Source organism: Pinus tabuliformis, chromosome 3_2 (genome assembly GCF_031772625.1).
Source record: "Pinus tabuliformis cultivar Carrire ecotype Pingquan chromosome 3_2, CPIR1, whole genome shotgun sequence".
Taxonomy (NCBI): Eukaryota; Viridiplantae; Streptophyta; class Pinopsida; order Pinales; family Pinaceae; genus Pinus; species Pinus tabuliformis.
In genome coordinates, this window is record NC_142302.1 from 1,152,537,909 (window position 1) to 1,152,609,997 (window position 72,089).

Here is a 72,089-nt window from a genome sequence, read left to right on the forward strand (position 1 = left end):
TTCTCGTGCTGGCAAGAGGCCCAAGCATAAGAAATAGATAATAGATTTACTTCTCTTTTCTAGTTTCTAGTAGCTTTTATAACTATTGACTCTTCAATATTTATTATGATATTTTTTTAAACAATATATGACAATTTAAGTTTGAAGTTGGCAATTATAACTCATTAGTAATGAATTATGAATATGATGCTTCATGAAAGTTGAAAGTTGTTTTATTTCATTTCATTTTATAACATTTCATTTCATGTTAGATATTATTTGTTGTAATGGTTACACTTAGCTTACAAGTACAACTTTGGTGATCAATGATGATAAATGTTATATATTGAATTTTGAAAGCTTGAAACTTTAAGATTGATAAATCATGAGACTCAATATGTTGTATGTTACTATGTTACTAACTTGTGGATGTGGTTGATGAAGATTATAACTTCTAGATGATTGTTTTTATATGGTTCAATCTATGTTTTTTTATGTTTTTTATATCTAATTCATTATTCTACATGTTTTTGTTGACGTATGTATCAAAATATAAAAAATATATATATTATATAAAAAACGCTCCGGGATTCGCTCCCAAACCGGGAGCTTTTAAAAATGTCGCTCCCGCTCCCTGCTTTCACTCCTGCTCCCAAGTAACACTGCCCTAGAATCTTCGCAATACACAGTATTAAAGAAGAAGTCCACGGCCAAGGTCCATTCGCCTGTCGACTGCTCTCCAAGTATCAAGAAAGAAATGGCAGGTGCCTCCTCCAGCTGCCCGTCCGCCTTAGCATCGCAGGAGGGGAGCACTCAGGAACGCCCAATTAGTTTGGACGACGACCAAGTTACTGCAAATCCGGAATGACTGCTACAAGTACCTTTTTGTTCAACATCCCCCGCAGATGCAAGGCCACAGCAGAAAATGTGGCTACGAAACTGACACAAAGAATAAAGGCCCTCGGCGTTGTCTGTGGAAGCGTGACTTTGTCCTCTGGTCTCTTTTTGGAGTCTACTACAAATCGAGTTTCTATTGGTTTTCCATGTACTGATCTCTGTAATTCTCAAAGTAAACAGAACCCAAATTTTGTAAAGTCGCAATGTATCTCGGTCAAGTTAATGGTTAGAACAGACAGTGTAGATGGCTCTTGTGCTAGAGACATTGTCTTGCACAATCCAACCATTGGAAATACTTCCTTTTTACAATGATATATCTCATCTTATTTGCAACGAAAAAAAAAAATCGATGGGAAAAAAGGTACCAAGAGTGGGCCTACAAGAGCTTTTTGGATTCTCCATAAGCCATTGTGGATGATGTGGGTGTGGGATGGGTAATCCCCCCAACTTTAATACCTTTCCTTTTATGGAGTCGATTGGAATCCCCCTCTTTGCACAACCTAACCAAATTGTCTTGGGGTCAAAAATTGACTAATGACCTCACTCTCCCTCTATCGCAATTCCATATTTCTTTCTAGGTACATGACACCATTGTTCACAATATTGTAAATAAGAGGATTAAGATCTCACTTGACATGATAAAAGGAGTCTCTATTGTTGATGGACCTAAAGGATTGTGCATCATATGATTCTTTTATCCTTTCTGAGGAAGAAATGCTCCCAAAATTCATGGCTTCTATGATAATCATGTATACTCTAATAATCGTTATAGTACATAATTTTCAAGCTCATGCCAATCTGAAACCTTGGTAGGTGACCAATGCTCACATTGTTATTCATCATAATCCCAATACCCCAAGCAAATGCCACCCACAAAAAATCCTTCGAGATCAAGGATGATCCCCACACACTTGCAACCCTTGTTTTGACAACTATTAAATTAAGTTATTGGTCTCATGCTAAGTTACATTGCATCTAGGTGTGATGTGTTCAAATGCAAGTGAAACAAGGAACACAAATTTAGGAAACAAGAGTGTCAATATGGTGAGTGTTTCAAAGTGTGTATATCTCTGTAATGATCAATGCATACATTAAAACATAATCATTGATCAATTATCATTCATCATTTATTTTAAACCTTCCAAAAAAAAATACTAAGCACATATATTTAAAAATTATAAAGGAAAATGAGATAAACATTTTATTGTTTGTTTTTTTAGAATCCATAATTTAAAGTGTTTCCCTTACTGAAAATGCACTCGATGAGTGCTTTCCAAATCAAATCCATTTCAAAAACACAAAACAAACATATTTTAAAAAGCACTCCTAAGCTCACAATACCATTAGTTCCTCTAGTAAATATTTCATCTATAATGTCATAATTTAAAGTGCTTCCCCTTACTGAAAATGCACTCGGTGAGTGCTTTCCAAATCAAATCCATTTCAAAAACACAAAACAAACCTATTTTAAAAAACACTCCTAAAGCTCGCAATACAACTAGTTCCTCTAGTAAATATTCATTTATAGTGTCATATCATAGAAAACATTATCCATTTTATATAATCTCATCATAGTTTCAACCTGTGCTTTCCTGAAGATGTGATTTTATATATCATAAAATAATAGTTATTTTACAGAATAACACTAAAATTCAAGATTTCTCCTTTTATTCCTTTAATCATATTGCCGTGAAGCATAAGTTAGATGTATAGGTTTATAAGTTATTTACACTATAGTTATCAATTTCTCAAGTTGTACTTTAGGAAAAATGACCTGGTCTTACCCAGTGGTCATCAAGCCCTTGAAAATAGGTTCCCGAGAATTAATGTCATCAAGCCCATTGACATACTTATTCTTAAAAAATTTAGACAAAATGACCTAGTCTAAATCCCAGCTGTCATAAAGTCCTTGAATATAAGTTCCCTAAATTTACATGTCACCAAGTCCATAATTAATTTTAATTTTCATGTATACCTCTTAGACAACCACTTTTGAACTACAACTTGGAAGGTTCGCACTAACAGGTTACAAATAAATACACCAATATATTACAAATAAACCAGAACAGTTCACATAAGGACCTGTTCGTTGAAAAAAAAACGTGGAAAGTCAAAACAAAAAAAACGTGGAAAGTCAAAACACAAGAGGGTGACCCTCTTGTAATCAACCAGTTATGACCTAGAGCTTGGAAAGTTCGCACTGATAGCTGACAAATAAACGATTACGAGGACCTGTTCATAGAAAGAACGTGGAACGTCATAATAGAAGAGGGTGACCCTCCCTCCAGTAATGGAGAAAAGAATTGTATTCTGCCTATTTTACAAAGAAAAATCTCATTGGGGGTAATTATCATCATGAAATTTATAATTTACATCATTTATGAGCATAACGGATAACCGTGTCCAATTCCGTTTTCTTAAATTTGAATAGATAAAGCAATCTCTTTTTCAATTAAAAAACTGTTATGATATATTTTACATACAGAGATCTACAGTACGTCCTCAACAGCCGTGTGGTCAATGAAATTAGCTTTGAAATTCCACAAACCAAGGATGTGAATGAGACAAACAGAATTGTATTCACCTCACCAATGCGACAGGTAATCCAAAAAATTAAGATGCAACCGTTAAACAATAACTCCAATAAACTGAAAATGGGGTTGCTAACTGATTTGAGTTGTTACCTTTGGCAGAATAATACACGCCCATTTTGAAGAGTCTTCCTGATTGGAGATCATGTTGGAATATTCATGTCAAGTAAGCTTGCATATTTTTTTTTCCAAGTACCCTGCTTCGTGTTGTTCTTTAATTCCAAGACATTCAGGAAAGAATGACACCAGTACAAAAAAATGATAAAAATCGCCATTTAGTTCAGCAAAGAGAATTAGGGTATGCAATTACGTATCAGATTAGATGCTACAGACCAATTGCTTTTTATCACACGGGCCATAACATATTCCAGATCTGCAGAACCAAGCATAATTCTGTCCAGCATTCATAAATTAGAAAATATTCCGATGAACATCACATAAAATCTTTTTTGAAAATATTATTGAATTGAAAAAGGAGTCACGAAGCTAATTATTAGTACAGTTATGTCCACAAATCCAAAGATCTAGATGAGACCATAGGCCTTAAATGCCCTCTGCTAAATACTACCTCAATTATTTATAAACTGGTGGGCTGCAGGCCACATCAATATATGGGTCGACATAAGATGTCTGATGCCATTCATCCCTTCAAGCCAACCATCTTACATCCATACAAGAATAGATGAGTATGTTCAGTTTAGTTTTCTTCTGTTCTGGAGGCCTCCTCTCAATTCCACAATGCCTTGTGAGTTGCTTCTTCGCTATGTGATGATGACAGACAAATTTAGATCCCTCATATCAGAATACAATGATGTGAAGGATGCCTATGGAGAAACAAATAGAGCGGGAACTGTCATATGTTGAAAATGTCCAATAGAGAAATTCAACTACCAGCAAAAGGCAAAAGTTTGGAGAGAATCTGTTTCAGATATTAATCTTCTTCTGATGCAGTCTCAGAATCTGAGAGTGGTAGAAGTGTGCAGACGCCAAGCAAGTGCCCATTAAGGCATACAAAATACTCAATCTGGTCTTCATAAGATCCCAATCTTCTGTGCGCACTTTTAGGGATCATTTTGGCTTGAAGCATGCTCCATACCTTGGCACGACAATATGGGCAAATTTCTTTTGGATGCAATTCTACATGTTTTTCAATCAGCATTTTCCTTACCTTTGATTTCCCAAAAGCTTTAAATACTCCTCGAAATAATCCCACATCACCGTCCTCTCCTTGGTCTAGATGCTCACAAGGATCTGTCGCATACAGAGTATCGCTTCTGCACTGTGGTACAAGAAAACTCCTGCCAGATGTCCGTGAAAATCTTGTTCTATATACAAAGTGTCCTGTTATAGGCTTCAACTGGAAAACATTGCTACTATCAGAGCATCCTGAACAATAGATCATAAGCTTTCCGAGAGCACTCCAATTCCCATCAATGGTGCCATGACTACCTCCATCAAGGAGATCAGCTACCATTTTTGGTGCCCGGGACTTACAAAACTCCTTCCAGAGAACCCGTTTGGCTATGTCTTCAAACCATTTGCAAACACAAGCTATAGAACAAAGGACCCTAGGGTTCCAATTAAGAGATTTAAATACAAGCAGCAACACTGTTTCGCTAAGGTGGCCATTGGCACTGCAAATACAAGAGCCTGAGTGTATGCAATGAAATCTCTTTACCGTCATTGTTTAGGATATGTCCCTGCTAGCAATTAACTATCTAGACACCAAAGTGGAGCCGTAATGCTTATCTCAAAATGTGTGAAATAAACAATGGTGAAAAGCAAGTACTCTGGATAACAGCTTAGCTATTGATGTGTTGCACTTCCCAAATAATCCAATTCTGTCTCTCTAAAGTTTTAGACACCCCTTCAATCGGTTAATAGTTTCAAACGAGCATCCCATTGGCTCATCTTCAAACTGTTTACAAAGAGACTGTCTGCTAGAAAGCATGACGCTGAACTTATGAACCTTGCATTTGGACATTATAGGAGTAGAAAAGCGATGAACCCTTATTCCATACAAATGATTTAGCTCAGCTAGAAACCTGAAACATGAACATCAATCGGTATATAAATCAATACAACTGATGGCCATAGATTTCAGTTTGTATTTCCTTCAAATACAAAAGTTTAGTTTCCTTTTCATGCTATATTTATATCTTCAGATACAAACTACCACAAATTGAAAGAACCCACATGAAAAGTGTAACACATGGTACTGCTCTATATTTTATGCTATATGGTAATGGAAACAAAATTGAAAAGAAACACCAGAACAACCCAAATCCACTTAAAAATTCTTTTGCTGGAATTTGAATTGTAAGTACCCTAGTTTCAGATAGAAATATGAAGGCTATAGACCACTTTTAGGTAAACAATGTTTTCCAACTAGATGATGAGACGCATTGTCACTATTATACGTTTTGGAGTTTTTGGCCGGAATCCGATGAAACAATTTTTGGTCAGATCATGTTTTTTGTTGTTTAAAATTCATTTTTGATTGCATAAATGGATTCAGCACCCTGAAGAACCCCTGGGATACTCAGATTATGCAGAGTTCACAGATCAAACTTGTGATTCCAAGAAATTCTTGACAGATTCTGATCAAATTTGACCAGAGAAATGTGCCTGAAAAACCTCCTTAGAACAGTTAGACTATGGTGATGATGGCATTCTCTATAGGGAAAGGATGTTACATCAGTGACAACCAAAAGAAGAATCATGGTCATTCAAAAATAATTGGAATCTTCATGGTAAGGGAAGGCCTCCAATTAGTTCAAAGTTATCTTTAATCACACCAATCTTCCTAAATCTTTTAAATTAATGGTTGCTTCATTTCAATCAAAATACCATCAGAGAATATAGTGACAAACAAAATGGAAGTAAACAAAAATTTCATTTACATTGAGTAGTTTAGTGTTTAATAAAATGCCTAAATAGGTAGAACAGTAGACAACATCTACTGTAGACTTTTACAAGTTTGCAGGACCTGTAACCTTTAGAACAAATGGCCCTGGGCTCTAATAAGATGCCATTTAAGAATGCTTGTCATTTTAAGCTTGATCAGCTATCAAGTTTTTTTGAATCAAGGCAGTCAACCAACGAATGATTCACTCTTCCTCTGTCTACTGAATTTGGCCTCTGTCATTTGTCTGACCAACACAAGATGTAAGTTGCCTTCTACAGCCTATGAAAGATGTAGCCTTGTTGCATTGTGCATCATCACTTCAACTTGTACACCAATCACCATTTTTTGATGCAAACCCAGTTTGCTGCTACAGTTGTATACTAAGTCACCTCAGATGATGACACAATGACAAGAGACACAGAAATACAAGTGTCCCACACAAGACACGGTGACCCCAAAAACAGGGCATAGAGAACACATTATATAAATATAACAAATTAGTAAGTTACACCTAGGTTACCAGGATACCAGGATGCAGATGAGGCCAGATGCAAATATCGATCTGTCAGATTTTTTAAAAGCTAGGATACAGCAAGGAAACGACAAGAAAAACCCATAGGAAAAAACCTTAATACCAGGGACTATTAGCCTAACCTCTATTCATACAATCTCAAGACCTCAAGATGTTGCTGCATCATTATTTCTAGACAAAACCTGGCCACCTAAAATAACCCACTAAAGGTACTTAAAAGGGGTAGATTTCCACTCTTGCCAGATGTAACACACCCAAATTAGGGCTGTGGGGCATAATTAAACCCAACCTTCAAGGTACATTATGAATATGGGGTCATCTAAAAATCCTTTTCTTCCATCACCCCATATCACGATTTTTGACACCACCATCGTCTTCTGCTCATTAAGAGCTTTCCAACAATATAAATTTCATCTCATTCTAATCTATGGGCACAAATTTATGCCCATTTTAAGGGCAAATCATCATCTCTACGCCCATGTGGCAACTTTAGGCCACGTGGCACCTCCGCACTAGTCCATGTCTCTAAGCCCGTCATATCGCGCTGTGCCATATTGGCAAACTCCATAATTTGCAGGGTTAAATCTCCTAAGGTTCCAATAGCCAATATGGCCCCTCACGAGTATAGCTGACATGGCCAAAAGGCCGATCACTGGGACCATCAATATGTTGATACGGGTAACCCTTCGAGTTCGTCGATATACCAATATGGCATTCAACAAACATAGATTACCAAGGCTCAACGAAAGCACACCCAGCCTACCACCTCATCACTCTACCAACCAAACACAGCCTGCCACCTGGCGAAGGCTAACATGTTTGCCCCATGGCCCCACTGACATTCATTAGAGGAAACTTTTGTCTAAGTGCACCTGAAATTTTCATGTAATTTCCATGTCAAAATATGTAAACCAATCAAAATACTTTAAATTTAAAAAGAGATACATGTAAATATTTGGAGGCAAAAGAAGAAAAACTACACGTTTTTTTATTGTATCTTCAATTTTTATCAATGGGGTCTTCTCAAAAGTATGCATAATGGGTACTTGTTGGATGTGGAATTTAATTCGGCATCCAACGATTGTCTACACTTGAAATTTCAGTAAACCTATAACGAAATAAGCCAAAAATACAATTAAAAAAAGTAGTTTTCTTTTTTTCCCTCCAAAATTCATAACTCTTATTTTATTATTTTAACTATTATTTTATTATTTTTCCTTAGGAGGCCACTTTTAGGCTGAAATTTCCACTCTAATGTATTGGGATATCGGCAAGTTTTCCTAAACATGGTACTCGTGAACCCCGATATGCCAATATGACAACCTGGCATGCCACAACAATCAGGAATAGCCACCTAACCGTTGCACGTGCTAACATGTCCACTGCGACATAGCACTCCTAACATATGCCACATGTCACTCATCCTATACCAATGGCATCTCCAAAAAGAGTATTATTGGATGACGTGTGTCACCCACATGGTGTTTCCAGGTCAGTACTTGTGATGTCATTCTCCAAAATCCTCGAGTGCCTGATACTCCAGTTTCACCAATATCCAAGGGCATTAGCTAACAGCATCAGTAGATGGGAATTTAAGGTTGTTACGTGACAGTCCATCGCTCAGGTCTCAACGTATCAAAGATTTCTTCACATACCAATATTTGTATTCACACAAGGGTCGATATAATGGTAAGCCCCCACTTATGGCTAGCTCCTAGTCCTAACTCCCCTCGGCCCATGTGATCAGCGCTAAGGTCGGGCCCTCCTCAAACCCCGTTTTTACAAAAAACTCAAGGCTTTGGCCCCAATTCTTTCCTGGGCTCTTCATTTTCACCCAAAGCTAAGATGAGTTTTTTTTTTGCCTTCAACCAGGCAGGTTGCCCATGTCCACCACATATGAGTACACTCCACTATAGCCTATGTGTCATATCAGTATGGCCACATTCCCAAAATACTTAAGTGTGAAGCCATCTTGACTAAGATTAATCTCTCCATTCAAGAATATACAACATACAAACTCAGAAAAGAAATGTAAATCAACATTTAAGCAAGTTAGGTTAAATTCTCAACTCTTTAGTCAAAGTCATTTCAACATAACATTCAATATGCATATACATAACATCTTTCAACCATGAATACACACACACACACACACATATACAATCCCCAAGGGTTAGCTCAAGTGGTCTAGAGCCAAATGTGAAGTTCTTTGATATTGTTGCTAGTTGTTGTTGATCATGAGTTCGACTCTCTTCGATTCCCTTGGGGTGAGGCCCCATAATCAAGGCCAAAATTTTACTTGGTTTACCATCCACGAAATGTGGGGAAGTACTCTAGCGTTTCCCGTACTCTCATTCCAAAAAAAAAAAAAAAAAATTGAAGTAAAAACTAAATAATAAAAATAATATATATCTATATCTATATATATAGTAAATTCAGCATGGCATTAACATAGAAGCAATGAACAGCAATTACATTTCATATACAGGGAAGATGCACTTATTTGTTCCACTTAGTTCTACTGGAAACAAAGGAAGGAACTGCCACTCTCCACCCAACCTTAGGCACAACTACACTATAAATTTCTTGCAACTAGCCACTCTCAAGCTTGATTTGATGTTTGAATGATGCTTCACTCGGGGTATTACACCAAAGGTTGAAGGCTAATCTCCTTCAATGGTTGGGAAACAAAGATGTCACCTCACAAGTTCTAAGTCAGGGCTTAATACACACAAGTATGACCACAGATGCCTACACAACACAAAAGGAAACCCCTTCTCCACTCTTACGGTCCCTCAATGGTCCTCCCTCTCTAGTGCTTCACGCGCAGAACACATTCACACGAGCATTTGCTTCACGCCAGGGGTCCAAGGAGTCTATCTCATGATGTGAAGTCAAGCTCGCTGCCATGAGATATGCAGCCCAAGCTTGGACGACTCTCGTACCTCTTTCCCCATTCCTCATAACTGCCTAGGCAGTTGGTAGTTAAACCAACACATCAAGGGGGTTCTGATCATTAAATTCAAGGAAGACTAGAAAACTTCCCAATCTCCCTCGCAAGCTTCCTAAGTAAGCTACCCTTTCAAACAATGGGATCTGTATAAGAATGTCCTCATCTTCAACTTTAGCAACTTTAATTTAAATCAATAAACTTATTTACATCAAATAGTTTAGCCATTTAGCTAAGTTGGTTCTCTAGCATTATTATTCTTTAATTACATTATAAAACTTGACAAATTAGAAAAAGGGATATTACATTCCCCTCCCCCTTAAAGGAACATCGTCCTTGTTGTTCAACTATTCGTAGAACAAAAATTTTATACAGAGAACAAAAATCGGCATGCATTTTTCATGGCATCCTCCAGCTCCCATGTTGCTTCATGTAGTCCAAACTCAAAGTGCTTCCATTGCACCTTGACCTGCTCAGTGGCTTTAGTTCTGGAGTGTGGTCTTCCTCCGGTCTAGTATGCACTATGGTTCTGGTTGGAATTCTCCCTTGGATTCTACTTGTATCACAATCCAATCAATAATGTGATTAGCATCATGTATATATCTCTTAAGCAATGAGATATGAAACACATCGTGTGCCTTCACTAAGAGAGGCAGGGCAAGCCTGTATGCTATTAGTCCCACTCTCTCCAAGATATGGAAGTGTCCACAAAATCTTGGTACTAACTTGGCACATGGTCCCACTCTCAAGGAACTTCTCTTTGCCTTGATTCGGAGATATACATGCTCTCCTACTCGAAATTCCTTATGTTTTCAATTCTATTCTACATAACTCTTCTTCCTGTCTTGGGCTATATTCAATTGTTGCCTTATGCTAATATCCTCCTATTCCATTTCCTTTAACATTTATGGGCCAACTGTGACTCTTTCCACTGGATTGCCCAACTGATTTGGATATTGCAATTTCTGCCATACAGAGCTTCAAAAGGGCTCACCTTCAGTGACTCTTGATAGCCATTATTGTGTGCAAATTCCACTAGAGGCGTAAATTCTTCCCATTTCTTGGGTTGGTGCATGACATATGCATGTACATCCTATGCATGTCTTTCAAATTTCTATATACTCTTTCTACCTATCCCTCAATCTAAGGGTGGTATGTTATGCTAAAGGCTAGCTCAGTTCCAAATCCTGTAATTAAAGTCTTACAAAAATTAGAAGTAAACTTGGCATCCCAATCATATATGATATTGTTGGGCATGCCATGCAATATGAAAATTCCTTTCACAAAAATCTAGGCAATATCAATTACTTTATACGTAGACTTTATAGGTATAAATTGAGTTGTGTTCCTCAACTTATCTACTACCACCATAATTGCATCATGTTGCTTGGGGGTTCTTGGTAATCTAGTGATGAAGTCCATTGATATGACTTCCCACTTCCATTCTACAATTGGTATTGGCTACAACAATCCTGTTGGATACTTGTATTCCACTTTAACTTGTTGGCATTCCAAACATTTGGCAATATACTCAACAATTTCTCTTCATTCTCGGCCAATAATACAATTTCCGAGTGGTTGTTAGCATCTTTTTGGTATCAAGTGTGACCCGCATACGGTCTTTTGTGAAACTCATCTATTATGAGCTTCTTTAATTCAACCATGTTGGGGATGTGTACGTAACGACCAAAAGTCGTATACTCAGCGGAAAAATTAAAATACTTTGAAGACTAAGACATCCATTGTAGGATAGTAATAGCAAATTGTATATTGTATAAAAGAATTGATGTAGGATGGTTACAAATGAAAATGAGGGCCCGCTTATATACCCTAGGCAGATGCCCTTTCACAAATGGCCATGTCTCTACGACATGCCTCTTCATTACTAACTAACTAATCATTAGTTAATTAATTATCGTTTATTATTATTATATTTACATTTACATTTATTATTTTACTATGAATTATATTCATAACATAGCCTTCTCCTTCAAAAAGCTTTGTCCTCAAAGCTTACTGATGAAAGACTTGACCTCTTTTTTTTGTTTTGAATGTCTTCTCGTCTCGGCATTGTCATCTTCATTGATACTAGTTGATATGGGCCTCTAAGTGACGAACAAAATTTTCGCACTGAGAAGGGATGAGACCATCCTAGATTGATCTTTTGTGGAATCAAATTTTGTGTTGAATAGTTATCATAGGGCTGCATTATGCAAACTTCAGTGTCCTTGGGAACATAATTTTGTCGTTCATTTTTTGAGCGATATTGGTACATAGGTTGATTGGAAAGTCTGCTCTTATGATTTGGATGTCGATACATTGCTCCTTTGGTTTGGCTTTTCTCTATCATATTAGTGGTTGATTCCTGATTTTCTTTAGGTGTTGTTGTTGTTAAGTTGGCAACTAAATCATCATTTGGAATGTACATTGTTTGGATTGCGGCTTCTGCATATGTTTTAACTTCTCTAGATTCCTCTTCTTCCTTACTTGTAATATTGACTGGATCAGTGTTTATTCCCTTATCTTCAACTTGGACTGAAACAACTAACGACTTCAATACTTCACCTTGAAGTTGTTCTAGCTTGTCATTCAGCGATTTCTTATCATTTTTAAGTTTTTTTAATTGCGTAAGTAGGGTTTGGTTATGATTCCTTAAACGTACAAGTTCATCATTTTCTGAATTGTTGACTTTATTCTTAGTAGCTTCATCATCTTTTAAACTTTTGATTTGTTCTAATAATGTCTGATTAAGGCTCTTAAAATGTAAATTTATTTCTTGTTCTAATAAACGCTTCTTGAGTTCCTTCTTTGTGGCTTAGGTTTCTTGATTTGTTCGAGTAGAATTTTATTGCGATCTCTGAGGCACAAAATCTCTATGTCTTTACTGCAGATGGCTTCTTCAAGCTCTTTTTGCTTCTTTTTTTTGTTATCTTGAAACATCAAGTCTGAGACATCCTTGAAGTCTTCTACTGAAGATGTTATTGATTTTGATTTACTTGTTATGTCTTGAAATGTGACCATCTTCCCCTTATAAGGAAATGTCAAAACTTGTTTCTCTATGTTTAACATGAATGTACCCAAATTCTTAAACCAAGGTTGACCGAGTATGATGTCAATATCCATATTTACAACATGAAATTGAGATATGTACTCATAATGACCTACTGTCACTTGTAAATCACTAATGTTATACTCTTTTTGGTCAAAAATATTTTTCCTTACACCAATGCTTGGCTCTAGAATTAATAGCTGATTTTTCAAGTTAATGTCGATCTAATTTTTATCGTTGTTTGTGCTGATAGTGATATTAATTTCTCTTCCTTGGATACTTCCTTTTAATGTAATTACTCTGTGATCCGTAACTGAAAAACCTTTATAGGAAAATCGTCCTTCCTTCATCATTTTTGAATTAGGCTCCATTTTGTTTATCAATAATTTTTTTCGACAGCGACACTGATATGTTCTTCAAAAATGGACTTCTTTTGTGTTCATTAATGAGCTTAGGGTTTAACAATAACCCTTATATATATATATATATTTTTTAAATATTTAATTATATATTTATAAAATATATAATTATAAATTATATAATTAAATAAATATTAAACTTTATAATTATAAAATTATATAATATAACTATATAAGTATAATTATATAATAGTTAACTATATAAAAATTAATGTTATGGCCAATGTAATAAAATGAATTAGTGAAGTGAATTGGTACAACGGTCCGAATGACTGATCGATGGCCGGTGGTCGGCGACGTTGAAAGGCGGACGATCTAATGCGGCGGGATCAACAGTTGTGGATCGCTTGCCAGGGTGTCGGATGGTAACGATGCGAGAGGTAGTGATTGGATCACTGCGGAGCACAGGTTGTGGTGTCCAAAGTCGTCAGCTAGCAAACCACAGTCAACACAGCAAACGATGGATTCAAGGAGTCGGAGTTGGGGGCAGTGGGGATGGACACAGTGCAGATGTGGTCGAGCGACGCAAACGGGGGAGGCACGATGGATGACGACAACGGGAGACATGACCATCAACAGGCAGAAGACCGCATGGGTGACAGGTCGCGATTGGTGCAGTGATGGGAGTCTGCAGCGGATGGGAGATGAAAGCGACGGACGTCTGCAGGGTCGATGGTATCGATTCCCAATAGAAGGGGATGGTCGAAAAGCAGAGTGGAAGAACATAATGCAACTCAACGTGGGACAGTGTATTCAGGTGCCACCAATGGTGGCGGTTAGGACCTAAACAATCCAACTGCAGCTCAATGGGTTGCAAGATGGATGTGTGCCAGATGTGGACAGATGCTTAGTATGCAACGGACAGCGAACAGCGACAACATTGTCGAGGGGCGGGTGGCCTGACTGTTCACGTTTTGGTGGCTCTACAGTGTGTTGAACAACGGCTGGAGGAGGATGATGGTAATGCCGTCCACGGGGTCTGTTGACAGGTATTTTTCTGTGTTGCACGGGTAACCGCACCTAGGGGTGGGGTTCTCGAACCTGTCCCGGGTTCCCGCACCCAAGTACCGGATTCGGGTACGGGTTCTTCTCAGACGAACCCAGAAGAACCGGGTTCTTCCATGAAGAACCGAGTTCTTCAAAAAAAAAAATTGGGTTCTTTTCCTTTAACGGGTTCTTGGGTTCTTAGGTTCTTCGGGTGGGTTCTTGGGTTCTTCGGGTTCTTCATGTTGGGTTCTTTGGGTTCTTCATAAAAAAAACTATATTAAAAATTTAATTTTCAAATAAATTTTTTATTGAAATTTAAAAAATAAGTTAAATAACTTATAACAAAGGTAAACTAAACTTAAAAAACCCTAAATCTTAAAGGCAAATATGAAATATCTGATAGACTGAAGTCTGATACCGTGATACGTGATACTGATTATTCTTTGCGGCAGAGCACCGCGACATACCAGAAGTTTGAAGAGCAAACACCGTGATCACTAATTTGAGGCTTGAGTCGTCCCCGTTTACCATTTCCGGCAGCAATGGGCAGCTTCAGCAACAGTGGGCAGTGGGCAGCTTCAGCGGCAGTGGACAGAGCAGCTTCAACGGCAGTGGACCGTGGTATTTACAAGTTCTCTGTAGACCTGTGTTCTCTGTTTTAAGTTTTAAGTGATCACGAACACCCAGGCCTACGAAAAACCCAGGCCTGTAGACACGTAACATTCAGCTGGAAATTTTTCATCGAATTTTTAATTGCAATGTTTTCCATCGAATGTTTCTCAAGGAAATTTTCTGCCATCATTTCCAAAGATTACAGTTTCCAAAGACTGTCTTTGTTCACATGCCTTAGCATTGCTCTATGGGCATGACGTGCTGCTCAAGGGTGTTGATTCGTTGAATCATTGTAAAAATTTATCAACAGTGATAAGTTTTTCAAAACTTATGAGCGACACAGTATTCTGAAATCATATATGATTATGATATCTAAATATTATAAAAGGAACATTATGGGTGTACAATCCCACAAGCAGAATATCATATCATATTGCCTGTAGCTTTGTGGAAATATTTAAAACTTTCATCTGTTTACTGGTGATTTTTACTATGTAGACCATAGACTACAACGTTTTATGCCTGGGCATAGACTCATCTGTGTTTTCAACTAAGCGTGTAATGCTTCCTGGCTTAATCATGTATGTGAGAGCACTGCGTAGTGGTGCCGTCAGCCCCTTTGACTAGTACAAACCCATGGGCTTTGATATCTACCAACAACACCAAATAAAAAACTTGCTGAAGGAATTGGGTTATGGTTAGAACAGCTAGTTGTATTGTATCTTCTTTGTAGAGAAAAGGGTATGCCTTCTACAGCCATCTCTTAGTTCTGTTTCTGCCATATATTACCATCCCACAGTGAAGTAATTCACCCACAAGACTGTGGGAGTGATTAGTTGCCGTTGGAGTGATTACTATCTAAATTAATAAGGTGATGACCATAGTTGGAAAAAAAGGGTAGCTGTTTGCACATTCATGAGTCCCTTCCTACCGCATGAGACTCTTATGATCAGTCTCGACTCTCTCCATTAGTCTTATGCTATAAAAACAATTTCAAAACTTATGCCCAAGGTTTGTTAGAGTCTCAATGTAAATTATGAATCTCCTGTATTTGTGGATCTTCAATGCCTTTAATTATTAATATTATATGGCATCGATACCAAAAATGGAAAAGAGACCTCTAGGCTCTTACTATTTAGTCTCTCATTAATATTTATTATTAACATCTATTAACATAACTTTTACTTTCAATTTTGTTAAACAGATTCAAATTGTCTTCCAAAATTTGCAAAATAAAAAAATAAAATATACAAATTCAAATTTCATATATATTATTAATTATAAATTTATAATTTATAAAATCTAATTATTAAAATCTAATATTATTATATTACCCGACGAACCCATGCACCCTGTTTCCAAAAATGTTGTCCCCATCCCCGTCCCCGTCCCCGCACCCACGTTTCCTGGCAACATAGGTATTTTTAATTTATAATTTTATTATTTATTTTTTTTGCTTTGTTTTTTTTATATACTCACCTTTTCTTTTCTTTTTTAAATATATATGTTTTTTTTATGTTTTCTTTTTATATTTTTTTTATATGAACTTTTTTTGAATTATTATTTTTTTAATTTCTTTCTTTTTTTTTAATGACCAAGGGCCTTTGACGAATCAGGAACGGAGAAACTCCAAGGTTGTGTAGCGAGGTGCTTCAATATTAACGGCAACAATGTTGATGGGAGGTTGATGGCCAAAAGCCTGGCGATCAGCCAACGTGGCTCTAATACCAATGTATCGACTAAAAGTCGTATACGATGCGGAAATATTTAAAATACTTCGAAGACTAAGACATCCATTGTAGGATAGTAATAGTAAATTGTATATTGTATAAAAGAATTGATGTAGGATGATTACAAATGAGAATGAGGGCCCGCTTATATACCCTAGGCAGGTGCCCTTTCACGAATGGCCATGTCCCTAAGACATGCCTCTTCATTACTAACTAACTAATCATTCGTTAATTAATTATCGTTTATTATTATTATATTTATATTTACATTTTTTATTTTATTATGAATTATATTCATAACAATGTACAACCTCTTTCTAAACAACATTAATATATCTCTGGTTAGCTAGTAATTTTCTCCAATTGGCCCCTTGGGTTGTTGCAAGCACTTATTTACATGCTAGAAGTGTTCATCTCACCACAATGTTTTTATGACATTTTCTTTAATGTCTAGCTCACATGTGTTTATGGCTTCCATGTATATTACGTGCATGCTTTTGTTGAATGCATCAATCACTTGATTTTTCTTGCCTTTAATGTGCTTGATTTCAAAATCAAACTCACTAATAAGGACCATCCATCTAGCTTTCCTGGCATTCAATCGGGCTAATCAAATAAATACCTCAGTCCACTATGGTCTATCATTAATATAAACTTTCTCCCAAGCAAGTAGTGCCTCCACATTTTTAAAGCATCCATAATGGTTGCAAGCTCTAAGTCATGTGTCACGTAGTTCCTCTCATGCTCATTTAATTTCCTAGACTCAATTGATCACGTATCCATCTTGCATGAGAAGGCTTTGTATACGGTATGTTGCTCCTACATAGAGAATTATGCCCTTGTCCATTGAAGACGTACCTTTACTTAACTTTGATCCATATCACCTTGTGCCCTATGTTACAGGAAATGCCTAAAAAGGTGGTGTACCAGTATCAGGGATGGCCTGAAACACCGAAACTGCCTTGAAACGGGGCCGAAACGCCATCGGTCGTACTATATGACGTTTTGCCATAATTGTCTTTAGCTCATGTTTATTTCAGTGTTAGCACATATAGCCTCACATATAAAGATTGATTTTGGAGCCCTGGATGTAAAGCCTCGTCTACAAAGGCTAATTTTGGATATTTGCATCCTGTAATCATTTGTTGGAGCTAATATAAACTTGGATTTCCTTCTAAAATGTCATTTATATGTCTCATTCTTTCTTTTCTTGGAAAATAATGTGTTATTTAATATTGACTATATATATATGTAACGTTTTGGCCCCATTTCCACTTTCCTGGGGTCACGTTTCAGGTTGTCCTTGTTTTGGAAACTTCTAGACGTTTCATGCAACTTAGCTTGAGCCATATAACTTAGAATATCCTGTAGGTGAAAATCAAGAAGCCTCTCGTGTGGTATAATTCCACTAAAGAGCAAGAGAAGGAATATCGAGGTGATAGTGGAAATCCACCTCATTGTTACAACAAGGTTTGGCCTTTTCCTTGTGAGGCCTCTCAAAAGGCCTACTAGATTTTAAGGCAACATTTGTGTTGTTGTTGCCGAAGAGGATTTGAGTCAACCTCCTCGTAATCCGAAGTCTAAGCTTCATTCCCTTGATTAAGCTTATATCCCATAGACAAGGATAAATACGCTCATTTGGCAACTCCATTAAAATAATGAAGTCCTTGTTTCTTTTGAATATTTTAAAGATTTGATGCTTGCAAGGTGAGGCAAGCACCACTGTGAAGGCATTTGAAGCTCACCTTGGAAACTCCATCATGAAAAGGTGTAGCATTACACTTATTTTAAGTTTTGAAGCATTTTTATTAATATGGCTATAAGCAACCTGCAAGAAATATATGAAGCTTGCCACGATGAGGATATCCATAAATATTCAAACCTATAGCCACTAGATTGGTGGGAAGATGGTCCAAGATTTCACAAGTATACAAAGATTTCACAAGTATACAAATGCCCTAAATTAGGCTTAGCAAGGAAATGCTCATTTAGGCTCTTCAAAAGTAAGCCTAGATGAAGCCACAAAATGCAGCCCAACAAAAAGAAGCCATAGTTGATCTTCCTCATAATGACCAAGGATTAATGAGGCCTTCAATTAAGAAAACTTCCAAGCACTTCAAGAAAATGTGAAATTGTACAGGAAGTTTTGCACGCAACTAATTGAGGAGTGCCTCGATGTAAAATTCCTATTGAACACATTAATTGAGCGAATGAAAGAATTTGATGTGGTGTCACATGAGTATCAAGAAAATCCTACATATACCCTCCTAGAAATTATTTACAAGTACTGTGCAGTGAACACTTTATGTGATGCTATGCGAGAAAGGCATTGCAACCCTCAGCAGGACAGCGAACAATTTTACTCCATTCCCAAAGAAATTCTAGAGCTTGATATACCATAAGAGAAATGGGGTGATCCTAAAGAAACCACAAATGTGGAAGATCATTGTCCTTTAGATGGCCAAGCAAATGATGAATCTATGAAGGAGTTTTGGGCTACATATTGGGGGATTGACTATGAATCTGAAGTCCCCTGTGGTAGCAAAGAAGAAAGTACCACAAAATTTTGAAATGATGATAAGCATGTTGTTGAAAATCAACATGAGGCAATCCTACTCACATTAAATCATGAATGTTATCCTAATGAATGAAGGACCTCTTCTACATGTTTCATAATGATGCTTTTTAGAGTATTAGAAAAGGTCTCAATAACACCCAAGAGGAGCATGACAATGAAAATGATGCCCATCCAGACAAGTATGTTGAAGATCAAAGCACCGAGGATAAGACATATAATGATGCCCTTGAGGCAGATCTTTGAAAGTATAATGGCAACCATGACATAGCATGAATTGGAAAATATTCTCAACCCCTTGGTTTCTTTGAAAAGGGGCTTTTCTTCATGTTTGACCAAGGTAGCTCTAGATGTAACGTTGAGGAAGGTCTGTCTAATCCCATTGAGGACAGTAACCAAAGAAGGGAATTTTACATTCTTCTGGATTTTGATAATGCATCCACTATCCTAGGAGGACACTTGTATGACTACAATGTTAAAGAAAAAGAGGCATGTACTTTTGTTGCTTATTCAGAAGATAGCCACTAGCCTGATTGAATTTTTAAGGAAAAGCCAATTCCCCCAATTGAAGGCAAAGGACTATGGTTCTCCCCAAAATACGAAGACTTTATCCTGCCTTGCACCTCATATAACAATCAGTGAGATATGATTGTTGATGTGTTTGAGCCATCTTTAGATCTTCCTATTGTCATCCCTCAATCGAATTCAAGTCACATAAATTTCAAATGTGATGAGAACATTCGATTGACCCTTTTGAATTTGACTGTTGTTATGAGCGAATGGGTTGTCAAGTTCTTGTTCTCCAACCATCTTTCTCCTCATACCAATTGCAGCATGTCCCTAGGGACATCACTGAGCATTTTATGCATGAGATAGCTATTAGGAAAGAGCTCCTAAAATTGATCATTATTTACTCCATAGTCAAGTTGCAAGAAAGGATTAGTGAGTGTAGGATTTTCCCTTTTCATCCTATGTCCCTTCTCATTGTAGCAAAACCGGTCCATGGTTCATTTATTTTCCCAACTCCCACCTTTATGATCCAACATGTGAGTATTATGATATAAATGATTGTGATGCTTCCTTGTTTTATCTCAAGATTAATCATAGGGTAAGAGTTATATATTGATCTAATGATATGCTAGCTACATTGGTTATATGACTATACTGAGGTGATGTAATGTATGCTTGCATAGGTTAGGTTAGGTCGTTGCATTTTATTATTGTGTGTGCATCCGACTCATTCTTTATTCATGTTGATGTGTTGCATTCTAAATTACATTGCATGTAGTTAACCTTTTCCTTTCAGTATGGTTTTATATTGTTAGTTTTGTAACATCAGATGGGTGTTCTAATCCAACCTTTGTGGAGAGGCTAAAACACAAGAGTTCTCCAAAACCCAGAAATCGTTTTTGGAAATTCCACCTAAAGATAGCTCAATTAAATTAATTAGTTGATAATTAAAAAATGTCCAAGTCTACCTTAGGGAAATCGATTAATTCACAGGAATTAATTGAGAAAGGTGAGAATTCTCTAGAAACTCGCATGGATCGACTTAGAGATGATCTCAACCATCGATTAAGATTTAATCGTGGTCGTTGAAGTCTCAACTGGAGATTATAAGAGGAGGTCGATGGGGTTGATGGAGAGCACATAGTTGTAGATACTCAATGATCTAGGCAAATCAATTTTCCCGTAGCAGGTGATTCAACAGTGAGATCGAGCCAGTGATCGAGTAGCAGGTGGTAGAGGGGCGAAGTAGTACATTTCCAGAGGAGTTTCAAGTTCTGGAAGAGTGAGGAAAGGAGGTCGTATTATTTCTCAAGAAGGCAGTGCAGGGGCATGCGCAGAGCCTCTAGAAGGCAACTCGATTTCGTTGAAGAGCAATGTGTTTTAGGTGCTGGAGGCCGAGAATATTTCTAGAGGGCCTAGCCAATGACTTCCACCAGTTCTCCCACATTGGGTTTTTCCGTGGACAATTTTCCAAAAATAACGGTGTCAATTTGTGTGTGTGATTGCTCTAAATTTTCTCAGTTCCGCATATTTTATTTCCACAATGTAAATTTTATTTGTGAAGAATTGCAGTGTGAATTATTCATTGTTTGTCATAGCAAATAAACCGCTTAATAAATAACCAATTAGAAAAATAGTTTCCACTTGGTGCATTTCAAGGAATTTTCACACCGTATCAGAGCAATTTTAATCGGATCAGAATCTCAGAGACGAAGAGGGAGAAATTTGTTGTTTAGAGGGAACAAAAGCACAATTTCTCCAGAGTCTGCGCAGGGCGTAGCCAGGTAGTGCAAGTGGCAGGGCAGAAGTTTGATTTCCAGTTGCAGGGTGGTGGGAAAAGTTTGATTTTCTCATAGTAGAGCTCTAGCAGGTAGAGGTAAAGTTGGAAATTAATTTCGGAGAGCAACACAACAAAATCATTGAGCAGATTCAAGCGGAAGTGGAAGAGAAATTGCACACACAGAGGGAGTTTCTCTCAGAGCGTTTCTAGTTTCAAAAAACCATAATTTCCAGTTGCAGTAGGCAGTAGCAACAGGAAGATTTTCTCACTCCAGAAAGGAGTGTGAGTAGCAGTGCTAGCAACCGAGCAGGTGAAAAAGGGAGATTTTCGTCCCAGGTCAACTTTTTGCAATGATGGCTTCAACAGGACTCTGAGAACAGGTCAAATAAGAAGGTGCATAGAACTATTGTATCTGGAAGGCCAGGATGGCATTCCTACTAGACGAATATGGTCTAAAGCAGTACGCAGAAAACGTTGTTGTCGTACCTACAGATCCAAATCAGCTAGCGAATTACAATAAGGAGATGGCCAAGGCAAAGCAGTTGATTCTTGATGGAGTTCGAGATCATATAGTCTCACACATTGCAACCAAGAATACGACCAAAGAAATGTGGGATGTTATTGCCACACTATATTAGAATCCTTTCGAGCAACGGAAGATGTTCCTGAAGGAAAAGCTGAGGAATATTCGAATGTAGAAGGGTGAAGGCATCAACCCCTATCTCACCAGAATTCAGGATATCTGGGATGAGCTTGCAGTTGTAGGAGAGTTGCCTCCATCTACAGAACTTGTGCATTTGGCCCTCAACAATGTCACAGAGAAGTGGAGACCTTTGTCCAGGGCATTCTAGGACGAGATCAGTTGCCTGGGTGGGACCGAATGTGGGCAGATCTCACACAAGAGGAGATGAGGCAAGCTCTAGTAAAGAGCTCCATCAGCGGAAGTAGCAACAAAGGGTCGAAGGGTGTAACAGAGGAAGAAAATGTGGCCCTTGCATCGAAAGGGAAAGCAAAAGGTCTCAGGCAAGCACAACGCTCGCAGAGAGAGAAGAAGAAGAAGGATTTGTCCAAGATCAAGTGCTTCAGGTGTGGCGAGTTTGGCCACTACAGTACCCAGTGTCCTCAAAGGAAGAAGGACAAGGAGAAACAAGATCAGGCAGCAGCATCTGCAGAGATCGATTATCTTTCCTCTAGGCTAGAGGAATATTTCACCATGTATGCAGCTATACCTCCAAGAGAGAGGTGGGGCAATGTACAACTTTAGTCTCAAAGTTGCAGAGATTCGATTAGGGTCCAACGCGGATTGTTGCAGCAGGACCATACCCTTGCTATAGGGGCCCACAGTATTCAGTAGCAAGAGGATCAGTGTCAGTTGGTGCAGTCAGTTCTAGAGTGACAGTTGCAGACTAGTTGTAGTCAGATGTTGAGAGGCACAGAGCAGTGTTAATAGCAGTGCAGGAGGCACAATGCAGAGTCAACAACAGCACAGATTTCCCAGTGCACAGTGCAGAGGGTAGTAGCAATCAGAGACTCGAGAGACAGTTGCAGCACAAATACATAGTAGATTCAGATACTTCTCAGTTGCAGTGGTTGTGGCAGCAGCAACAATAGTGAGGAGGAGTGTTAGTTGGGTTGCAGTGAAGATGCAGAGTTGGCAGTTGTACATTGTACAGGTTGTACAATGCAGTGTCAGTTGCAACACAGATGTAGCATCATTCAGCGACAACCAGTAGCAAATGAATCAGAGTTAGCGCAGTGGTTAATGGACAGTGGCAGGCAGCTACAGTTGTCAAACATCAGCAGCGTGTATGGGAGGATGATGCAGAGACAGGGTGTTGTAGCAGTGCAGCACTAGAACACCTTCCTCGCTAAGAGGGAGTGTTAGTTTTGTAGCATCAAATGGTGTTCTAGTCTCAAACTTTGTGGAGAGGCTAAAACACAAGAGTTCTCCAAAACCTAGAAATCGTTTCTGAAAATTCCACCTAGAGATAGCTCAATTAAATTAATTAGTCGATAATTAAAAAATGCCTAGGTTTAACTTAGGGAAATCGATTAATTTATAGGAATTAACCGCAAAAGGTGAGAATTCTCTAGAAACTCACATGGATTGACTTAGAGATGATCTCAACCATCGATTAAGATTTAATCGTGGTCGTTGAAATCTCAACTGGAGATTATAAGATGAGGTCGATGGGGTTGATGGAGAGCACACAGTTGTAGATACTCAATGATCTAGGTAGATCAATTTTCTTGTAGCAGGTGATTCAGTAGTGAGATCGAGCTAGTGATTGAGTAGCGGGTGGCAAAGGGGCAAAGTAGCAGATTTTCGAAGGAGTGTCCAATTTCGGAAGAGTCGGGAGAGGAGGTCGTATTATTTCTCCAAAAGGTTGTGCAGGGGCTTGCGCAAAGCCTCAAGAAGGCAATTTGATTTGTCTGAAAAGCAGTGTGTTTAAAGTGCCAGAGGCCGGGAATATTTCTAGAGGGCCTAGCCAATGACTTCCAGCAATAGCTACAGGTAGAATGACTGATTCAGAAGCAAGGTCTGCACAGAAGGTTGACACAAGGATTTGTCGAAGCAGTTTTCTGTGGCCAATTGGCGCCGGGATTGTTTGAGGGTAAATCCCCTCAGATATTTTTGCCAATATTTCTCTCAAAGAGGATCGCCAGTTTGGCATCCATTTTATTGTACTCATAATTTTTGTTGTTGCATAATAATAAAACCCTCATCTACTACACCGGTTTTCCCACATTGGGTTTTTCCAGGGACAATTGTCCAAAAATAACAGTGTCAATTTGTGTGTGTGATTGCTCTAAATTTCTCAGTTCCACATATTTTATTTCCGCAACATAATTTTTATTTGTGAAGAATTGCAGTGTGAATTATTCGTTGTTTGTCGTAGCAAATAAACTACTTAATAATTAACCAGTTAGAAGAATAATTTCCAGTTGTTGCATTTCAAGGAATTTTCACATATATACCATATAAAGTTAAACACAAGGGTGACGATCAGCACGCCGTACACATGCTAGCAAACACATTGATTTGAGCGTGCGGGTAACAGGTTTGCAAGCCCAGGGATTGCAGGGGTTCTCATGAACTTCCTCGCTCAAGCATATGGATCATATGCTCTATGATGAGCACATGTCCCCAAGTTGGAGCAAGATGTTGTTACCCACCAAAAGTGGGTAACCCCATGGGAGAACTTTTCTCCTATCTTGGACAGTGAACCACCTAGCAGCCCTATACATCGCTCAATTATGATGATATGCCACATTTCTCTGCCATTTGCATAAGTCATACACCTCTCACCATTTGACATTCTTCTTGAATGAAGGTGGGCTACCACTCAACAAGTACTTTAACCATTTTCCAATCAAGTGCTTTTACTTAATGTTTTGGGCATTCTAACATAGATAAAGGGGTGATCTGTATGATTGACCAATCTTGACTGTAAACTTATTCTCTCACCATACTGAGGGGGTAAGTCTTTAGCCATAATAAGGGACCTCCTTTGAGGCCTTAGGGTTATAGGAGGCACACTACTTGGAAAACTTGGATTGAAGTAGTGTATCCGTAATCATTCCATAATTATCACTTTTCACCATCCCCTTGATCTCACATCAATCCTTCAAGTTTGTTGTCATTGGTTCATTAGGATTTGACACCCATACATCCACATCCTTGAGTTAGGGTCGGGAAAATTTTCCCTGGAGGTTAATGCAGCTACAAAAGAAAAAGAAAAGTTAAAATGCAAAAGAAGGTGGGGACATAATTAGCGCGTGGGCCAAAGCTTAGCATGAGCTTTACTTCCCTCATTAGCCATCACTCAAAACCTGAGCACTAGATGCTCCATCATGTCACAAGGAACCCTTGCATGTCCAGAACCTGATGAGCGAGAAACCAACTCATCCTTGAGGGGTAAATAAATGTTATATTATTAGAAGTAAACTTGGACACCTAAGAAGGCACACCAGAGGGGTGGAAAAAGCAAGCCGAAGAAAGGGGTATTCCTCCACAATTGCTTCCTTCATATCTCTATACACTCAAGTTGTGGACCTCCATAAGCTAGTCTTATGGCCATGGCACCTAGCCATGAAATCTTTCCCTTTCATTGCCATTATTATCACTAACACCTATGAATTGAAGGGTTAACCTTAGACATGTCACCTCCCCTCATAAGTTGGAACTGGAAGCACCTAATAGGGTTGATTACCTCACCACCTCTAAAAAGGGTAGGGAACACTTTTACGAGACTTGGTCTAATTAGATATTTGAAGGTGATCCCCGTTTGAAGTCATACTATGCCCTTAATAATTAAGTACAATCCACTATGATGCATTTATGGTCATTGTTTCTAACGAGTGATTTCTTTCAGTTGAGTTTGAGATGGTTTTGCCAGGTGGTTCTTCATAATAAAGCAACAAAGGCCTAGAGGGCATACTCATTCCATGCCTACTCCACATGATGCCTAGGTCTTACTACACTTCCGAAGAGTAGTGACAACCTTGCAAATGCAGCACTACCCCTCCAAAGTAGAGCATTGGACACTTTGATGATTCCTATAGTTGATTGACACCTTTGAGCACCCCCTAGATACTAAACCGATGAGCTCACTTTACCTAGTGTTGGAGATTCTTGATGATGTACCTAGTAGACCCAACATGCCCCTAGGCTTGCCTTGACATAGTTTGATGGGCATGCCTTGATCGGGAGTCCAAACGATGATGATCATCCCAGGGTGATCAGGGAGGGCTTGTACCACCTCATGGAGCCCAACAATAGAGAGAGATTACACCACGTTGCCTTGTGGCACCCATGGAGATGATGAAGGGCACCTAGAGCTGGCCTTTGGGCACATGGAGATGTTTTAAGGCTTGATTTGATGACTCACCCTCAATTCATGATTGATTATGATAGTTGGAGATGCATCTAGCCCTTGTTTTGTATTTTTGGAGCTTTATTACCCCTAAAAGGGCATAACATCATGCTTGGGAAGAGTTTCGACCCATGCATGCGAGCATTAGTGGCTTATTTTGTTGTATTGAACTATTGAGTTGGCTTGTAGCCCATTTACTTCAAGCCCACTCAAAATTAAGCTTCTTATAGGGCTTTTAGGAAAATTAATGGAAGTGATTGACCTCATATAAATAGAGCATCACTCCCTTGTTTATCATCATCACTTGTGGATTTCAACCTCTTTTAGAGAGCTCGACTTAGCCTAGATGTAACTCGCTACTTGTGGAGATGTGATCTTTTTGGAGCTATTGCTATTGGAGAATGATTTGTGTCTTGGAGATGTCTTTTTGGGATTGAAAGAAGGCTATTTCTTGGAAGAATTGTAAGTGTAATTGCAGATTTTTATTGTTTTTCATGTGATAAAATTATGCTAGGGTTTTTCTTATTCCATGTCTAAATGCATATCTTTTATGGAAAATCTTGCTTGATTATTGCATGTTAAACCTTGAATACCATAAAGGACCTCCTAGAGAGCTTTCCTTTATTTAATTTCTCCCCTCATAAAAAGATAGCTAGGGTTTATCAAGTGAAAACTAGGGTTTTCCCTCTTACTCCAAGCATAAATTTAATTTCTCTTAAATTTAGCCCTAAAAACTCCATCACCCAAGTAGGAAAAGGCACTAGGAATCCTTGTGGTGGTCAAAAATCATAAAAACTTTCATCTTATCTCCTCTTCTATTTTCCGAAGACCTTTAAGGCAAGCCGCTAGGGCTAGGGCATAGGGTCAAATTCAACAAGGGTCTTCTACTGGATAGACATTGAGGCTTTAGTAGCTTGAGTTCAACTTGATTGATCCTTGACACTCAAAATCTAGCTCTCTTCATGCTTGAATTTTCCCCAACAGTCTACCCTAGGCAATTTGTGCCCTAGCTAAATCCTAACTTTGGCTAGGACTTCAACTTGGGTCTTAAATTGAAGGTTTGCCTTTTCCTTTTGTTGATAACATTATTTGCAAACCTTTTCTTGGTATTTGTATACCTACGCATCCCTTTGTTGATCTACACGATGTAACCCTAGGTCACAAGTACCTCTCTAGGGCTTTGTACATGGTACACTGCTCCTACACATAGAGAATTATGCCCTTGTCCATTGAAAGTACCTTTACTTAGCTCTGCTTCATCTGATATATCACCTTGAGCCATATAACTTGGAATATCATTTAGGTGAAAATTGGGAAGCCTCCTGTGTGGTATAATTCCACTAAAAAGCAGAAGGAGGATTGCTGAGGTGACAATGCAAATGCACCTCATTGTTCTAATAAGGTCTGGCCTTTGCCTTGTGAGAGCTTGCTAGATTTTGAAGAAACAGGCCTGATATCATTAAATGGCAGTCATGGTAGTTCGACAGTGATTATATTCCTTCCTGGAACCAACATTGCACTGAAGGCAGGGCACACTTCAAAATTGTTGAAAAAAATGTATACACCACGATAGAAAATGACAATAAAAAAGATGTATGTGGTAGATTGAGCAAGGTAATAACCATTCCTGGAAAGTATCAACTTGTAGCTATTATAGTAAATGTTGTATTCATTTTTCAGACAGTTTTTGGGGACAGTCCTTCAAGGATGTATCAATGCCCTACTCAAGAATACATGCTTGAAGATGCCCTGAGAATGACATTGGTGCCATTCTTTGGCATACTTCAGAAAATAAAATTGATTCTCTTGTAAGGCAGAAGAACACACCAATTGGTCATATGGATCACCACATTGTTGAAATTTGTTCCAGGAATGCCTTGCAAAAGAACAGTGATTTGTGTCCTTGCAGAAGAGTGCAGAACTGATAATATGGCCTTGACATGCAAACTGCTGAATCTGTGCAAGACTCAAAAATACAACAGTCTTGTACTTTTTCATATAGTCTTAAAACCAGAATCCAAAAACATGCAGTAAAGGGGGATATTGTTTTCTCGGAAGAGATGCTCAAGAGCCAAGAAAACACCTTATGGTTTGACAACAATTATAACATTCCTTTGCAGGGATGGGTAGATATATCATGTAGCAGAGCATGTCCAAAGTTACAGCCCCTTCATGACATACTTCATTTGCAGGCATCCAAATTCATTCCCAGAGAGGCATTGACAGAGATTCCAACTTGTAACCATTCAGAGTTTGATGTCTCCCTGTTTTCCATGATGACTAAGCACTGAGGGAAGGGGCATTGTGCTTCCAAGATGTTAAGGTGGCTGCATTGGATCACTGACTTCACCTAGTAGCTGCATTTTGTACATGCTACAGTAGGGTAGGAAAATGAATAAGTTCACTTGAGCAGTAGTGTAACAAAAATAAGCTCTCTTGAGCATTTGATTTGGTTTTATTGTCAATGATGTGTTTGTTGATGAGGAGGTCAATCACATGTGTACATGACAAGATTCTGAGGTTCTCATGCACTTCTGAGAAGAGCACATGTCCCCAAGTAGGAGCCAGCTGTTACCCATTATTTTGCACAGGGGTACCCCTATTGAATTTACTTACTAGCCAAGTGTTTTTCATCACTAAGAACCTCAAGGACTTGGCTTGTTGGTTTTATGGACATTGACGAGGATTTGATGACATGGTGGTTGATCAGTGATGTAGTATTTGATGATGTACAGCCCCTTTGTTGGAGCAAATAGGGTTCAAGCATGGCATGTTCTTCAGTCATAATTTTGAGCATCTTCATGTTTCCCTAGGCAATTCACAGATCTCAAGGTAGTTCATGCATTTCAAGGCACAGGTCACATCCTCCAAGGCACACATGGGCTAGTTTCACTCACATGGACCTCTTCTTGACATGCCATGTGAAAATTCCTAGAGCACTCTCATGTTTTGAGCCTCTTTTTACTAAATTTGTGGGGCGACCCACTAACTTGGACATCCATATGGCTGTTGACGATTTTACAACTTATTTTATGACATGGAGAATCATTTTCATGCTTCATGGAGGTGTCTTTAATTGAGATATGGACATGGTCATGCCTTGGAGGCACCTTTGGAGGGATTATGAGCGCTATTTGAGGAGTCATCCACTTCTAGAGGATTTGTTCCACTTATTTAGAAGGTTGTTACACACTTGAGAACTAGACGCCGTACTCTTGCTTGCATGGGATATCACTTCACCATGTTTTGAGGATTGGACCACACCTTCTTAAGGGAACACTGAGCATCCACAACTTTTGGGGAATCTTTGGAGGCTAGATGTGCCACCTTAGAGCCTCATTCGTCATTCTTTAAAGGATACATCCCTCTCCTTGGGGGTTACTTCATGTTGATCATTGTACATGTGGCTTGACCACTTTATTTTATTGTTGATTAGAGCAACGAGTTGTAGGAGAAGTGCATTTTATTTTTCTTAGGCCAAGATCTAAAGAATCACATGAGACAGTATTATTTTATTATAAAGGAAGTCTAGCATCACCCTATGTAAAGAGATGCACTTCCTCAATTTCACTCATGGTTGGATTTTTGTAGCTCTCACTCCTTGGAACTTAATTGACATATCTTTCTTGGAGCATTTATGGTGTAAGGGATTCTTTTTTTGTGGATGATTGTTTTCAATTCTTGAAGCTTCTCTTTCTTGGCTATTATTTGAATTTTGGTGCATAAAGATTAATGATGAAATGCTCGTCTTCTACAAGACTTCAAGATCAATCCATTTAGGGGGTAAGTTACCACTTGGAAGGGAGATGTTTTAGGGTTTTTCTTCTGCATTATTCCTTTGTTGATTTGGTGATTATTTGGCACTTTGCTATGTTTTTCCTTTGGTTCCCTAGTAAGAAGTATAAAGTACATTTATCAAAACATATTTGATCTTGTTGGTGAAGGTTTTCCATTGAAAGTTCCCTTCTTGTAGACCTTGATATTCATTTTTATTCTTCATTGAGTGAGGGATCACTCTTTCCTTTTGGTTCTAGACTCTAGTCTCATACCCCTAATCCTTGAAGGAAATAAGCCACTTCTCCGAAGAATTTCTTCTTGACCTCATAAGCCATTTGATTCTCCTTCCATCACTTATTCTAAAACCCTAAAAACTCCAAAACTCTATTTTACTAAGGCTTCTCTCAACTTCACCTTGTGCCTCATTTCTTTGTCTTATTAATAGTATTAGGTATATCCCCTTGAGCCAAAGGAGAGCCAGCCTACAGTGGAGGATAGGTTGTTGAGGTGAAGGTGGTGACCATCCTAACAGTTACCCCTGGAGTTGTACATTGTGGATTAGGGCTCTTATCATTACATACAATTTGAGAGGTAACAAGGAGAATGCACCCTTCCCCACAGAAGCAGCGAATGATTGGAGATGAATTGAATTCTTAAAGGAGGTGGGAGTATTTTGTGGACTCCAAGCAACTAACTATGACAAGGGGCAAGCAACAGCATTGTCTTGTGGGGGAATCTTATGGAGTTAATTTGCTAATTTTGCAGCAGTTTCTTAATTGTATTTCAAGAAAACCTGCTAGCTCATTTGCATGTGAGAGAGATTGCAAGACAGTACATTTCATTGTCCCCAATAAGAGAAACAAGTTGAAATTAAAGAAATTATGATACCTGGTTTTTGTGAATAGCAGTTTATGGTTATCGAATAACAATATGTTAAAAAAGGCCTCCAAGCATGACATTCTACTTTCTGATGCTGACTACCATTCTAAGAAAACTAAATTGATTGCTTAGCTCAGGAAATATGCATCTTGGAAAATGATTATGGAGAGACACTACGATCTATTCATGCTTTTTTGCATGAAAAATTTATTATTTAAAACGCGTAGGTTTAGACCTGCTTTCTGTATAAAAAGTACTGTTCATGAGTAATGTGTGTATGTGATATGTATGTTTACAGCTAAGAAACAAGACACGTCCAACCTGGGGCTCATGTGCCTTTCCCACATATCAGACATAGACACACTAGGACACGTGTTTGGCACATGTCCTGCCTCCTAAAACAATACTTGTACCAAACATGTGTTCGACACATGCCTTAGATGTGTCCTACATGTTCAACTCTAAAAAATGTTTTTCATTGCTATTTAGTATTTTCTTACTTTCAGCTGTAGGGAAAGAGCTCTCACGGTCTCTCATTTTGCAGGTGAAGGATAAAATCAAGATTTGAAGGGATTCCAAATGTTTTGAAAATGTTATTGTTTCTAAAAAATTTGGATCTTTACGTCAATAATTCATTTTTGTATTTGTTTCTTCAGTTGTCTTTCTATGTATATGTCTATTGTCAAAGGGGCAATGGTTCAATGGTTAACAAGTGTTAGTGTTATTCCCCTCACCAAGGTTAAAATCCCCAAAGTAACATGTTTCACCCCTCATGGGCCAGTTTGTATGTGCAAACAGGCTGGTGTGTGCTTCACCCTGCATGGGCTGATCACCCAGGCAATGAGTCATTCCATCCACTTGAGGCCAAGAGCTAGTCCTGTGCGACTTTGGTGGACCTGTTGTTTCTTAGGCAAAGAATTCTCATTTGCGTGTAATAAAGTCAGTTACAATCATTATAGCGTTCCTGGATTGGGGGAGGGCATGCTTGCAGCATTGTGGTAAGATGAAGGCAGTGAAAAGAAAAGTAGATGCCTACTTTTGGCATTCAAGTTGTTTATTTTTGCAAGGTATTACATATTTTTTAATATTAATCTGGAACAAAAAATTGACTAGTCAGCTGGACAAAAGTGTTGGTGCTGACGGTTGGGGTATTTTCATCCTTGAAACTAGTATGTTATGTTGTAAAGAACTCCAGTAGTAGTGTTGTCATATTCTTTTTAGCCCTAGTTGACTCCTGTGCTTGACTGTGCTTTTTGAAGAAGCAGAGTTGAGTCTACTCCTTCAAGTTTGACTCGTGAGTTTGACTATACTCGAGTCAAGTGTAAGTCAGACTGACTCTACAAGTTTGGCAAGTTTGTCTATAAAGGATCATCCTATTAACATCCACTTCGACCCCATGACTATACTTGAATCAAGCGTAAGTTAGACTGACCCAACAAGTTTGGTAAGTTTGTCTATAAAGGGTCGTCCCCTTAGACCCACTGACTATACTTGAGTCAAGTGTAAGTGTAAGTGAGACTGACTCAACAAATTTGGCAAGTTTGCGTATAAAAGATCATCCTATTAACGTCCACTTCGACCCCATAACTATATTTGAGTCAAGTGTAAGTTCGATTGACTCAACAAATTTGGCAAGTTTGTCTATAAAGGATCATCCTATTAACATCCCACTTAGACCATGCGTTAATCTTATTCGATGATGAAGGAAAACCAACTCCAAGTGGTCAAACGCCGTCCCTCCAACACGCAACGACTCTACACCCAATAGGGTTTGAACCTGGGCTCTTTGCATAACATCCCCCAATCCCAACTACTAAACCACAGCCCTTACAGATAAAGGGCACAAAAAGAAGCAACACGCATTTTTTGTTTTTCCTGAGCTGATTTCACAACAAACTACTATCAGACCTGTCAATTGTCCAAATTCCGTGGCAATTTGTAGTATACAGTATCATCTATGTGATTTGAAATGAATTATTATTGAAAATTTGAAGTAAGTAGACATTGTAAACTTTACTCTTCAGCCATTCAGAGTCATTCTCCAATTCAGAGTCAGATAAATTAGTCCGGCAAGCTCTCAATCCAGTCGCAAGAAATGAAACTTGGGTGTGTTTTGCAGCCTTCTGTCTGACTAGCTGTTGTTTTCCATGCAATCCTTTCTGGTAAAGGCATCATGTCGTCTAAGTTTTCACACAGCTGAGTAATTATAGCAACGCGAATGCAAAAAGTGGAAAAAAAAAAAAAATAACGCATGGCCTGAAATGATCCCAAGGAATTGAACCAACGACTTCCGTGAACGACATTACAGCATAAACTGACACAAAGCTATATCCGAACACTTAAATTTAACTTATAAACACACTGACACAAAGCTAAATCCGAACATTTATATTTAACTTATAAACATACTGACACTAAAATTACACCAGAAATTAAAGATCAAAGAAATTGCCATGGAAATGCAAGGAGACCATCATATTGAGCCCCGTAAAGCGAGATTCTGAGAATTTCGCATAGGCCTTCAAGTGCGAAACCCCCAAACACGTAAATAATAACATTTATAGATAATCTTTAAGACAATGCGTTGAAATGCGACCGTACCGTTTTCCTGATCAGAAATGAGAGCTCCAGCAACCTGATCTACCACAGGTCGCTGGTCGCCATTAATTGTCCGCGCTCTGGTCAAATGGCAGAAGAGGAAGACGATGTAAAACAAAGTGAGGAAGATACAAAGCTTTGTTATATTTTGCAGGAGCTTCAACAGATAAGCCGGCTTTTTTTTGTCACTTAGAAACCGGCAACCAGCGGTCATACCCCCACGGGATACGTACTTGGTCGAAGTTCTTTTAGCTCAGGTTCACTGCATCAGGGTGAATTGGTCCCGACTCCGGAGAATATATTCTAAAAAGAGGTGGAGAGTATTCAGTCGAAGGTCGAAAGTTCTGGTCTGCTCGCTTGGTTAATATTTGGCCTCGAAAAAAGATATTCTATAATAAGGTGGTGTTCCCTTTTATAGGTCCCCACCTTGTCGCTTTCAACCTTATAATAAGATTGTTTTTCTTGTATCTAAACTTTGAGAATCTCAAGTAAGTGGGGGAGTTGAACTTGAATGACTCACATCAATGGTTGGGTTGTGTGATGGTTATATAATTAGTAGCGTGTGGAGCTGAAAAAAAATTAAATTAACCAGATTTATAAATCAATGACATTTGGAATTAAATGATGCAAAGGTTTTAGATACCTTAAACCCTTTAGTACATGAAAAACATTACATTATTTATATAGAAAAGGAATCATTGTCTTTCTTACATTTAGAAGAGGAAAGGTGTTGAAAGTCAACCAAACCTTTACATCCAAGACAAAGTTATTTACTAAATGAAAATGAAATCAAAAGAAAGTGACAAAAAAAAATAAAAGTCTAATTTACTTTTTTATATTATAATGTGTATCTTTAGTAAGTATTTAAGTTAACAACCACTACTAAATATGTAATTGTATACGTGGAGTTTTATATAATATAATTCTTTTAAATGGTAAAGTAGTTAAGCTGGTAATCATTAATATGGACTAAATAAAGTATCTAATGGTATATTAGAGGTTGGAATGCTCAAGAGAGTATATAGTTGTATATTTGGAGGTTGAATTCCAAAATAATATAATGTAAAAAGTATTTGTAGAAATTCACTAACGTTTAACTATAAAGTATGCAACTGACTTGGAGGATATAAAAAAATATGTGTAAACATTTTATTAAAGAAACGTAAAATAAAAAGTATTTAAGAGAAAAAAAAAAAAAAATCGATTATATTTTTCACGTAAAGATGGGTTTTTGGGAAGGGTTACTTGAAATTTTTGTTCTCAATGTGTTTGTAGTTGGGATGTGATTGGATTCAAGTATATGGTGATTCTTTTTAGATTAATTAGGTCAATAGGTTAATAATGACGAGGTCAATAATCGTCATTAGTGTCAAAAAAAATTGCTCATGTTTGTGTTTTAAGATATTTTAAGGATGAAGAAATCTTTTACTTATTTTTTATGTGCTCATATTTACAAGGAAAAGAACCAAAGAGTGGATGGATTGCCTTTCTAAACAAGGTTTGGTCATGGATCAATCGGGACCCTGGGACATCACAAAATACATAAAACCTAATCACTATGAGTTTTTCCATAATTCTTTCATGGACAAGGCAAAATAGAATCCCACAGTTGAAGGATAAGACAACATCATAGGATATGCTCTACATTTTATTTTTGCTCTATATCTATCCATATTAGATACCTTATATATTTATTATTATTACAGTTGGTACTCAAGAATATTAAAATATTCCTGACTAATAAAAATAAATTTGACTAAAAAAACTTTAGCCATGGGACACAAGTTATAAGGGAGTGGTGAATGACGTGGAATGTACATTAAGAATGAGTGTGATTAAACAAATTTTTAATATAAAATAGAATTTTTAATAATCGTTAGTTACAAAATTTTGAAATAATATGGGTTATATTTGGAATATTGTAAAATATTAAATTTATATTTATATTTTGGGTAATTTAATTTTTAAATTTTGTTTTCCTATTGTATTAACATATAAATAAAGTATTTGATAAATTAAATTAAATATATTGAACAAATAATATAATTGAAGAGTAGAGATAAAAAAATAAAACAAATTGCTTACACATGTTAATTAATATAGTTATAGGTATCAATCCATAATAAGCATCAAAACATTTACTACGTGATAAGTGAGTGATAAATTTCATTGGTTAAAATTTTAAAAATTATAAAAATAAATAAATTGTAACTTTATTTTAAATTTTATTATTAATAATAAATAATGAAAATGTTCTTTGCGCTCGGCTGCTCTAATGCGGTGACTAGGGTTCGGCCCTCCTCCCGAGCTTAAGTTTTCTAGATGCCCTTTGATGTAGTCTCGAATCACCTCACCTTTCTCGGTTGTAGTATTTTTTTCAACCAAAGAAATCTCATGAGGAGCAGTTCTCAGGTGTACAAAGTCCTGCATGGGATTGGACCGTGGGACTTGTCAAGACCAAACCTCCACATGTAGCCATTGGACCACAGCCTCAGAACTACCTTCTCGGTTGCAATTATGGATTTTGCATCCTCTATTATGGATAAACCATCTTACTCTGCTCCATCCTCTGTGGTAGCCTCTCATCTTGTCATGGATTCCTCGGTCGCTGGATCCAAATGCGAGTCTTTGGATTTAAAGTCATCCTTGTCTCCCTTGGTGGCGAGCCCATTCTTGGCTTCTGGATCTCTTACCTCCACTTCCACTCAGTTTCCACCCTCAACTTCCTTAGCGGCGAGCTCGAAAATGGTCCCTGGTTCTGGTAACACCTCAACGAGAGTTAACAAGTATGTGGTTCCTCCTTCCTTCAGTGATAATAGTTAAATATGTTCATGGACCCTCTTTCTCTATGTTGACTATTCATGAAGACCCCTCAATTAAGGTCCCTTTGGGGGTCGATGCTATAAGTGAAGCGAAAACAAATCAGAAGTTGCCTTGATTGACAGGTTCAATGGCCTCTCGTCAAGGCTTGGCGACCTACATTCTTGGATTTCTAAGCATTGGAAGCCCTTAATCTTTGATGATTTGAACATTTACCCTCTGGAAAGAGCATTCTCTATTGTTGTCTTTGACAAAGTTGAAAACAAGGTGTTGATTTCTAAATCTAGTCTGTGGTTTTGGGGCAACCTTGGGCTTTATTTGCAACCCTAGTTCCCCTCATTTGGCCCTTTCTCGACTTCAATCTTTACTGCCTTGGTTTGGGTAAGGCTCCCCAACCTCCCATTGCATATGTGGAATCGACAACAATTGGTAATGCTTTAGGCAGATTCTACTATAGGTGTAGTGACAGTAAATACTACTTGAAGTCTACATATGCCCGCATTTGCATGAAAATGGATTTTAGCAAAGGATTTCTCACTAAAGTCAAGTTAACAGGCTCTGACTATTTATGGGTGTGAAATTGGATTATGAAAAAAATTCTTATCTTTGCAGAGCTTGTTATGAATCTGAGCATTCTCTCAAAAATTGTCCCAAAGCTGGGCAAAACAAAGTAAAGAAAAATAGTCAAAAACCAAGATGGTGGGATGGCACCAAATCATATCATTACAGAATTTATAATGAGGTTGTTACCCCTGTTTCTCATAATGATGTCATTCTGCAAAAGGATTAAAAACCTTTAAAGATCATGATAGATTCTTCTAAAGAAAAGGAATTTTCAACAGCGAATCAAGTGAAGAAGGGTAGCACTGTGGAGGTTTCGAGAAACTCAGTGAATGTTGGTTCCCCAAGCGCTTCTTCATATAATTCTCTTGGAAAAAAGGCTTTTGAAGTTGAGCATCCAATTATGGACAGGGGAAAGAATATGTCTAAGCCCATTTCCTTTGAGGACGTTCCTCCAAGAAATAAGTTTGAAAAAAACTCCTCCTTGGGTGGATCGGGTAGATGCGGATGAGCCTTGATTAGTTCAAAAGAATGAAATTGATAGTAGAGATTAATCAATGAACATTGAAAAGATAGATTCTCTAGAAAACTTGGGTTTGTTCCAAGTTGGAAAAAAGATAAAAAGAAACTCTCCAAGGATAACGAGAAGCCAATCAAAGCTAAAATGAAACTAAGTTGAGAATGGGATGCAAATACATTTGGATTTTAGGGGTCTTTTGGAAAGTTTTTAGTTGGAATGGGAACAATTTTTTTGTATTGTGGAGTTCTCAAGTAAGGATTTGGGTTGATCCTGCATGTTCAAGCCCAAACCTTCAAGGAACCTTAGTAGCTCTTGTTCTTAAGATAATCGTAACCTTCAAGGAACCTTAGTAGCTCTTGTTCTTAAGATAATCGTAACGGTTTTGGGGTGGATCTTAACTTTACTAATATAATTTCAATTCTCGTCTCTTTAAAAAATTATATATATATATATATAGAGAGAGAGAGAGAGATAACAAGATTATGATATTCTTAATTTGTAAATAAGTTTTTTTTACAACACTATAGGCCAATACCTATATATACATATCATGGAACAAGATTATGATATTCTTAATTTGTAAATAGGTTGTTACAATACTATGGGTCAATACCACAATTTATCAATACCACATGCCAAAAAACCATAATTTCCTCCATATAACACTTGTTGATATAAAAAAACATAAAAAATTAATTAATCAATTTAATTAAAAAGTCAAAAAGGACATAACTACTTCCAAAATAAATATCAAATTTTGATTGTATATACTATTATAAATAGTCTAGAATATTTTATTAAAATTAAATCATTTTGAAAATCTTTTTTCTTATAAATATAATTAGATTTAAAAAACAATATAACCTAATATGTCATTCAAGAAAGATTAATTAAAATAATTCAAATTATGATGTACTAGATGACTTCTAAATATTGATGATATTGAAGATATTGTATTTTATAAATTCAAATTAAAGAAAATAAAATATGCATATTTTATTAATTCGAATAATTAGATTTTTATATAAAAATTTAATTTATAAACGAGTTGTCTTTAGTGAGACATTTTGGAAGCTTTTCAGATGGGCTTTTCCGGTCTAATTTCTCTAAAATCCAGGAGGAATTTATTGAAATCACAAGCTTATGGTAACCTGGTCTAATTTCTCTAAAATCTTGTAAAATCCCGCAGGGATTTATTGAAATCACAAACATGATGGATAACCCCTGCACAATCAAAGTGCCTATACATTCACATTCAAAAAACCAGTTTAAATAACACAAACCAAGATTTCACTTCAATTTAGGGCATTGAATCCACATATACATTTAAAAAACCAGTTTAAATAACACAAACCAAGATTTCACTTCAATTTAGGGCGTTGAATCCACATATACATTCAAAAAACCAATTTAAATAACACAAATCAAGATTTCACCTCAATTTTTTTTTCTATAGGGCACAAGTCATAATAAAGACAACTCCATTTATAAATGAAAAAATTAGATTTTAATTAAATAGTTAGTATAGTTTATTTTAATTATTTATTTATTAATGGTTGATATTTATTTTAAGATGTAAATTAATTAATTTATTTTTATAATTTAAAATTAAAAGAAAAATTTAGCTTTAAATTTTGATTTTTTTTCAACATTTAATTTGAAGGTAAGATAGATCTATGTTAATTTTTTCAATACCTTTATAATATTTATATATAAACTTCATATCTTTATGTATTAAGATGAAGAGGTAGACCATGGCAAAGACTTAAATAAAGAGCAATGTAGTGAAGAGGCAGACAATGGCAAAGACTTAAATAGAGAGCACTGTAGTGAAGAGGCAGACCATGGCAAAGACTTAAATAGAGAGCAATGTAGAGACCATAATATCATGTAAGGGCTATATTAAACGACTAGATTTGAAAAATAATATTTAATTTATGATATTAAATTATTAAAATCAAATAATATTAAATATATATATATATGTTTTTAATTTAATTTAAATCTTTATTACTAAGAGAGGTGCTCTCCACCCTAGTATGGTAGATATGTTGTGATGTTTAACATTTTGAATTAGTCAAAAAAAGAAAAAAAAGAAAAAGCTAAATTAAATAAAAAATAATAATAAAACAAAATAAAATAAAATAAAAAACATAAAATTCTCCACTCATGGTTTTTTCCTATGGTATTCTTAAGCTATGGTTTTTCCCCATTGTATTCTTCTCTAATGTAACCTATTTAAAGGCTAATAATTAAACCAACCTAGATCCATCTTAACTAGGATCTACCAAAAGTCAAGAGAGATCAGGTCTCTCTCTTGAGGTGCAAACCTCTTTTAGAGTGAAAAGAAATTTGATTCCTCTTGGTACATCCAGACTTAAGATGGATCTAGGTTGGTAATACATATAGTGATATACATATGAGAATGATGATTTTCTTTGACGTGTTTTATAATTTTTACAATTTAATTTTTTTGTTATATATATATATATATATATATATATATATATATTCAAATTTTAAGGTCATGGTCAAGTCACACACCAAGTTGGTGTATATATATATTCAAATTTTAAGGTCATGGCCAAGTCACACACCAAGTTGGTGTATGAGGTCCCCTTGTTTGAGAAATAAAGGACTCCTCTCTCTCTCTCTCTCTCTCTCTCTCTCTCTCTCTCTCTCGATATATATATATATATATATATATATATATAAGGTCATGGCAAAGTCAAACACTAAGTTGGTGTATAAGACCTCCTTTATGAAATAAGGGACTCGCCTTCACGCAAGGATTTGACCTAAATGGTGGTTATCCCACATTGAAAAACGAAAAGAGCTTACTAACAAATATTGGGGCCCCGCCCATATTTGAAACTTGATTAACCTGTTGAGTGTGTTTGTGGGTGGTTATGTTAAGCTCGGGAGTATAGGGGCAGTCCCTCCAACTCGACTCTAAGACTCCTCCGTGATAGGGGGCAAATCTATTGATTCTCTTGATACCAAAAAGAGTCTATACAAGTGTATATACTCTATCTCCCTCCAGTTTTGAATTTGTAACCTCTCAAAAAAAAGCATGTGTTCTTAATCATGATAGCCACTCAAACCCTTAAAAAAAAAGTTTATAATAAATATTAAAGTTTTATATGTTTATCAACCTAATTTAAATATGAAATTCTAAAATATCATGATTACTATGATTATTAATATAATTCCTCATAAATTCTAAAATATCATGATTACTATGATTATTAATATAATTCCTCATAAAATAAATCTATAGTTTACAATACAATAAATTAAATTGAATAAACTTGTTTTTTAATTTTTTAATTATATTAATGTTTTTTATTATTATATTTTTACTTAATACTTTATTAAAACATTTATTACAACACGTCCTTCTCATAATAGATAAAAGATATCTCGAAACCATAAAATAATAATAAAATACTTCATTATAACATCACTCACTATTAAACTATAAAATACATTTCTCCATATAATACTAAATAATTATTTATTATTATTAACATATTCTTTAATAATTTTAAATATATATTATTATATAATACCGATTAAAAATATTTAAAAAATAAATAAATAATAACCAAAGCATAAACCTTCTTTCAAGGTGGCATATATGCAACTTTATAAACACTTTCAGGTTGATAAAGGACAAACGCACATTTCTTTCTTTTACAAAGATGTCTGATATGACCAATTCATAACATTTTAAATGATCCCACTAGCAATTACCTTTTTCAATGTGTGGTTCATTTAATTAAATCCATTTTAATATTGAAGATTTTTAAATATGGTTGGAATTTTGTATTCGAAATAATATTATTATATTGTTGTCTTTTTCTATTGATATTGTGATACTGGGAGGTATTTATGTAATGATAATTTTAAATATTAGTTATTGCTCTTATAGTGGGAAAGTACATTAAAAGAATAGAAGATTTGGGAGATCATTTAGCTAGTATCCACTATTAAATAAGGTTTACCAAATTCTTTATTGAAATTAATAATTAAAGAAGAGAATGTTATTTATTAAAAATCATATATTATTGTGATTAAAAATTTTTGAGTTTAAGTAAGATTAGTCACAATTAAACAATATCACTCTAATTTTCAACCACTTAAATTAAAATTTAAATTTAAAATATCATTTTTCATATAAAAAATTAAAATAATTCATTAAATTATTACAATGAAAATTCAATAGTTTGATATCTTTACAATAATAAAATTAACAGAATTTTCTTTCCAATTTACTAAAGTTTACATCTAGATATTTCTTTTGCATAAATATAAATTTTAACTTTGACTTTCTCATTTTAATATTCAAGTGGGTTAATTGTTATGTGTTTTTGATGAAAATGATGCTTTAGTCTATAATGGTTTAACCAAAAATTCTTGTAGGATCTATTTCACAATCCCAAAGTCACTAATAACTACCTATGAGAAGCAACAACTAGTAACTTCTCCTTCTCCATTGTTAACAATATATAAGACCAACCAAGACTTATTTTTTGGATGAATCATGTCATATTGAATTTCATAAAAACTTTTGTTTTGTTATTTTTAATTGATAGTAATTGAATTGTTAAAATTTGCTTCCCCTACTTAAAAGGACCTTAAGGGCAAATTGAAAAAGTTGATAATTTAATTCATTTACACTTAAAATTTTTCCTACTTTTACATTTTGACCTATGCAAAGCCATACAAATAGTGTCGCCACATTTCTTGTTTGATCAATAGTTCCACAATTTTCTAACACATTTCTCTAAGGCTCATGGCATGCATTCTAGATGTAACAGTAACACTAAATTAAACATGTCATTTTGTGTTTGATCAATAGTTCCACAAGTTTCTAATACATTTCTCTAAGTCTCATGGCATGCATTTTGGATGTAACAATAACACTAAATTAAACATTATGTTACACTTGACCCAAGAATCCATAAGTAGAGGAAAACAGGATTGATCTTAAAGTTGACCTACTACAGTCCCTTCCCTATGACCATGCATTGTCTGTCAACTATATCAAATATAAATGAGAATTTAAAAAAAAATGTCGCCATAAGTGTCAGAGATATTCACCTCTGCCACCAATCATTTTAATTTTTAGTTCAAAGTAGTTTGCTAAATTAACTCAGAGTGAGTCATCACTCTACCTAGCCACTGTTGTTTCCCTCAATTGTACCATTTTTCTATGGTACAATTATCAAACAGATTGGTTTAATTAAAACAGTGTATACATCATCATAAGAAATATGGCATGATATCTATCAATTGTACCATTTTTCTATGGTACAATTATCAAATAGATTGGTTTAATTAAAACATAGTATACATCATCATAAGAAATATGGCATGATATCTATCAACTGATCAAGTTTTGAGCATTGGCTTAAGGTGGTAGTTGTCCACAGTTAGTATCTCAATCTTTGTAAATAGTGTCTAAAACATTGCATAAAGAGCATTTGTGCCTATGTTGATGTTAGAAGCACCAAAAGCAGAAAAGCATGTCCTCAACTTGTTGGTGACTTGTTTTACCACTGTTAGGGTTCAAGAGAAATAAATATAACAATCAAGAAACACACATTCAAACCATGTACACCATGATTATCTGGAAAACCCCAATTGGGGAAAAAACCAACCAACAATAGATCTATTATTGTCCTTGGCTAAAACACAGCCAAGATGGCCAATAACCTGAGCTTTCACCGCTCAACCATGGCTACCTATAATGGAGAATACACAAACCTTTTAAGGGCTTCAACTACATGTAAAACCATGAGTCACCAATACTAGGTGCCCAAAACTACAATTGTCATAACCTCAACTCCACCATAGGGTCAAGTTTATCTAACAATCCCCCCTTTAAACTTGACTTTGGGTTTTCCTTGGCCAAATCTAGCCAAATCTGCCAAGTGAACCAGCCACCACTCACCTCGAGGCCCTACCAAGCCAATGTCAAGGTGTTTAAGAATTTCACATGTTGTCCTAGCTCAACATGCTCCCCTATATCACCTAGGTCTATATCTAAACTTTACCAATGATTATTTACCGAGGTACACATGCCATATCAGGTCTTACAGTCGTATGACCTAACCTTAAGTCACTATTCTCTTAGCAACTTGCTTCCACACAACTTGAACCATTTGCATCTCACCTTGTGAGACCGTTATCTCACTATCTCAAGCCTGCTCTTATAACTAATGCTCTTACCAAACCTCTTCATAACCCTTGTGATTATTGGATTTCACTAGCATAAGGCTCTTCAATTTATTAATTATATCACCTAGAATCTTGGAGACACATTCAATCATATATTACACCATCCTTGGTATATGAAGTTCGCAGTTTTTAATCTAGAAACCATATGGACGCCAACACATTCACAACACTGAATTTCTCCAGTTTCAACGATCAGGTACGAGCTTCACCTCTTCCCTCACATCATCATCATCATCGTTTCTAGCTTCCCTCACATCTCTACTCAAAAGAAAATATGTGACAGCAAAAAACAAGAAAAGAACGCCATGTTGGTTAGTCCCATGCCTGTGAATTTTTACATTTACCATTATTCATCTTCTTGGGAGAAGCACAACTATCAATTGAAGCTTCCATCTTCTAGTCATCAAACCGCCGCAGAACGACCGTGACGTTCAAAAGCAAAGTTGTGAACCATATATCGTCGTGGTTGGAGTGTGCAAGCATTTCCTATCCAGGCAATCTCAGGCCTCGGTGGATTTATAAATCTTGAAACTGCAGTGAGCAGAATAAACCAACCGTTGATATTTGCAAGGTTCCGACTCTGCCCCCACTCAGAGGCATCACGAGACGACTTTTCCTTGCCCTTAACTCGAATAACATTGTTGCAAAACCCTTTTTTCTGCATGCGGCCTATGGAAACCCTGTCGTCGACATTTCCAGTAGGGCATTTTAGTCCAGCGTGCGCACCTCCAACACGACCCCATAATCTAATTTAAATTTTCAAAAAATATTCTCTATGCCCAGGCCTTGGCAAAACTTTCAGGCTTCATTTTCTTCTTGCTCCTCATCGAGCCATTGCTCAACTGGCACTGCTGGTTTGTGCAATGAGCTATTGCTTCAACCAGCACCACTATTTCGTCGATGGGAACATTTCAAACAGCTAGCCAGGGCCCTTGCCAACCAGAGCTCTGATACCACTTGTTAGGGTTCAAGAGAAATAAATATAACAATCAAGAAACACACATTCAAACCATGTACACCATGATTATCTGGAAAACCCCAATTGGGGAAACAACCAACCAACAATAGATCTATTATTGTCCTTGGCTAAAACACAGCCAAGCTGCCCAACAACCTGAGCTTTCACCGCTCAACCATGGCTACTTATAATGGAGAATACACAAGCCTTTTAAGGGCTTCAACTACATGTAATACCATGAGTCACCAATACTAGGTGCCCAAAACTACAACTATTAACCATAACTATTGACATAACTTCAACTCCACCATAGGGTCAAGTTTATCTAACAACCACATTCTTCTTTTTCCAAAAAGAGGCATAAGACAATAAATTAAAGAACAATATAACAAAGAAGAATGTGTGAAAGCTCAAGAAAAATCTAGAAATTTAACAAAGTAATATTGGAAAACTTATAAAATCTAAACAATGGAATTTGCTCAAGGGAAAAAAAATGAAAATGACACCAATAATTCTATGTTGAAGAACCAAGATATGAAACAAATTTGGCAAATTTGTCTATAAAAAAATCATCCAATTAACATCCGTTTCGACCCATAACTATACTTTAATCAAGCTTAAGTTAGACTAACCCAACAAGTTTGGCAAGTTTGTCTATAAAGGGTCATCCCCTTAGACCCATGACTATACTTGTAAGTGTAAGTGAGAGTAACTCAACAAGTTCGGTAAGTTTGTGTATAAAAGATCATCCTATTAACATCCACTTAGACGCTTGACTATAACTATATTTGAGTAAGTGTAAGTCAGACTGACTCAACAAATTTGGCAAGTTTGTCTATAAAGTATCATCCTATTAATATCCACTTAGACCATGAGTTAATCTTATTCGATGATGAAGGAAAACCAACTCCAAATGGTCAAACGCCTTCCCTCCAACACGCAACGACTCTACAGCCACTAGGGTTTGAACCTGGGCTCTTTGCATAACAGCGCCCAATCCCAACTACTAAACCACAGCCCTCCCGTAAAAGGCACAAAAAGAAGCAACACGCATTTTTTGTTTTTCCTGAGATGATTTCACAACAAACTACTATCAGACCTGTCAATTGTCCAAATTCTGTGGCAATTTGTGGTATACAGTATCATCTATGTGATTTGAAATGAATTATTATTGAAAATTTAAAGTAAGTAGATATTGTAAACTTTACTCTTCAGCCATTCAGAGTCAGATAAATTAGTCCGGCAAGCTCTCAATCCAGTCGCAAGAAATGAAACTCGGGTATGTTTTGCAGCCTTCCGTCTGACTAGCTGTTGTTTTGCGTGCAATCCTTTCTGGTAAAGGCATCATGTCGCCTAAGTTTTCACACAACTGAGTAAATATAGCAACGCGAATGTAAAACTGAAAAAAAGAAAATAACACATGGCCTGAAATGATCCCAGGGAATTGAACCAGCGACTTCTGTGAACGACATTACAGCATAAACTGACACAAAGCTAAATCCGAACACTTAAATTTAACTTATAAACACTGACAAAGCTAAATCCAAACATTTATATTTAACTTATAAACATACTGACACTAAAATTACACCAGAAATTAAATATCAAAGAAATTGCAATGGAAATGCAAGGAGACCGTCATATTGAGCCCCGTAAAGCGAAGATTCTGAGAATTTAACATAGGCTTTGAAGTGCGAAACCCCCAAACACGTATATAATAACATTTATAGATAATCCGTGAGACAATGCGTTGAAATGCGACCGTACCTTTCTATTTTCCTGATCAGAAATGAGAGTTCCAGCAACCTGATCTACCACAGGTCGCTGGTCGCTATTGATTGTCCGCGCTCTGGTCAAAATGGCAGAAGAGGAAGACGATGTAAAACAAAGTGAGGAAGATACAAAGCTTTATTATATTTTGCAGCAGCTTCAACAGATAAGCCGGTTTTTTTTTCACTTAGAAACCGGCAACCAGCGGTCATACGTACTTGTTCGAAGTTCTTTTAGCTCAGGTTCACGGCATCAGAGCGAATTGGTCCCGACTCCGGAGAATATATTCTAAATCGAGGTGGAGCGTATTCAGTCGAAGGTCGAAAGTTCTGGTCTGCTCGTTTGGTTAATATTTGGCCTCGAAAAAAGATATTCTATAATAAGGTGGTGTTCCCTTTTACAGGTCCCCACCTTGTCGCTTTCAATCTTAAAATAACATTGTTTGTGTTGTATCTAAACTTTGAGAATCTCAAGTAAGTGGGGGAGTTGAACTTGAATGACTCCTATCAATGGTTAGTTGTGTGGTGTGGTGGTTATATAATTATTTTTGTTTTTTTAATGCAGGTATTAGGTTGGTGTGTCTAGTAGTGTGTGGAGGTTAAAATATATATATATATATATATATATATATATATATTTAATTAACCGAATTATAAATCAATGACATTTGGAATTAAATGATGCAAAGGTTTTAGATAACTTAAACCCTTTAGTGGATGGAAAACATGACATTTTTTTTTTTTTTTTTTAGTATGGGGGATGCAAAGGTTTTAGATAACTTAAACCCTTTAGTGGATGGAAAACATGACATTTTTTATATAGAAAACGAATATTATCTCTATTACATTCAGAGGATGAAAGGTGGTGAAAGTCAACCAAACCTTTACATCCAAGACAAAGTTATTCACTCTATGAATATGAAATCAAAAAGAAAGTGACAAAAGATGATAAAAGTCTAATTTATTTTTTAGTTACATATTATAATGTGTATCTTCAGTAAGTATTTAAGTTGACAGCCACTAGTAAGTAAAATATGTAATTGTATACGTGGAGTTTTATATAATATATATATTTTTTAAATGGTGAAGTAGTTAAGTTGGTAATCATTAATATGGGCTAAATAAAGTATGTATGGTATATTAGAGGTTGGAATGTTAAAGAGAATATGTAATTGTATATTTGGAGGTTGGAATGCCAAAGAGAGTATGTAATTGTATATTTTTAGGCTGAATTTCAAAATAATATAATGTAAAAAGTACTTGTTGACATTCACTAAACTAAATAAAGTATATAAGTGATTTGGAAGACATATTTTTGATTTAATATATATATGAATGAGAAAGATGAAATAAAAATATTTAAGAGAAAGAAGGGTTTTGTTTTTTTTGGAGGATTATAGCTTTTAGGTCTAGATGGGTTTTGGAAGGGGTTAGTTGAAATTCTTGTCTTCAAGGTTTTTTTAGTTTTTTATTTTGGATCAAATAAATAGCTATTCTCTACTTACTGTTAACCCGCTTAATAATTGTCATTAGTGTTAAAAAAATTGTTCATGCTTGTGCTTCAAGATATGTTAAGGATGAAGAGATCTTTTACTTATTTTTTATGTGCTCATATCTACGGGGAAAGGAACCAGAGAGCGGATTGCTTTTCTAAACAAGGTTTGGTCATAGATCGGGGCCCTAGCACAACACAGAATACATAAGACCCAATCACTGCGAGTTTTTCCACAGTCCTTTCATGGACAAGACAGAACAGGATCCGATAGTTGAAAGATAAGACAACATCATAGGATATGCTCCACATTTTATTTTTGCTCTATATATGTCCATATCAGATACCGTATATATTTGTTGTTATTACAATTGGTACTGAGGAATATTCAAAATTCTAAACTTTTGCACGGATCTTTGTCAATTTTTTTGTTTGACTCGTATATTTTTATATGGTTTTGAGGCATATATTAAAGACTTTTTGATATCTACATGCTTTTGTGAGGCTTTATATAAATCTCAAAGAATTCGCTCTTGAAGTGTATAAACATAATGTAATTTTGATCCGAAGGAATGAAATTACTTCTTTTTTCGCAGGAAAATTGTATATATATATATATATATATATATATATATATATATAATGTATAAAAAATAATTATAAAGATTTAGTAAATGAAATTAGTTATTTGAGTAGGATGGATATTGAAATGGATAAAGTGAGACATGTGAGTAGGTGACAAAGTATAAGGGGGTAATGGATATATTAAAATAAATTTGATTAAAAAAACTGACAAAGCATATGGGGGTAATGGATATATTAAAAATAAATTTGATTAAAAAAACTTTAACCATGGGAGACAAGTTATAAGGGGGTGATGGATGATGTGGAACGTACATTAAGAATGAGTCTAATTAAACAAAATATTAATATAAAATAGAATTTTTAATAATGGTTAGTTACAAAATTTTGAAATAATATGTGTTATATTTGGAATTTTGCAAAATATTAAATTTTTATTTTTATTTATGGTGAATTTAATCTTTAAATTTTGTCTTCACACTGCATTAACATATAAATAAAGTATTTAATAAATTAAATGAAATACATTGAACAAATAATATAATAAAAGAGTAGAGATAGAAAACAAAACAAATTGATTACACATATTAATTAATATAGTTATAGGTATCAATCCATAATAAACATCAAAACATTTACTACATGATACGTTTCATCTGTTAAAATTTAAAAAATTATAAAAATAAATAAATTATAGCTTTATTTTAAATTTTATTATTAATAATAAATAATAATAAAAATAATGAAAATGTTCTTTGCGCTCGATTGCTCTAAGGTGGCGACTAGGGTCCAGCCCTAGCTGGTTGCTCGTCCTCCCGAGCTCAAGTTTTCCAGATGCGCTTTGATGTAGCCTTGAATCACCTCACCTTCTCAGTTGCAGTTTTTTTTTCAACCAAAGAAATCTCGTCGGGAGCAATTCTCTGGATTGTGGGACTTGTCGAGACAAAACCTCCACACGTAGCCATTGGACCACAACCTCAGAACTACCTTCTCGGTTGCAATTATGTATTTTGCATCCTCTATTATGGGTAAAGCATCTTACTCTGCTCCATCCTCTATGGTAGTCTCTCATGTTGTCATGGCTTCCTTGGTGGCTGGATCCAAATGTGAGTCTTCGGATTTAAAGTAATCTTTGTCTCCCTTGGTGACGAGCTCATTTTTGGCTTCTGGATCTCTTACCTCCAAATGTGCAACTTCCACTCAGCTTCCACCCTCAACTTCCTTAGCGACGAGCTCGAAAATGGTCCCCGGTTCTGGTAACACCTCAACGGGAGTTAACAAATCGGTGGTTCCTCCTTCCTTCAGTGAAATAGTTAAATATGTTCATGGACCCTCTTTCTCTAGGTTGACTATTCATGAAGCCCCCTCAATTAATTAATTAATTAAAAAAATAAAATAAAAAATAAAAAATCAGAAGTTGGCTTGATTTACAGGTTCAATGGCCTCTGGCCAAGGCTTATTGACCTACATTCTTGGATTTCTAAGCATTGGAAGCCCTTAATCTTTGGTGATTTGAACATTTACCCTCTGGAAAGAGCAAGGCTTGTCGGCCTACATTCTTGGATTTCTAAGCATTGGAAGCCCTTTATCTCTAATGATTTGAACATTTACCCTCTGGAAAGAGCATTCTCTATTGTTGTCTTTGATAAAGTTGAAAACAAGGTGTTGATTTCTAAATCTAGTCTGTGGTTTTGGGGTAGTCTTGGGCTATCTTTGCAAGCCTGTTCCCCTCCTTTGGCCCTTTCTCGGCTTCAATCTTTACTGCTTTGGTTTGGGTAAGGCTCCCCAACCTCCCATTTCATATGTGGAATCTCTCTTCTTTGACAACAATTGGTAATGCTTTAGGCGGATTCTACTATAGGTGTAATGACATTAAATACTACTTGAAGTCTACATATCCCCACATTTGCATGAAAATGGATTTTAGCAAGGATTTCCCACTAAAGTCAAGTTAACAGGCTCTGACTATTTTTGGGTGTGAAAATTGGATTATGAAAAATTTTATTTTCGCTATAGAGCTTGTTATGAATGCGAGTATTCTCTAAAAAATTGTCCCAAAGCTAGGCAAAACAAAGTAAAGAAAAATAGTCAAAAACCAAGATGGATGGATGGCGCCAAATCATATCTCTACACAATGTATAATGAGGTTGTTACCCCTGTTTCTCATAACGATGTCATTCTGCAAAAGGATTAAAAACCTTCAAAGATCATGATTCATTCTTTTAAAGAAAAGGGATTTTCAACAGCAAATCAAGTGAAGAAGGGTAGTAGCGTGGAGGTTTCGAGAAGCTTAGTGAATGTTGGTTCCCCAAGTGCTTCTTCTTAGAATTCTCTTGGAAACAAGGCTTTTGAAGATAAGCATCCAATTATGGACAGGGGAAAGAATATGTCTAAGCTCATTTCCTTTGAGGACGTTCCTCCAAGAAATAAGTTCGAAAAAAGCTCCTCCTTGGGTGGATCGGGGAGATGCGGATGAGCCTTGATTGGTTCAAAAGAATGAAATTGATAATAGACATTAATCAATGAACAGTGAAAAGACATTCTCTAGAAAACTTGGGTTTGATCCAAGTTGGAAAAAAGATAAAAAGCAATTCTCCAAAGATAACAAGAAGCCAATCAAAGCTAAAAGGAAACTAAGTTGAGAATGGGATTCAAATACAATTGGATTGTAGTGGTCTTTTGGAAAGTTTTTAGTTGGAATGGGAACAATTTTTTTTTGTATTGTGGAGTTTTCAAGTAAGGAATTGAGTTGATCATGCATGTTCAATCCCAAACCTTCAAGGAACCTTAGTAGCTCTTGTTCTTAGGATAATCATAACGGTTTTGGGTTGGATCCTAACTTTATTAATATAATTTCAATACCCGTCTCTTTATATATATAAAACAAGATTATGATATTCTTAATTTGCAAATAAGTTTTTTTACAACACTATGGGCCAATACCTATATATACATATCATGGAACAAGATTATGATATTCTTAACTTGTAAATAGGTTGTTACAATACTATGGGCCAATACCACAATTTATCAATGCCACATGCCAAAAAACCATAATTTCCTCCATATGGCACTTGTTCATATAGCATTTTTTTAGTTAATCAATTTAATTAAAAAATAAAAATTGGCATAACTACTTCTTAAATAAATATCAAATTTTGATTTGTATATACTATTATAAATATTCTAGAATATTTTATTGAAATTAATTAAAATAATTAAAATTATGATGTATTAGATGACTTCTAAATATTGAAGATATTGTATTTTATAAATTCAAATTCAAATTAAAGAAAATAAAATATGCATATTTTATTAATTTGAATAATCAGATTTTTATATATAAAAAATAATTTATAAACGCGTTGTAGGGGTTTTTCATGGTGTTGAATCCACATATACATTCAAAAAACCAGTTTAAATAACAAAAGTCAAGATTTCACCTCAATTTTTACCTCCGGCACAAGTCGCACTAAAGACAACTCCATTTATAATTGAAAAAAATAGATTTTAATTAAATGATTAATATAGTTTATTTTAATTTTTGATTTATTAAGTGTTGAGATTTATTTTAAGATGTAAATTAATATATTTTTTATAATTTAAAATTAAAAGAAAAAATTAGCTTTAAAATTTTTATTTTTTTTTCAACACTTTATTAATTTGAAGGTAAGATAGATCTATTTTATTGAGAAGGTTTTCGGTGATAATCACATCAAAATTCATTTGTCGAGGCTATAAACCACACTTGCTCATTCAAGTCGACAAATGAAACAAATGAATTTTGTCGTGATTATTGCCGAAAACATTCTCAATAAACTTGATATGGATCATAGAAGTCTAAATTCAATAAGATAGATTTATGTTAATTTTTTTAATACCTTTATATATTTATATATAAACTTCACATCTTTATGTATTAAGAAAAGTCTTTTGGTAGAAATCACATGGGAGAAATTTTGGCTAACGCCTTTAGAACCAACCAGTGTGGTTCATCATCATGACCACATGAAGAGGCAAACCAGGGCAAAGACTTAAATAGAGAGCAATGTAGAGACCATAATATCATGTAACGACTATATTAAACGACTAGTTTTGAATAATATTTAATTTATGATATTAATTTATTAAAATCAAATAATATTAAATAAATTCTATTAAATAATTTATGTATAAAAATATTTTTGTTTTTAATTTAATTAAAACCTTTATTACTAGGAGATGCTTTCCACCCTAGTATGATAGATATGTTGTAATGTTTAACATTTCGACTTAGTCAAAATAAAACATAATTAAATTAAATTAATAATAATAATAATAACAACAATAATAAAATAAAAAACATAAAATTCTCCAATTTGTGGTTTTTTCCTATGGTATTCTTAAGCTATGGTCTTTCCCCATGGTATTCTTCTCTAATGTGACCTATTTAAAGGCTAATAATTAAACCAACCTAGATCCATCTTAACTCGGATCTACCAAAAGTCAAGAGAGATCAAATCTCTCTTGAGGTGCACACCTCTTTTGGAGTGAAAAGAAATTTGATTCCTCTCGACACTTGGTACATCCAGAGTTAATATGGATCTAGGTTGGTAATACATATAGTGATATACATATGAGAATGATGATTTTCTTTGAAATGTTTTATAATTTTTATAATAAAAAAAATAATTTGATATATATATATATATATAAATTTTAAGGTCATGGCCAAGTCACACACCAAGTTGGTGTATGAGACCCCCTTGTTTGAGAAATAAAAGATCTCTCTCTCTCTCTCTCTCTCTCTCTCTCTCTCTCTCTCTATATATATATATATATATATATATATAACACTAAGTTGGTGTATAAGACCTCCTTCTTTATGAAATAAGGGGCTCGCCTTCACACAAGGATTTGACCTAAATGGTGATTGTCCCACATTGAAAAGCGCTTACTAACAAATATTGGGGCCCCACCCAGATTTGAAACTCAGTTAACCTACTTAGAGTGCTTGTGAGTGGTTGTGTTAGGCTCAGGAGTATAGGGACAGTCCCTCCAACTTGACTCTAAGCCTCCTCCATGACAGGGGCAAGTCTATTGATTCTCTTGATACCAAAAAGTCTATACAAGTGTATATACTCTATCTCCCTCCAGTTTTGAATTTGTAACCTCTTAAAAGAAAACATGTGTTCTTAATCATGATAGCCACTCAAACCCTTAAAAAATAGTTTATTATAAATATTAAGTTTTTATATGTTTATCAACTTAATTTAAATATAAAATTCTAAAATATCATGATTACTATGATTATTAATATGGTTTCTGGTAAAGTAAATCTATAATTTACAATACAATAAATTGAATTGAATAGACTTATTTTTTATTATTTTCTCAATTAGGTTGATATTATATTTTTTTATTCTTATTATTTTATTTAATACTTTATTACCACACTTCCTAGAATAAATTGAGCATATCTCGAAACCATAAAATAATAATAAAATACTTCATTATAACCTCTCTCAATATTAAACTATAAAATACATTTCTCAATATAATACTAAATAATTATAAAATATTATTAACATATTCTTTAATAATTTTAAAGATATATTATTATATAATACCGATTAAAAATATCAGCAAAAATATTTTAAAAATAAATAAATAATAACCAAAGCATATTGCAAAGCATAAACCTTCTTTCAAGGTGGCATACGTGCAACTTTATAAACACTTTCAGGTTGATTCTTTCTTTTACAAAGATGTCTGATGTGACCAATTCATAACATTTTAAATGATCCCACTAACAATTACCTTTTTAATGTGTGGCTCATTTAATTAAACCATTTTAATATTGAAGATTTTTAAATATGGTTGGAATTTTGTATTTACAATAATATTATTATATTGTTGTTTTTTTTCCATGGATATTGTGATATACAAAGAGGCATTTTTATAATGGTAATTTTAAATACTAGCGATTTTTTCTAAAAGGATAAAGTACACCAAAGCAATAGAAGATTTGGGAGATCATCTTGCCATGAATAGTGCTTACTACTAAATGTATGCCTATAACATTTACCAAACTCTCCAATGAAATTGATAATTAAAGAAGAAAATGTTAGTTATTAAAAATCATATATTATTGTGATTATCTTTTTTTGGGTTTGAGTAAGGTTAGTCACAATTAAACAATATCACTCTAATTTTCAACCACTTAAATTAAAATTAAATTTTAAAATATCATTTTTCATATAGAAAGTTAAAATAATTCGTTAAATTATTACAATGAAAATTCAATAGTTTGATATCTTTATAATAATAAAATTTTAAAAAATAACAGAATTTTCTTTCCAATTTATTAAAGTTTCCATCTAGATATTTATTTTACATAAATATAAATTTTAACTTTGACTTTGTCATATGAAAAGCAGGCTTTAGTCTATAATTGTTTAACAAAAAATTCTTGTAGGATCTATTTCACAATCCCAAAGCCACTAATCACAGCCTATGAGAAGCAACCGCTAGTAACTTCTCCATTGTTAACAATATATAAGACGAACCAAGACTTATTTTTTGGATGCATCATATCATATTGAATTTCATAAAAACTTTTGTTTTGTTATCTTTAATTGATAGTAATTGAATTGTTACAATTTGCTTCCCCAAAAAAAGGACCTTAAGGGAAAATTGAAGAAGTTGATAATTTAATTCATTTACACCTAACATTTTTCCTACTTTTACATTTTGATCTATGCAAAGCCATACAAATAGTGTTGCCAACCTTGTCATTTCATGTTTGAACAATAGTTCCACAATTTTCTAACACATTTCTCTAAGGCTCATGGCATGCATTTTGGATGTAACAATAACACTAAATTAAACATTTTGTTACACTTGACCCCAGAATTCATAAGTACAGGAAAATAGGGTTGATCTTAAAGTTGACCTACTACAATCCCTTCCGTATGACCACACATTGTCTGTCAACTATATCAAATATAAATGACTGCAATTGTATAATTTAAAAATAAATCTTGCCATAAGTGCTAGAGATATTCACCTAATTTTTAGTCCAAAGTAGTTTGCTAAATTATCTTAGAGTGAGCCATCGCTCTACCTAGCCACTGTTGTTTCCCTCAATTGTACCATTTTTCTATGGTACAATTATCAAACAGGTTGGTTTAATTAAAACAATGTATACAACATCATAAGAAATATGGCATGATCTCTATCAACTGATCAAGTTTTGAGCATTGGCTTAAGGTGGTACTTGTCCACAATTAGTATCTCAATTTTTGTAAATAGTGTCTAAAGCCTTGCATAAAGAGCATTTGTGCCTATGTTGAGGTTAGAAGCACCAAAGACAGAAAAGCATGTCCTCAACTTGTTGGTGGCTTGTTTTACTGCATTCTTCTTTTTCCACAAAGAGGCATAGGGCAATAGGTTAGAACAATATAACAAAGAAGAATGTGTGAAAGCTCAAGAAGAATCTAGAAATTTAACAAGGTAATATTGGAAAGCTTATAGAATCTAAACAATGGAATTTTCTCAAAGGAAAAAAAATGGAAATTACACCAATGATTCTATGTTCAAGAACCAAGATATGAAATGTTGATGATCTAAAGTTGATTACTAAAAAAGGCTTCAATTAGGAACAAGAGCATGACACTCTGAGTATTTGTAATTAAATATGAATCAGCAAAACCTAGATGGTCTTTTTGCAAGTGGAAAAGAAAATTCTGGGTTTATGAATAAAAATTAGAATCCTTGGAAATTTCAAGCAACAAAAAGTAAAAATCTAAATTATCTCAAATTTACTAAGAAATATGGCATGCTATCAAATGGGTAAAGTTTTGAGCATTGGTTTAAGTTGGTACTTGCTCACAGTTGGTATTTCAATTTATGTAAATAGTGTCTAAAACATTGCATAAACAACATAATTTTTTGTTCCTATGATGAGTTTGGATGCACCAAAGACAAAAAAACATGTCCTCAACTTGTTAGTAACTAAATTTACTGCATTCTTCCTTTTGACAAAGAGGCTTAGGATAATTAATTAGAACAATATAACAGAAAAGGAATTGTGAAGGGACAATAATAGTACAAAAATTTAATGAGGAAATATTAGAAAACTTATACAATCTAAACTATGGGATTTGTTCAGGTGAAAACAAAATAAATAAATAAAACCAGAAAATGACACCAATGGTTCATTTTATGTTCAAGAGCCCAAATATGAAATGCTAATGATCTAAAGTTGATTAATGTAAAAGACCAATTAGGTACAAGACCATGAAACTCTGAAAATTTGTAATTAAATATAAGATGAACAAAACCCACATGGTTTCTTTGCAAGTAGAAAATAACATCTAGGTTTATTAAGAAATCAACTAAATGAATATTGAGAATCTTTGGAAACTTAAAGCAACAAAAAATAAAATCCTCTCCTTTTCATTACTTGCCAAACCCCAAAGACATATTTCTTATCGTCAAACGAAGAGAATGTTTGCTTGCTCTAGCAAGAAGAGAATGTTTGTTTGCTCTAACATTTTAGATTTGTAGAGAGTGCTTGCTTGCTCCAACATTTTTTATTTTTCTTACAAATAAAAGCTAAAGCAAACATATGCTTCAATATTTACCATGAGAATTCAATTAATATTCCTGAAAGATGCACCTAAAAACATAAATTCTATTAACATCCTGAGTAGGTGTGTCTAATGTATATCAATCATCAAAACATTATTAATACTAGAAGTTGCTTTACCCTGTTATCTTCTTAACCCTTATCTGCATATCTTCTTGAAACTAAGCAAGTTCACATCTCAGCTAACCCAAGTATGACATGACCCAGTGTACTTGCCAAACTGCATTGCTATCGCCCTCTATAAATTCTCAAGTCAAGGAAATATTTTATTTGTTGAGTTTATGATCCAATGAACCAATATAAATTGAGTAGCCAAATAACAGTTAAACAAGTAGTAGAAACTTTACAACAACGTAATCAAGTATTACAAAAGATACAAGAGATCTCTAAGTAGATTTTAAAAGGAAGCTATAACATTCTCGAACATCTCCTTACATAACATGTAAAATGTTTTAGCAATTTGATGAGATATGATTAGTAAAAAAGCATATCATAAAAACCATGACTTATTGTAGGCATGTTAGCCAACTTAAATAAAACAACTCCAAATCCTTGATTTTTTTTTCAATGACTGAAATTGCACATTTGCACAAACTCCATATCGTAGTCTACATACTTGGTCCAGATGTCTTAATATTGGTTCATGCCAATATCAAGTCATGGTTTCATATTTCCATTGAAGTGAACAACAACTGCATTGTGTATTTCGTCCATACTAATATTGGGTTATATCCAAGACCAAGAACATGCCAAGATTTATCTAGAGGCTTTGTTGTTTTATAATAAGTGATTAGGTCGGGTGGTAATGTCCCAACTTCCACAATTTACGATTCTCACTCTACATAGTTATGCAAGACAATAATACCCCCAGGTAATTTAACAGGTTTGGAAGATCCACAAAAATAAGAACAATTAAATAGTTAACAAAACATATTTGATACTCCTTGAATGCATAACGCTAGCAAATTGGGTTGAACCAAAGTCTGTCCTACAACAAGATACTTTGAAACTTGCAAGATAATTTGATATGCTTGAGTTTGACCTGGCGGAAGGTCTAGCTTCACTCACTGGGTGACACTTCAGTGTGTATAACCCTTTGGTAGATTCATGTCGAATAACTAATAGCTAAAGAAAGGTTTAGTGGGAGAAAGACTTATGTGCCAGAAATAGATAGAACATAATGCTAGTCCATAAAGTTTATGTTTGAATCAAGATGGGGAAATTTTCCTATGCCTCTATTACCAGGGCAAGAATCAAACCACAAAGATTATTATGAGAGCAAGCATCCAACCACAAAGAACGCATAGAAGATGAACCGTTGAAACCGCTATCCATCTGTGGTCAAGCACGCTCGCCATCCACAGTCAAGCAAACAATGACAAGGTGACAAGGGAAAAATGGAGTTTGCATGGCCTCCAAAGCTTAAAGGCTACCACATTAACCAGATATGCTACCACATTGATTGGATTGCAGATTCTGGGATACCACATTGATCGGATTTCGTAGTCTGCATGTGTCAGGCACACGTCAGGCAACCACAGTAATCTGTCATTGATCGGATTTCGAAGTCTGCATGTGTCAGGAAACCATAGTAATTTGTCATTGATCAGATTTCGAAGTCTGCATGTGTCAGGAAACCATAGTAATTTGTCATTGATCAGATTTCGAAGTCTGCACGCATCAGACAACCATAGTAATTGACAGGTGACAGGTGTAAAGACAAATTCCAAATTCATAAGCCACGTGCTCATTTTTAATTGGTTAGAGGACAATGAAAATAAAAGGTTGTTATTGGCTAGGACAATTGGTTAGAGGACAACGTAGGACAATTGGTTAGAGGACAACGAAAATAAAAGGTTGATATTGGCTGGTACGACAAAAATAAAAGGTTGTTATTGGTTGGGGTGAACAATGTTTGCTCACCTCGAGCTCGCAAACACCTTCGGTGTAAAAATAATAATTTGACTTTAAAAAACGAAATTTTGTACTTGAAATAGTCTCTTATAACTAATATTTGATTCTATATTATGACATATAGAAGTACTTATTTGTTAGAATAATTTTAAATCAAAATATTATAATACAAAATAATATTATGATATTAATAAATTTACTATCTAAATAATAATAAGTTAATTTTAAAGGTCATTTGTAAATATATGAATTGTTAAGGCACTTTTTGTGAAAAGGTCACCTATTCAAATCTCCTTATGGGTTAACAAACCAAAAAAATAATTAATTTTAAGGTCATTGTGAAGCCATACACTAAACTGGGGGGACAAAGGACTCACCACCGCAAATGATTTGACTATTGAAGTCTACAAGGGCATATATACTTTGTCCCTTTGAGATTTAAAACTAGCATACATACTCTGTCCCTTTTAGATTTAAACCTATAACCTCTTAAGAGGAAACATATACTCTTAACCATTAAGCCCACCCAATTAAAAGAAATTAAAACAAAGGCATTCATACTTTGCCCCTTTTAGATTTAAACCTGGCATACATACTTTGTCCCTTTTAGATTTAAACCTATAACCTCTTAAGATGAAACACATACTCTTAACCATTAAGTCCACCCAATTAAAAGAAATTGAAATAAAGTGATGATTATATTCTTTTAACACGTGATTTACAAACTACATAGAAGCGAGTACATGCCATCTAGTTTAAATATAGCTAGATTAAAGTAAAAAAAAATGAAGATTTGGCAAATGGAAGCCTATATAAGTGTATGTGAAAACCCAAAACCAAAACTAGAAGAAAAAGAGGTAAAATTGGAAAACAAGAGATTAGAAAAAAATGGGGTTATAATTAATTATCCAAAGTCAAAATCTACAATGATGTCTTATATTTGTTTAAGATTAGAAATAAATATTTAGGAATATTACACTGGAGTTCCATCATTTGTTAGGCTCTCCTTAACCAATCTACAATGATGTCTTATAATTTTTTAATATTAGAAATAAATATTTAGGAATATTACACTAGAGTGTCATCATTTGTTAGGATCTCCTTAACCTCCAACTCCTTGTGAATCATGTTACATCACCCTCCCCTCTTTTCTTGTTCGGCTTTTCTTCACCTCTAGAAGAAAAGTTCGTTACATCCTGCAAACTTACTCAATTGCTATCATATAGTTTATTGTCTTCTGTTCCTAAGCTGCTATGCACATGAACAAAAGAATTACTAGTATTGGTAGAGAGGTTAATTGAGATCGAATATATATATATTAAAACTGAGGGTTAGATTTTAGGGGGGTAGAGATAACAGAAATTACTTGTGTTGGAGATATCAAATATTAAGTTTGAATTGTACAACGGTACAATAAAGTAGGAATTTTGGCTAAGAAGGTGAACTCAGAATATTTATATCTTAGATAGGCCTCTTCAAATTATTATTGGAATATTTACATAAATGTTATCTAATGTTACACTCTGGTTACCTTTGATAGAATATGAGTTAATTTAGCAAACATGCTACACTTAAAAAAATAGAGATTATATTATGGTGACTTTTTTTTTTAAGTAATAGTAATATGTTAACCTCATTCAAGTCCATGAATGAAATATTCTTACAATAGCCCCTAATTATAATTCTCTTGGTAAGGAAACATGGAATATCCGTGTTAATCCTAATTTGTAAAAAAAATAAAACTTATGTTGGTAAATTTAGCTAGAAGGGAATTAGAATACCACACATTATTATATGTATATTATATGAAGCTTAAAGTATATCAAATGTAATTCTGCTCTTTCTGACTATTAATAGAAATTAGGAGACAACTATTACAAAAAAATTATTATATGTTTGTATACATGTAAATATATTCCCCACAATTTACATTGTGTGAATCAAGACTCTGATAGTCTCTTAGTGTTAATAATTAAAAGAAAATAGATGCGAGAAGGAATTATGCAGGAGTAAGAACGCATGCTATTATTAAGTGATTGAGAGGAAAGTGGGTTATTATAAGAAGGTACAAAAAATCCATTAACAAAATAAACCAAGCCTGGATAGACTAACCCTATAGGAAAAAATAAAACATTCATAAATAAAATAATAATACATTATAAATCAGTAAACTTGCCATATATATATATATATATATATATATGTGAAAGAGTAGTTAGCTTGTATGTGATTGGACAATAATGCAATCTATCGCTTTTATCTTTTGTCATAATGATACAAGGTTAATTAAATTAAATCGGTTGAATTTGGTAGCATAACCATCACCAAAAGAGTCCCAAACCTATAGATTGGTTATTAAAAGAGATACAGGGTAACCTACTATTATGAAAGGGGTCAACTCAGAATAGGAAAAAAAAAAGAATCTCATAATATAAATTGCTTGTATTCATAGGACAATTGTGTATGCCAGTAGAAAGTAGAACCGCAAAATATGAGGCCAGTCATAAAAGGTAAATCCAAAAGAGGCATAACAACCAATCTTTAATTTAATAAAGGAACTTATATAGGAGTCCAACTATACTTTACACCAACGATTTTCATATATTCAAAAAGGAATTAGACCTAAAAATTGGATGCTCATACTATGTATCAATCCAAAAGAGTAATACAATCTATTACATTCAAGGCCAGGGGTCGAAATGTGGTTATGAAAACCCAAGCCCATGACCATAATTTTGCATCAAACAAGACAAAATTAAGAAACTCGATATTGGGTTGGAAACCCTAGTTGAATGTGTACATCATGTTCCCTTGGTAGCCACACAGAAAAGAGGAATTTCCAGAGAAGGCCAACCTATAGGCTAAAGAAAAGACTGAATCCATCTTTGTGACTAGTGAAAACCTCCAAAATGTAGAAATTAGGTTTTGAGATTTGCAACTGCTCATGAAGTTTTAATCAAAATCACAAGACACAAGCCTACTTTACTGCTTTGTGGACATTAATTCATAATCTAAAACAAAAGTATCAGACATGCAAGAGGAAATAACACACATGCAACACATATTTTTATATGGGGAAAGAAATCTTCTAAAAACCCCAATGTCTGCTTATATTAATAAAACGAATAGAAATGTATTACAATTGCTTTTCTCATTTGATCTCGCCCTGCAAGTGCACAACCTATCTCTCTGCTCACTGAAGGCCTCTGACCTAGTCTTAGTCAAATTTTTCCTCTACTTGAGCTCCTATTTCCTTGCGTTATTCCTTGAGGAATTATCCCCTATTATTTAGGAAATTCCTCTAATTGAATTACATAATTCCTTAGGTTTATCATCTGACTACATGCAACACCTGTACACTCAAGACTAGTCTATAACTGATGTTACACTACCTTGGAATCTCCACCTCAACTGGGTAACTCGAATTCTCTGCATGCACTAGCTATTTTAGGTTGATTTATTAGTTAACTAGATGATCATTGAGTTTGACTGAAGTTCCACTGCTTAACTGACCTTCCACTAGTTCCTCCAAAAGTAGGAACTAGTTTAACTGAAAAAACCTGAGATAATTGACCTTGATTGCTACAAGTAAGCAATCACACATGCAGAACTGAACTCTAACTCCTCCAAATCGAATTTATTGAGTAAATTGGGTGACACAAGCCATGTCACACAAGTAAACATCATCCAAGTTGTTTGTTGATGTCAAAATTCAAATTTTATCAATTTAATTAAGGGAAAATCAAATTGAGAATTTCTTGCTGCATTTTTCAACACTCCCTCTTAGCAAGAAAGGGATTATCAACCACCCTGATCCTGCACATGTGGAACTTGAACTTCCCTCTTGACAAGGCCTTTATCAAAATGTTAGCATATTACTCCTCTGTCGGAATGTACTGCAACAACACTATCCGCCTCTGCACAAAATCTCGTAAATGGTAATACCAGATATCTATATGCTTGAATCGATTGTGAAAAACAAGATTTTCAGAGAGCTTGATGCAACTCTGATTATCATTGTAGATCACAGTTGGATCCATCATCTGACCAAACAATCCTACAAGTATCTTTCTCATATAGATGACCTCACATGCTACTTGACTAGGAGCCATGTATTTTGCTTCTATCGAGCTGAGTGCCACAGATATTTGCTTCCTCCTATACCAAGAAACCGTTGCAGACCCAACACTAAAAATTCCACTTGGTGTACTCTTTCAGTCTGATGAACCCCCACCCAATCTGCATGTGTGAAGCCACATAACTTCACTCCTTATGATCGTCTGTACCATAGTCCAAACTAGATAGTGCCTCTAAGGTACCATAGAATATGCTTAGTTGCCCTCCAAAATAATTTGGTTGTTCTAACCATAGCTTGGCTCAACTAGTTGACTGCATATCACATATATGGTCGTGTGTTCACAAGATACATTAGTGAACCCACCAACTGTTGGTAAATAGTAGCATCCACTTCCTCACCTAAAGTGGCATCCTCTTTCCTCCAATTGGTCACTAGAGGTGTCTCCATGGGTTTGCAACTGTCCATGCAGAACCTCTGAAGTATCTCGTTGGCATACTTTCCCTAAGAGACAAACAGTTCCCCATCACCTTTCCATATTTACAATATGAGGAAGTAGTGCATGAGATCCATGTCCTTCATTTCAAACTCTCTTGCAAGGTCCTCCTTGTAAGATCTGATTAGTTGCTCATCACCAGTTAAAATCAAATCATCAACATATAAGACAATAATCAACAATTTACCTTCTACCAAGATATGATAGAGGTTTGTATCCGCTTCATTTTTGGCGAAGAAAAAATCGATGAGATAGCTATCGATCCTGGTGTACCAAGCTCAGGATGTTTGCTTGAGATCGTATAACGCTCACTTGAGTCTACACACATAAGACTCTCGATTAAAAGTATCGAAGCCTTTTGGTTGCTCGATGTACACCTCCTCCTTAATAACTCCATTGATGAATGCTCTTTTACATCCATCTGGTGGATCTTCCACCCCATCTGTGCAACCAAAGAAACAATTGATCTAATGGATGAGTACCTTGCTACAGGAGAAAAGTTCTCCTCATAGTTAGTCCCCTCAACTTGAGAGTACCCCTTAGCGAAAATTATGGCCTTGTACTTTTCTATGCTTCCATTTGCTGCATGATTTACTTTGAAGATTCATCTCAAACCCACAACTGATTTATATGCTGGTCTTGGGACCATTTCCCAAAACTTTTCTTTACAATGGATTCATATTCCTCCACCATTGCATCAACCCATACAGGTTTCTCTACTTCTTCCTCGAAATAGGATGGCTCAGTGTCTATAAGCTCAGTCATTAGAGCCATGTAGCCAGTGTAACGATCTGGTGACCTTCTCTGTCGGCACTGATTTGAAGGAGCACCCACATTCTCCCTCACATCTTGCACAAGTCTCTCAACTTCCCTGGTCCTTTTCTTACCTTCTATGGATGGTTCTACTTGAGTGGTTAAACTTCACATCTTTATGTATTAAGAAGAGTCTTTCAGTAGAAATCACATGGGAGAAATTCTGGCTGATGCCTTTAGAACCAACCAATATGGTTCATCATCATGACCACATGAAGAGGTAGACCATGGCAAAGACTTAAATAGAGAGCAATGTAGAGACCATAATATCATGTAACGACTATATTAAAAGACTAGTTTTGAAAAATAATATTTAATTTATGATATTAATTTATTAAAATCAAATAATATTAAATAAATTCTATTAAATAAATGTTAGAGTCGGTCTGGTCATCCCTCCGTCAGAGATCAAAACTCTTTTTGCATTTCATGTTTAGTTGTCTCGCTTGATTCATTTCGTTGCATTCCGCTAGGGGCATGCCATTGTCTGACGGAAGGGTTTGGTGTTCTTGTTTCCCTCATGCTTGTACCTGCCCGGGCTAGTTAAAATTTCTCTATGTTCATCAAATTTTATTTCATTCATTCATATTCATTATGCCATTTTGGTCAAAAAGAGTTATTTTAAGAGTCTAGGTCTAGTGGTTGGTCTTCAAACATGTCGAATAATGCCCGCAGGCCATGAGGATAGTTTTCGAAGAGGTTCTTAGTTCAAAAGTTCATCATCACACACATTTGAGGACATTTCTTGTTCAAAACTCTGTTTTGAATAAGAAATTGTCGAATTCATTTTTTGTAATAATCATGTATTTTTTCCGCCATGGAGTTTTCAAAGCAGGCTCTGGTTTTCCTTCGTCAAATCATGCCTATATCCCTACAAAAATCAACCAATTTCATCATTTTGAGTCCAGAAAATCAACGAGAAAGCCAAAGGACAGAGTTTCATTAAAAGACAAAGTGCCATAGTAAAAAACATTGCAAATTGGGTTTTGAAGAAGTAAAAATCAAAACCATCTCTTGTCAAGATATTTCTCAAGCTATTTATCCCTTTGCAACAAGTGTCTTTCATAATCCAAGGGAGAAATTGTGTTTTGAAAGTGCAAGAGCAAAACAGTGAGTGGAAGAGGCCGATTGTGTGACTTGGAGGTAGCGCGGTGCATATAGCAGGTGGCGCGACACACATAGAGCGCGCGGCGCACTGGGAGTTTTCACCCAGTGTAATTTATAACGGGCGCGGCGCATATAAAGAGCGTGGCGCACTAGGTTTTGAGCGCGGCGCGTATAGCCTCAAGCCCGAAACTTGCTTGGAATTTCACCAATTCGCCCATACCTTGCATGAATTCGCTAGGTAGGCCCTCATTCTTGTTGTTGCTTTGAATTTGGTGATAAGTGTGAGTGGTTTATGGGTGGTAGCATTTGGAACAAAATCTAAACCCTCCCTTTAAAATACATTCAAAGGAAATTTGATGTGGGGTCTTGAATTATTGATTGGTCGCCAAGGACTCTCCTCTTTCCCCATTTCCCTTTTATTTCCTCATTTCCTACCCCCCCCCCCCAACCCCATCAAGCTCATCAATCCAACATTGCATTCAAATCCCAAAACTCCTAAACCCTTGCCCCTATAAACATCTCCTAAACCCTACCTTATAAAATCCCCAAACCCTCCTACATATCCCTAAACAAAATTTCCCCCCATAACCCCTATTCCCATCATATTATTCCCCTTCCTAACACTCCCTTTTTACATTGTTCCCCTTGGTGGTAGATATCACAACAACACTCAGTTTCACTACCATCATCAAAGGATGACAAATTTTTGGGCACAACACAGGTTTTTTCTCCCTGTGCGCCGCGCCACTGGCGCGACGCTTAGGATTGGGAGCTCCAAATCACAAATGGTTTGCATTTTTGGATTCAGCATGAAAAATCATGCCTGCTGGTGCATGGACAAGAAGTTTGGGTAAGTTTTGAGTCCCCAGGAGGTCAAAAACACCCTAAAAATGACCTCTCTGCCCCTAATTTCACACACAAGAAGTAGTCTTGGGAGATTGAGGTTTTGGAGGGGCAAATGGGCACCAAATTCAGAAATTCCACTTGGGTTGGAAAGTAGACAGGCAGGGCTTTCCAACAAGTACACTTGGGCTCAATTTGGACTTCAGAAAGTGCCTCAAAATCAGCACCAAATTAGCGCGGTGCATATAGAAATTGGCGCAGCGCACAGAGGTTTTTTGCCCAATTTTTCATCTTCCAGCTTAGAAATTCGGCCAGTTTGACTAGTTTTGCTTTGTGATGTAATTTTTGACTTATCTTGATGTAATTGAGTGAACATGATGTAATTTTGACACTTAGTTACTTGTTCTAGAAGATTCATTCACCAAAGAGTGAAAATTTAATGAATGAATCAGTTTCCTACCTTATAGAGGCAAGTTGTTTTGATTGCCTAGATTTTAGTGCTTTGTTTAGAATTGGTTGAAACAGCTCCTAGAAGGATGAGCTCAACCCCTAGAGGCAAGGGAAGAGGTTGGCTTGTCTATATTATGTAATTTCTAAGTCATTTTCAGGGTTGGACTCTTGGGAAAAGTTTGGCACTCTATTGTACATTGTATCTCTGCATTTTTGGCAAAGGAAAGACCAGGGTTTTGCAGCACTGTTTGGGATCCATGTGGCTTTATGTTTTGATGGTGTGCTTCTCTGAGTAATTGTAAGTTTATCTAGTGTTTTGTGTATCATCTTCAAGCTTCTTCTTCTGAATTTGAAACAAATGAGTGATTAAGGTGGAATCCATAACTGTTATGCTCTGCCTTTGAATTTGTTTAAATTTTCATGTTTTCTTCAGTTTAAGGAGAATCCTTAAGTCTCTCTTGCTCTCCTTAGCTCCTCACCTATCTGATCTACCCATCTCACCTGCTTTAAAGCATCAAAACGATTGCCTTCCTTGCCCCAATCAGACCTCTGCAGAAACTGTGCCTCATCCCCGAGCCCAATTTGCCTTTCCCATTTTTTCAACAAAAAACCCTAAAAAACTCAAATCAAATCCTTTGCACTTAATACCTAGCCTAAGATTAGTTGCAAAATTAGTCATCTCGAGTCTCATCGATTACCTTTTGCCGAGACTGACCTGGAGAGAGCCCTCTTCTGTCCTCGTAGGGCTAGCTACGAGGCTGAGCGTGGTTTGATGTAGATCTAGAAGCTTGTCTTTTCAGCCTGAGGCAAATCTAGGCTCTAACATAGTGGCGACCATACTGGGGAAGAAAATGGTCTACTTGTTGATGTCATTTGTTTTATAGCTACAGATGGAGCCTGAAGTTATGCCAGGAAGCCTTCGAAACGCTTTTGCTTTGCATTAGCGGAAGTAGATAAACGCTGCTTCAGTCAATCTCCGGTCTAGCTTGTAAATGTGACATCTAACTTGTTAATTGCCCTAGTACATGTATCAATTTCAGATCTGATTGTTGATGGTGGACAACGATCAGGCACAAGAAGGCTGAAATCATTCACTTGGCGACTTCATTCACTGAAAAATCCAGAGATCAATGCTTCATGGTGACTCCACTGCAGGAAGATCAATAGCTTTAAGGTTTTTAAGATGGATCGGGTCGCAAGAAGGTACGCTCCCATGAGCCGAGATCACATCCCAGGTTTTCCAAATAAAATGCCCAAGGTAGATTGGTCAAAGAATTTGCCTATGTTCAGAAATGTGGAAGGTAATGACGTTTCTCTTCATCTGGTGAATTTCACATTCATGTGCATAGATTAAAGATCAATTTTCCTGAAGACTGTTTTATGAAAATGTTTATGGCTACTCTGGAAGACAAAGCCCGATCTTGGTATGAAAGTTTGCCACCTGCTTCCATTTATTGTCTAAAAGATTTTCATACGATGTTCTTTGAAAGGTATAAAGAATCATATCCATCCTTGACTTTGGTTCAGAACTGTTGTAGCCATGTTCATTGTTTTATTGAAGATCTTGAGAATTTTTATGGACATGATAATTTCATGGATGATGAGATCATGGAAGCCTTGTATGAAAATCCGTTTCAGCAGCACACAGAAATCTTAGAGGATACTTGTCAAGATCAGCAGGCTGAAGATTTCCATATGGTTGAAAGTGATGAAAGAGAAAATGTCGTTTCAGATCTGTCCATAGAAGAAGACAGCATGCAGGTAACGTAGGAAACTAATGTTCCAATCTCAGAAAGTGATGATGATAAATCAGATCAAGAGATAAATTGTGATGAGGCAAAACATGTTGTTCCGGATCTCATAAAAGAGAGTTGTATTGTCGCAGCTGCCTCAAATGAAGAAAACAGAGTTGCAGACCTAAATGCTCTCATCTCACCAGCACTAGATCTTCATGAGGAGGTAGTTCATTTCCTCTGTGAAAAACAAGACAAGATCTTCGTTCAAGTAAGTGAAAAGGTTTCTCTGGATGAATCTATGGTAGCTGATAGAAATGTTAGTGTTGGGTTTCATGAGACATCTGAAATTTCTTTTCTCATGATTGATGAATGTAATGAGAATCCGGTTGTCATATCATATGAAGATGATCTTCAATATATTCAGACTGTCGAAGATCAGACCATTCAGGATTCCCTTTCAATTTCTTCTTCATATGTCTCATGTTTTGAAATGTTCTTTCAAGAGGAGATTTGCTCATCTACTTGTTCAGAATTTTGTGAGGACCAGGACCATACTTTTTCTGAAGTACATTATGAAGGAAGATCAGAATCAAAAGAAAAAGACATCTTGTTTCCTCAGTAGGAGGTAAATCTTCATGTTTTTCATGATCCAATGGCAGATTTGTTGCAATCAGCAGTGAAGGTGATTATTGCAGTATTCAATGAGGAAGGAGATCATGGTCAATTATGTTTTTGGATGCCTAGTTACAAGTATCTACTGTTGACCAGGAGAATCAATCGAGAAGGCATCTGCTTGATTGGTTACATTGGAATTTTGATATAGTTTGATGGTATATTGTCTTGTAAGAAACACAGGTGGCCATGTAATACCACCAAGCTTTAAGTTTTAAGTTCAGGTCTTAGTCATTTTGAGTTAGCTTGTTAGAGTCAAGTTTTTTCAGTCAATAAATTGAGTCATGTTGGTTTGTCGGAATAATGACTCCATAGCCCAATGGACGAAGGCATTGTCTAGCTCTTCCATAGATCTGCCGTTCTTGGCACCTCCAAGGAGCTACCCTCCCCATTGGAGCCAATGTTAGAGTCGGTCTGGTCATCCCTCCGTCAGAGATCAAAACTCTTTTTTCATTTCATGTTTAGGTGTCTCGCTCGATTCACTTCGTTGCATTCCGCTAGGGGCATGCCATTGTCTGACGGAAGGGTTTGGTGTTCTTGTTTCCCTCATGCTTGTACCTGCCTGGTGTTAACACCCAGGTTGTTCCCTATGACTCCCAAGGGAATACGGCCGGGGTAACCACTAACCAATCTTTGGATCACTGTTTCTAGCCAAACTGTGATCAGAGAGGGCTCTCTCTTTATGATTTGTAACTGTTTATGATAGGGTTTTAGGCTAGCTATTATGCACTGGTTTTGTTTATGTTTTGGTTGAAGCATATCCTTCAGATCTCTTGTGATGTGATTTTCAGAGAGTCAAGTATCATTGGGCAATGGAGTCTGTGGCTGTAGGTGTCTAGAAACTTTGAGATGAACTGGTGAAACTTACAGGGCCATTTGGATGTTTCATAGAACAAATTTTGATTAATAACAGGAAACAGGTAAGACAAACAATGAAAGCATTCAAGAATTTTCACTCGTTGTTAACTGTTTCCACCAAACTGGTTACGAGAAAAGACAGATGTCACAGGGGCAAACTTGAATCCCTGGGAATGTCTATCACAGTGAAAGATATAGATTCAAAGTGCAGCAACTAAGAATTACTCTTATGTTACTATATCTGAGGAAAACATAGATAATAGCTCAGTTTGAGTTCAGGGTAATCATGGATTAAGTCCTGAACTATTCTTCTACTTTGCTATTAAGTGTAAAATATCTGAACGATAAAAGAGAACAAAAGACTTGAAAACATGTAATACAGAGATTCGATAAGACTTATTGTTTTATGAAACAACTGGAATCCTGCAACATTCACCATTCATCACAACGCACCAAATACACCACGCTTTGGAAATTCCATTCTCCTTTTCTATTATTTCTCTTTGGGAATTTTTACAACGAGCGAGAGCTCTTCAAAGGAAAATTACAACAACCCCTTGCTCTATCATGCGCCGGGGTTTATATAGAAATAAGTATACAAAATATCTCAGGCATTGAGTCATCTGAGAGAGAGAAAATATCTTCGGTAGTGTTCAGAAAGTACGCAGGGAGTTATTACAACATTAAATGCAGAGTAAATGCCCTTTATGTCTGTCAGATGATTGTTTTGACTTCAAGGAGTCACTGAGTCGGTTACATTACTATGTACCGATCCTGTAGGTACGCATTTACTTTTGCCTGCGCAATGAATTTCATGGCTTTGCCAGCTGCGTTTGTCCTTCCTGCTTTGTTGGCTGCTCCATCTGCTGAGTTGGCTCAGCTTTGACTTTATGATGCCTGCTGATTTTGCTGACTGTTCTTTCTATCAGAATTTATAGAAAAAAACAGGAATTAATGGATGGCTTAATGTTTACAAAATTCTCTGGATGGCATCTGTCCACCATTCTTGTGTAGGGAGCTGATGCTTGAGGATGGCCTGCATTGTTTCTTCTGCTTCTGTATATTTGAAAAAATTGGGGGCTACATCAAATAGATGATTCATTTCATTCATTATAAAAAGTAGATGTTCTATCTTACCATAGAAAATCTGTCCTGTGATAGGCCCTGTATCTTCTGAGGTGCTGGCTTTCTCATTTACCTGTGATGAGGCAAAAACATTCACTCTCTTGGCATATTCTTCATGGGTGAATAATCTGCCTCCATTGTTCAGCAAGCTAGGGAGTCCTTTACTTTCCAATACCCGAAACTTCTCAAAGAATCTGTTTACCTCAGTTTGCATATCCTGGGTTCTCCTGTCTAAGGTCTGCATCAGATTCCTAAGAGTAATAACCCTCTTGATCATTTGGATAGTATCAGTTCTGTTTGCTATTCCCATGATTGTCAACTGAGAACTGGTCTTATGATTGAGCACATTGATCAATTTTGTTGCAATTTCAGGCATGTTCCCCAACAAGGCCCTTGCTGTTCTGATTTCCCTCTGTGCTTTAGGAATGAGCTCCAGTTGCTCATGGATTGTCTCAATGTATGACCACTGGTTATTGATGGACTTACCAATATTGGACCATATCATTGCTCTGATTTCGGCTATGATTTTATCTAGCTGTAGCTCTTTCTCAAGCTCCTTGATTTTGTCTTTAAGAGCTTTGATTTCTTGGGCCTTCTCTCCTACTTCTCTTTTTGTTTTGTCATGCCTTTCACTCACCTTGGCCAGCTGCTCCTTAGTTTCATTCAGCTGCATCATTTGTGCTTCTAAAGCTTGTATTTCACTTTTTAGCTTTTGCATGTCTAAGCTCTGATCTGCGCTGGTGGGTGCTGCTGAAGTAGATGTGACTGGT

The 72,089-nt window shown here is 35.8% G+C and overlaps 1 protein-coding gene across 2 annotated transcripts; it reads right to left on the reverse strand.

Moving 5' to 3' along the window:
- Positions 1-3,896: 3,896 nt before the first annotated feature.
- Positions 3,897-46,674, reverse strand: LOC149184808 (EID1-like F-box protein 2). 2 transcript variants are annotated; one of them, XM_089417714.1, is made up of 2 exons: positions 46,523-46,674; positions 3,897-5,512 (listed from the first exon to the last, which is right to left on the reverse strand). In XM_089417714.1, the coding sequence occupies exon 2, from the start codon at positions 5,149-5,151 to the stop codon at positions 4,399-4,401; it is 753 nt and encodes a 250-aa protein (XP_089273840.1). In that variant the 5' UTR covers positions 5,152-5,512; positions 46,523-46,674; the 3' UTR covers positions 3,897-4,398. The 2 variants fall into 2 exon arrangements, with proteins under 2 accessions (XP_089273840.1, XP_089273841.1); XM_089417715.1 differs by lacking the exon at positions 46,523-46,674 and adding an exon at positions 33,654-34,048 and having other exon boundaries at positions 5,077-5,512.
- Positions 46,675-72,089: the final 25,415 nt, after the last annotated feature.

What these genes read in the sequence shown, in the direction of transcription:
- LOC149184808 (XM_089417714.1), bottom strand. Translation starts at nt 5,151, where the DNA reads ATGACGGTAAAGAGATTTCATTGCATACACTCAGGCTCTTGTATTTGC.